The sequence below is a fragment of the Marmota flaviventris genome, chromosome X, assembly GCF_047511675.1.
Source record: "Marmota flaviventris isolate mMarFla1 chromosome X, mMarFla1.hap1, whole genome shotgun sequence".
NCBI classification, from domain to species: Eukaryota; Metazoa; Chordata; class Mammalia; order Rodentia; family Sciuridae; genus Marmota; species Marmota flaviventris.
The window spans coordinates 72,725,516-72,797,604 of NC_092518.1; the positions used below are offsets into that span (position 1 = coordinate 72,725,516).

At 36.8% G+C, this 72,089-nt stretch overlaps 1 protein-coding gene across 1 annotated transcript; it reads right to left on the reverse strand.

Annotated features, from left to right (window-relative positions):
- Positions 1-23,949: 23,949 nt before the first annotated feature.
- LOC114090800 (T-complex protein 11-like X-linked protein 2) lies at positions 23,950-39,135 on the reverse strand. Its single transcript, XM_071606211.1, is given in 11 exon segments — positions 23,950-24,149; positions 24,152-24,181; positions 25,074-25,237; positions 25,735-25,916; positions 26,004-26,221; positions 26,475-26,611; positions 29,166-29,386; positions 30,330-30,450; positions 33,497-33,586; positions 35,545-35,557; positions 39,009-39,135. Coding segments are annotated over 11 exon segments (1,503 nt in total).
- Positions 39,136-72,089: the final 32,954 nt, after the last annotated feature.

A 72,089-nucleotide genomic window follows, 5' to 3' on the forward strand; every position in this document is an offset into this window, starting at 1 on the left:
CAATTGAGAGTATCACTAACAGAGTGGAGCAAGTAGAAGCCAGAACATCAGATAATGAAGACAAAATATATCATCTTGAAAAGAGCCTAGCCAACTCAGAAAGGCTGGTTAAAAACCACGAGAAAAACATCCAAGAGATATGGGATAACATAAAGAAACCAAACCTACGAGTCATCGGGATAGAAGAAGGTACAGAGATTCAAACCAAGGGAATGAGTAACCTGCTGAAAGAAATAATTACAGAAAACTTTCCAGAAATAAAAAAGGAAACGGATATACAAATTGTAGATGCATACAGGACACCGAGCACACAAAATCACAGTAGACCAACGCCAAGACACATTGTTATGAAGATATCCAATATACAGAACAAAGAGAAAATACTAAAAGCTACAAGAGAAAGGAGGCAGATTACATTCAGGGGTAAACCAATAAGGTTAACAACGGATTTTTCATCACAGACGCTGAAAGCGAGAAGATCCTGGAACAACGTATTTCAAACACTGAAAGACAATGGATGCCAACCAAGAATTCTGTATCCAGCAAAATTAAGCTTCAGGTACGATAACGAAATAAAAATCTTTCATGATAAACAAAAGCTAAAAGAATTTGCAGCCAGAAAACCAGCATTGCAAAGCATCTTGAGCAAAACACTACACGAGGAAGAAATGAAAAACAATAACCAAAACCATCAGTGGGAAGTGCCTCTATAAAGACAGAGGGTGGGGGGAAAGCTAACCATGGAGAAACAAACTAAATTAAAAAAAAAAAAAAGAAGAAGATAAATAATCAAACATGGCTGGAAGTACAAACCATATATCAATAGTAACTCTAAACATTAATGGCTTAAACTCTCCAATAAAGCGACATAGGCTGGTAACATGGATTAAAAAAACAAATCCAACAATATGCTGCCTCCAGGAGACACATCTGATTGGAAAAGACATACACAGGCTGAAGGTGAAAGGTTGGGAAAAAATATACCACGCACACGGTCCTCGTAAGCAAGCAGGGGTGGCCATCCTCATATCGAATAAAATTGACTTCAAGACTAAATTAATCAAAAGGGATAAGGAAGGACATTATATACTGTTAAAAGGAACCATTCACCAACAAGACATAACAATTATCAATATTTATGCACCAAATAATGGTGCTGCGACGTTCATAAAACAAATTCTCCTCAAGTTCAAGAATCAAATAGACCACAACACAATAATTATGGGTGACTTCAACACACCTCTCTCACAATTGGACAGATCCTCCAAACAAAAGCTGAATAAAGAAACTATAGAACTCAATATCACAATCAACAACCTAGACTTAACTGACATATATAGAATATATCAACCATCATCAAGTGGATATACTTTTTACTCAGCAGCACATGGATCCTCCTCAAAAATAGACCATATATTATGCCATAGGGCAACCCTCAGTAAATATACAGGGGTGGAGATAATACCATGCATTTTATCTGATCATAATGGAATGAAACTGGAAATCAATGATAAAAGAAGGAAGGAAAAATCCTACATCACATGGAAAATGAACAATATGTTACTGAATGATCAATGGGTTACAGAAGACATAAAGGAAGAAATCAGAAAATTCTTAGAGATAAATGAAAATACAGACACAACATATCGGAATCTATGGGACACAATGAAAGCAGTTTTAAGAGGGAAATTCATCGCTTGGAGGTCATTCCTCAAAAAAAGGAAAAACCAACAAATAAATGAGCTCACACTTCACCTCAAAGCCCTAGAAAAGGAAGAGCAAAACAACAGCAAATGTAGCAGAAGGCAAGAAATAATCAAAATCAGAGCGGACATCAACGAAATTGAAACAAAAGAAACTATTGAAAAAATTAACAAAACTAAAAGTTGGTTCTTTGAAAAAATAAATAAGATCGACAGACCTTTAGCCATGCTAACGAAGAGAAGAAGAGAGAGAACTCAAATCACTAACATATGGGATGGAAAAGGCAATATCACAACAGACACTACAGAAATACAGAAGACAATTAGAAATTATTTTGAAAACCTATATTCCAATAAAATAGAAGATAGTGAAGACATCGATAAATTCCTTAAGTCATACGATTTACCCAGACTGAGTCAGGAGGATACTCACAACTTAAACAGACCAATAACAATAGATGAAATAGAAGAAGCAATCAACAGACTTCCAACCAAGAAAAGCCCGGGACCGGATGGGTATACAGCGGAGTTTTACAAAACCTTTAAGGAAGAATTAATGCCAATACTTTTCAAGTTATTTCAGGAAATAGAAAAAGAAGGAGCTCTGCCAAATTCATTCTATGAGGCCAACATCACCCTGATTCCGAAACCAGACAAAGACACCTCAAAGAAAGAAAACTACAGACCAATATCTCTGATGAACCTAGATGCAAAAATTCTCAATAAAATTCTGGCGAATCGGATACAAAGGCACATCAAAAAAATTGTGCACCATGATCAAGTAGGATTCATCCCTGGGATGCAAGGATGGTTCAATATACGGAAATCAATAAATGTTATTCACCACATCAATAGACTTAAAAATAAGAACCATATGATCATCTCAATAGACGCAGAAAAAGCATTCGACAAAGTACAGCATCCCTTTATGTTCAAAACATTAGAAAAAATAGGGATAACAGGAACTTACCTCGACATTGTAAAAGCTATCTATGCTAAGCCTCAGGCTAGCATCATTCTCAATGGAGAAAAATTGAAGGCATTCCCCCTAAAATCTGGAACAAGACAGGGATGCCCTCTATCACCACTTCTATTCAATATTGTTCTCGAAACACTGGCCAGAGCAATTAGACAGATGAAAGAAATTAAAGGCATAAAAATAGGAAAGGAAGAACTTAAATTATCACTATTTGCAGATGACATGATTCTATACCTAGAAGACCCAAAAGGGTCTACAAAAAAACTACTAGAACTAATAAATGAATTCAGCAAAGTGGCAGGATATAAAATCAACACGCATAAATCAAAGGCATTTCTGTATATCAGCGACAAAACTTCTGAAACGGAAATGAGGAAAAACACTCCATTCACAATATCCTCAAAAAAAATAAAATACTTGGGAATCAACCTAACAAAAGAGGTGAAAGATTTATATAATGAAAACTACAAAACCCTAAAAAGAGAAGTAGAAGAAGATCTTAGAAGATGGAAAAATATACCCTGTTCATGGATAGGCAGAACTAACATCATCAAAATGGCGATATTACCAAAAGTTCTCTATAGGTTTAATGCAATGCCAATCAAAATCCCAACGGCATTTCTTGTAGAAATGGATAAAGCAATCATGAAATTCATATGGAAGAATAAAAGACCCAGAATAGCAAAAGCAATTCTAAGTAGGAAGTGCGAATCAGGCGGTATAGCGATACCAGACTTAAAACTATATTACAGAGCAATAGTAACAAAAACAGCATGGTACTGGTACCAAAACAGGAGGGTGGACCAATGGTACAGAATAGAGGACACAGAGACTAATCCACAAAGCTACAACTATCTTATATTTGATAAAGGAGCTAAAAGCATGCAATGGAGGGAGGATAGCATCTTCAACAAATGGTGCTGGGAAAACTGGAAATCCATATGCAACAAAATGAAACTGAATCCCCTCCTCTCGCAATGCACAAAAGTTAACTCAAAGTGGATCAAGGAGCTAGATATCAAATCAGAGACTCTGCGTCTGATAGAAGAAAAAGTTGGCTACGATCTACATATTGTAGGGTCGGGCTCCAAATTCCTTAATAGGACACCCATAGCACAAAAGTTGATAACAAAAATCAACAAATGGGACTTACTTAAACTGAAAAGTTTTCTCTCAGCAAGAGAAACAATAAAAGAGGTAAATAGGGAGCCTACATCATGGGAACAAATTTTTACTCCTCACACTTCAGATAGAGCCCTAATATCCAGAGTATACAAAGAACTCAAAAAATTAAACAATAAGAAAACAAATAACCCAATCAACAAATGGGCCAAAGACCTGAACAGACACTTCTCAGAGGAGGACATACAATCAATCAACAAGTACATGAAAAACTGCTCACCATCTCTAGCAGTCAGAGAAATGCAAATCAAAACCACCCTAAGATACCATCTCACTCCAGTAAGATTGGCAGCCACTATGAAGTCAAACAACAACAAGTGCTGGAGAGGATGTGGGGAAAAGGGTACTCTTGTACATTGCTGGTGGGACTGCAAACTGGTGCGGCCAATCTGGAAATCAGTATGGAGATTCCTGGGAAAGCTGGGAATGGAACCACCATTTGACCCAGCTATTGCCCTTCTTGGACTTTTCCCCGAAGACCTTAAAAGAGCGTACTACAGGGATACTGCTACATCGATGTTCATAGCAGCACAATTCACAATTGCTAGACTGTGGAACCAACCCAGATGCCCTTCAATAGATGAATGGATAAAAAAAATGTGGCATTTATACACCATGGAGTATTACGCAGCACTAAAAAATGACAAAATCATAGAATTTGCAGGGAAATGGATGGCACTAGAGCAGATTATGCTTAGTGAAGCTAGCCAATCCCTAAAAAACAAATACCAAATGTCTTCTTTGATATAATGAGAGCAACTAAGAACAGAGCAGGGAGGAAGAGCAGGAAGAAAAGATTAACATTAAACAGATAGATGAGGTGGGATGGAAAGGGAGAGAAAAGGGAAATTGCATGGTAATGGAGGGAGACCCTCATTGTTATACAAAATTACATATAAGAGGTTGTGAGGGGAATGGGAAAATAAACAAGGAGAGATACGAATTACAGTGGATGGGGTAGAGAGAGAAGATGGGAGGGGAGGGAGGGGGGATGGTAGAGGATAGGAAAGGTAGCAGAATGCAACAGTCACTAGTATGGCAATATGTAAAAACGTGGGTGTGTAACTGATGTGATTCTGCAATCTGTATTTGGGGTAAAATTGGGAGTTCATAACCAACTTGAATCTAATGTATGAAATATGATATGTCAAGAGCTTTATAATGTTTTTAACAACCAATAAAAAAAAAATTAAAAAAAAAAAAGAAGTTTTTCTTAACTTACATTATCCCAATTAAGGTGTTCCTTATTTTAAAATATTAATGACACTCAAATAAATGTGAGCTTTGCTTACTTTTAAAATAATACATTAAAATAACTCATTAAATGTTCACTATGTGCCAAACATCATTTTCATATATTAATTTAGTTAATCTTCCCTGAAGCCCTATAATTTTAATAAATGGAGACATTTAAGCCAAGTTATTCTATCTGAGAAAATTCTAATAAGAATTAGCACAATAATCATCATTTATTTTGAGTCAACTTAATGACAAATAAATAATTCTATTCCCAAATAAAAAATAAGGTAACAGTGGATCCAGGGGTTAAATAATTTGTTTTAGATCAGGCAGGTAGGAAGCAGTCAAGCCCAGTTGTGAGTCCTGGTCAGTCTTTTTAATACACTGTGAAAGCTTTGAAAAATGGCTATTGAACTTCCACATTACAATCTGCATTAAATGATTACTATGTGTAAGTGAATGAATGAAAACAGATATAAAGGGTATTTTGTGGAGAACATTAGAGGAAGAGTCGTAACTGATGATGGGTGGGCTAAGTGAACCGTTATGATCTTTTGTGTTTGTGGAGAGAGATTCCTCCAGAGCAATAAAATGAAAAGATAGGAATGGCAGAACTATTGTTTTCTTGCCTGGTATATACTGCCTGAAGGCAAGGACTTAACAAATGTGACCTTTTGGTCAGCTTGCAACCAAGTATAAATACAATGTTAGGCCTTTGGGACATACTAGTGGTGGGCTTTCCAGGACTCAGAACAATCAATTTTTACTTAAAATTTTGTGCACACATGTATGTGTGTGGGTAATGATGCATTTTTGGAACAAATAACTCCTATCTACAGCAAGGCAATTCACATTTCTCAATGAAAACATCTCCAAACTCAGGGGCAAACAAGTGTGTTATTGGTGCAAAATCTATTTGATTTATTCAATCATATGTCTCGATGCAGCTGGAATTAATTTCTTGCTATTTGTGACAACGCGGATGAATCTGGAAGACATTGTGCTATATGGAAATGACTAGACATAAAAAGGAAAATACTACATTATCTCACTTATAGGAGGAATCTAAAACAGTCAAAGTCCCAAAAGCATAGAGGAGTGGAATGGTGTTTTCCATGGGCTGAGGGGGAGGGAGAAATGTGGAGATGTTGGTCAAAGGCTACAATTTTTTATTTATAGAAGATGAATAAATTCTGAAGACTTCATGCATGGTATGACAACTGTAGTTAAATATTGTGCATTGCACACTTGGAATGTGCTAAGAGGGCAGAAACCTTAATTGTTCTAACACACACACATACATATAAAAATATGGTAAATATGTTAGGGTGATGGCTATAATAAATAGCTTGACTGCTTATCATTCATAATATATAAATAAGTATATCAATATTCCAAGTTGTACACTTTAAATATATTTAATGTTTGTCAATTATAACTCAATAAAATAAAAATATGAAGCTAAAATAAAATGTGCATATCAGACATGCATAAGAAGAATTGTTGAATTTTTAATAAAATCTAACATACAAAACAAACAAAAATTTTTTTTTCAAACATCATATCCTATTGTATTCCTTTTTACTTTTTTCCTTTATGTGTGTACGTAGGTGGTTGTGGGGGGTGTATATGTACTCATTACATAGATTGATTTGAAAAAAATACATGTATACTCAGATAATTACTTTCTTTTTAACCTGTTTATTATTTAGCCTTGGTTTGTCTTAGTTGGAGTTTGATTAAATTTGGGTTCAAGCTGTTTTGATCTTACAGTTGCTGGTTTCTCCATACCTCTGCTCTCAGCCCTATTATCTCCCCTTTATCATTCTCTTCCCCCATAATCAACCAAATTTTCCTGTTCCCATGTCCTCTTTTTCTTTATTACCTTCTGTAAATTTTTTACTCCTTCTTTTTCACAGCTAACATCTACTAACTACCACCTGCCTTACATTTGATCACTTTTTAAAAATATTTCAAACTTTCTCTCACTTTACCACCCTACTATCTCTATGCTTAAGAAAGTGTAATCCCACTAAATAATAAAATTATATTTTTATGTAATTCATACCCCCATTCTTGTTCCTGTGATTAAGACAGTGCATGACACCTGATGTTGAATGCCTGATCTAGTCCACAGTTTTGTATTGCTAGAATAATGCTAAATGCCAACCCCACCATTTCTATATAGGTGACAATTAGTATTATAGATGTGAAAGTAGACACTGGACATTTATCTCAAAACTATACATATGCAGTTGACATTAGTACTACTCCTGGCTCTGCTACCCACCATACACCTCTACGAGGGCCTGGAAGTGACTGGAGCACTTCAAGATCACAAATTAGAGTTCCTTCTGCTGAGAAAAGTAACAGAACTTATTAGAGTGGCCAAGCAACAGTGAATCTCACCCCACACATGATCTAATGCCACCTGAGCCTAAACTTTACTTCAACTCATAGAACTGGGGAGAGAAAAACCCCAACCAAAAACCAGGCCCCAAATAGAAAACAACCAGATGGGAACTTCATGTCCTACTGCTTGAAATCTACTCATATACCAAAACCAGAAAAATCGTAAAATAAAAAAGGACTATACATGTAAGGACATGCATATAAAAGAGGAAGGTGAGTTCATTTCAATTGATGCACAAATCCAGGACTTCTGAATACATGAGGAAGCAGGCAATCAAATTTCCCCCCAAAGTTCACAATCTCCCAACAAATTACCCCACAGATATGAAAGAGGATGAAATTCCAGAGGAAGATTACAAAAAACTAATCATTAAAATGTTCAATGAACAAAAAGAATATCTAAGGAATGAAGTGAAAGAGCAAATACAGAATATGAAAGACTATTTTAATAAAGAGATAACGAAAATAAATAAATCAGAATTCCTATAAATTTTACGTTAAGTGAAAATTAAGGGTTGAATGTTTTCTCTCATATGTGGAGGCTAAAGCAAAACAAGGGAAAGAATAGAGTGGGGGAGAGGATTGTATATCACAAATATATAGAGAATATTGGTGGAATACAAGAGGTGAGAATGAGAGGGAGGGAGAAAGGAAGGAGTTGGGAAAGAAATATGTAATGAATCTAACAGAATCATGGAGATATATATATATATATATATATATATATATATATATATATATATATATATTCACACACACCAAAAGGAATACTTCTTTTATGCATATGTAGAAAGTATCAATCAAAAATAAATGAAAGTGTAGAAGGAAGATAAGTAGGAGGGTGAATAAGTGAGGGGAGGAGGGAAGGAAAGATGATGGAAAATGGGGATTAAAATCAAATTCCTTGTGTGTATAATTATGTCAAATAAAACCAAATACTACTACAATACTCTAATAAAATAAACAACATTCTTCTCCCACAAAAAATTTTTAAAGAACATACTACAAAGCTGCATTACTCAAAACATTGTGGTATTGGCATAAAGAGACACACAGACCAATGGAACACAATACAAAGTTTAGAAGTAAACCCACATATCTACAGCCAAATGATTTTTTCCTTTGGTTGGGGATTGAACTCAGGGGCACTCAACCACTGAGCCACATTCCCAGCCCTATTTCGTATTTTATTTAGAAACAGGGTCTCACTGAGTTGCTCAGCGCCTTTCTTTTGCTGACTGACTTTGAACTCGTTATCCTCCTGCCTCAGCCTCCCGAGATGCTGGGATTACAGGCATATGCCATTGCACCTGGCTCAGCCAACTGATTTTTTTACAAAGGTGCTAAGACGCTGCACTGGATAAAGAACTTTTTTTTCAATAAATGGCATTGAAAAAACTGGATATCCACATACAGAAGAATAAATCTAGACTCCCTATTCATTCCCAATCACAAAGATCAATTGAGAATGAATTAGCAACTTAAATATAAGACTTAAATCTGTGAAACTACTTGAAGAAAATAGGAAAAAATGCCTTAAAGCATTGGAATAGGCAAGTACTTTTTGGACAAGACCCAAAAAGCATAGGAAATGAAAGCAAAAATAGACAAATAGGATTACATAAATATAAAAAGCTTCTCCACAGCAAAGGAAAACACTCAAAAGAGTGCAGAGATAACCTACAGAATTGAAGAACATGTTTGCAATGATATATATCTGACAATGGGTTCACATCCAGAATATATGATGAATAAAAAAAAAAACTATCAAGAAACAAAAACAAGCCAGGCACAGTGGCATGTACTTGTAATCCCAGCATTTTGGGAGGCTGAGGCAGGAGGATCACAATTCAAGTCCAGCCTCAGCTTAGTGAGGCCCTAAGCAACTTAGGCCATTAAAAATAATCCTGTCTCTAAATAAATAAGTAAATAGGGTTGGGGATGTAGTTCAGTGGTAAATTGTCCCTGGGTTAAATCCCCAGTACCTAAATAAATAAACACACACACACACACACACACACACACACACACACACACAAACAAAAATATAACCCAATTAAAAATAGACAATAGAAATGACATCGCTCAAAATAATAATTCAAATAGCCAACAGGTACATGAAAAAATGTTCAACATCACTAATCTCAGGGAAATATTAATCAAAACCATAATGAAATATCACCTTATCCCAATAAGAATGAATTATATAAAAAAGACTAAAGATAACAATTGCTGGTGAGACTGTGGAAGGAAGGGAACCCTTTCATGCTGTTCATAGCAATGTACATTAGTGCAGCAATTATAGAAAATAGTATGAAGGTTTCTTAAAAATTAAAACTAGAACTACCATAAGATCCAGTAATCCCCCTACTGAGTATATATTCAAAGGAATTGAAATCAGTATGTCAAAGATATATTTGTGCTCCCATGTTCATTGTAATACTATTCACAATAGCAAAGAAATTGAAACAACCTAAGTGTCTATCAACTGATGAGTGATCAAAGGAAATGTGATACATGAGCACAATGGAATACTATTGGCTATTTAATATTTTTTAATAAAATATTAAATCCTGTCACTTCTGCCATCATGGATGGAACTGGAGATCATTATGTTAAATGAAATAAGTCAGACACAGAAATATAAGTATCACATGATCTCACTTAAATCTAAAAACCTGATCTTATAGAAGTTGAGAATATAATAATGATTATCAGAAGCTGGATACAGTAGGCAGAGAAGGAATGTGAAAGGTTGGTCAATGAGGACCATGATACAGTTAGATAGAAGCAAGAAGCTCTGGTTTACTTTTGCACAGTGTAGTGACTATAAATAATAATAAATACTGCATAAATACTGCATATTTCAAAAAGCTAGAAGAAAAGATTTTGAAAGTTTTCTCCACAGAGAAATGATGTTGGGGAAAATGAAAAAAATGGAAATACTGAATAAAAAAGGAACTCATGATGAAATATCCTTATTCATACATTTTCTTCTCTGTTGTATCACAGATGAATATCATATTAATGGTATGACACTCTGCTGAAGGGACCAGCGGCCATTATAGGATTGAGATCAGGGCAAAGGTAGCACATATGTGATTTCTATTAAGATAACAAAATATATTCTATAGTTTGGACATATAGAAAATACAAGTAAAAAATAGAAGTAATGACTAATTCTCTACTCAGCAATAACCACTATGTGGCTTGTTCCTAAGAAAATATAGCACACAGGGACAAGCCTAAATTTGGACTTGGGGAAGACATGAGCAGATATAAAGTCGTCCATCTGCTTCTATGTGAATGAAACTTGTCATTTGATTTCCTCCATTCCTTATCACATCTTTCATAATGGGTATTACTACTGTCCTACCTACAAGGGAGGGAAACGTTGGTTAGTGAGAGTTGGTTAGTGATTTGCTACAGAGCACAATAGTAAGAAAACTGACACTAGGAAATCAAATACTGGACTTACCTCAAAACCCAAGTTGTTTTTAAATGTCTCCTGGAGCCTCCACTATGGCTGATGTTCTCTAACACTGATAAGTCCAGAGGCTGGAGTTCTAAGACCTCCAAATATTTTTCATTAACTCTTTTTTTCTTTGGCGGGGGGGGGGGGGGCGTGGGTTACCGGGAATTGAACTCAGAGGCATTCAACCACTGAGCTACATCCCTAACCCTATTTTGTATTTTATTTAGAGACAAGGTCTCACTGAGTTGCTTAGTGCCTCACTTTTGCTGAGGCTGCCTTTGAACTCACGATCCTCCTGCATCAGCTTCCCTAGTCACTGGGATTGTAGCCATATGCCATTGCACCCGGCATCTCATTAACTTTTTAAACACTGAACCATGTGACTTCCTTAATCATAAAAATCTAATAAATTGAAAAATAGTTTGCTTGCAAAAACATGAAATGTATATAGAAAATTGACACATACATTATAGACAAAATATTAGTGTTCTTAATATACAAACAACTAAAAAGTAAGAAAATGATGTCAAACTAGAATTCTCCTTAAGAGCAACAGAAATACAAAATAAAGCCACATTATCTTTAGCAATTATAAATCAAAACTTGAGATAACATAATAAATGATAACATAGATTTTCAAAAGTGTAAAGGCAGAGACTTACTACTTTTTGGATGGAAGGAGTGTTACGATACAAGCCCTTCTCATACTGTGGGTTTTCTTTTTAAAAAAAAAAATATTTATTTTTAGGTTAGATGGACACAACACAATGCCTTTATTTTTATGTGGTGCTGAGAATCAAACCCGGGTCCCACCCAAGCTAGGTGAGCGCTCTACCACTGAGCCACAATCCCAGCCCATACTGTGGGTTTTCACATCAAATTTTTGAGTTTAAATTTTACTTGGCAGAATCCATTCAAATTTAAGATGCTCATACTGTTTGTAAAAAATTTTAAGCTTTATACCATTTTTAGGAAACGATGATAATAGAGGGAGAGCCCAGCAGAGCATGGAACCCTTTAGAAATTCCTTATGCCTGGTATTCTTGCTAACATTGACTCTGCTATCAAGGATTGGGTGATAAAATTTTCCCAGTATGCTGATAAAATATCCTATATGAAGGACCCCATACAGAGGCCAACACTCAGATTCCATATCTGTGCAATTCTTTCCCCAGAGCCTCTATACTCACAAGCCTCCTCCCCATGTCCCTTTTATGAGTTTGGCATTCACTCCATAACTAAAGTCCTAATGGACTTTGTAGTCAGCAATGACCATGGTGTGCAGGCTGACTCTGCTCTGTATTCCTTGAAACTAAAGCTTATCAAGACATTAGGATACTCAGTTTGTACCCACCCTATATATATACACACAAAGCCGGAAAGACAGAAAGGAGATCAATGGACTTTTATGCTCAGTGAAGATGGAGGTATATTAATAGTGGTCCAGATATCTGTTATAGGTCCCCAGTTGTGATACCTTGTCCTGGATCAGCCTGCATGGGGTGGCAGGGACTAACACTCACCTTGTTCTAGTTCTATGTAAAATTGGAAATAAGCATTTGGGATTGAGAAGAGGGTCCTGGGAATTAGATTAGTGCTTGGCATTTTAGATGATGCAGTTTTTTAAAGCTGTTAACATTTCCACATGCTCTACCTTGAATTCTGGAAAGAGTGAGTAATTGGCTTTTCTGCCTGAAGATTCAGAGTGCCAATTAATTGTGAAAGCTTAAGATGGTTGCTGCTAAAGGGACCTGTTTAATGGAAAGAAGTATGATTAAACCTTTCAGGCAAAGTCCTGCCTGAATATTTAGGGTACTGAAATAATATTAATTAACATAAGCACTATTCAGACTTATGGATTCTGCAATGTGTGACATCAATTCCTTGTCATGCGGGTCTCTCCAAAGGCTGCCTGAGTGTCCACACAACAGGGCAGTTAGCTGTCTCCAGAACAAGTTGGGAGGTGCAGCACCTTTTTTGACCCAGTCTTTAAAGTTGCACATTGTCATTTCTACTTATTTTTCTAGAATTATCTCCACATCCTATGACCACCTCATTCAAAGAAAATCCCCATTTCCTTAAACCCTCCACAAAATCAAAAATGTAAAGCCCAAATCCTAAAACACATCATCTCTAATACACTCTTACACCTTGAGTCTCCACCATTTATTTTCTCTTTTACTTTCTCTGTTACTGAGTAAAAATTCAACTTGGTTAGCTATAGGTATGTTCCTTATGGTTGGGTAGATAGAGAATACTGATGGCAGGTATACTCCTCATAGTTTTTGGGCTATAGAACATAGAAGAGTGTATCAAAATTGGTCAGCCACTCCAGGGTGGGAAAGCAGAGCTATCTTAACCTCATTACTCCTTGTTCTGACAGTATCTGGGCTCCATGCTGACCAGTAATCTACAAGGGACAGAGCCCATCACAGACAACTATACCAAGGTGGAGGTTGATTGTAGTATGGTAGTATATGGAGTGTGGGGTGAAAGAGCTGATTAGGACAGAAGACAAAACAATGGCAGCTATGGCCAAAAGCATCCAACTGCACCTGCTCTGTTCATTTTGGACCCTGGTACACTCTGCTTAGGGATATGGTGGGAGGAAGGCTGGAACTATGGAACTCAAATGAGCTTAGCTATAAAAAGAGGTATCATTTTCTTAGTCCATTTCCCTTTCTGACCATCATGTATAAAGACATCAAGTACATGGGCATCTACAATGAATTTCACTTCTTACAAAGGTTGTTGGTGGAGTTGAGTGGTTCACCTCCCCCAGTAGCCCATAAGATCCTTCAAGCTTCTGTTGGGAAGGAGTCCAAGAAGTTAGCAGCAGGATATCCAGGACTATATCCTTTGCCATTCTTAATCTCCTACTAGCTTAAGTGTCTTTCCTCAGAATATCTCTGGCTTCTGGTTATTACTCTCCATTCCCAACACACTGTCCTAGAACTTGTTTCCAAACTGATACCCTTACCCCGGAGAATCCTATCTATAGCACTCACCCTCAGCCTTTGTATAGCTCTGTACCTCCCTAAATATGGATTCTACTGACTTTATTTGGCTGCTCAGAAAGCTTTAAGGGCATCATTTCTTTAATGATTGCTGATTCCATTCCAGGTACTACCCCTTATGTTCCTACCCTGCTGTAACCCCTTTGTTGAAGAAAGCTGGTGGTTAGATATGAACACTTCACCCCCTCAGTGGCGATATTGAAGGGCAGAAAGTTCAAACCTAGATCATACAAATTTAGACTCTGTTCCCCACCCCCATCAGAATAAAATGAATGTGGGAAGATGTGTCTGGGTGTTCTCAGACCATAAACCACATCAAACGTAGAAGGTGATATAATAGTAGGAGGATACAATTTCTATAGATTGAGAATGGGGAGTGATAAAGGCATGACATGAGGACAACCAGTAGCCGGTGATCCTGGGGTCTGACTTGCTCCCCCTGCTCTTACCCTAGAGCAATATCATTATTAAGCATGAGATCTGCAGGAGTGACTCATCTGTCTGGCTTCTTGCTAGCAACTAGCAGTTGCTTGGTGCACAAATAAATCCTTAATTATCATCCAATCCAATTCCTCTGTACTCAGTCATATATTATTATATTATAGCTGACATAAAACACCAGAGACTGGGTGACTTAAACAACAAAAATGTATTTTCTTTCACTTCTGGAAACTGGAATCCAAGATTAAGGTGTTGGTATGTTTGTTTTTTTGAGGCCTCTGTCCTTGGCTGGCAGATGGCTACCTTCTTGCTGCCTCTTTACATGATCATGCAACTATGCATATAAATCACTTGTGTGTCCTAATCTCTTCTTACAAGGGCACGAATTACATTGGATTAGGGCATGTTCTGGGACCTCATTTTAACATAATTATGTCTTCAATAGTCCTATCTTCAAATACAGTCACATTGTGAGGCACCATGGGTTAAGGTTTGAACTTATGAATTTGAGGGAAACATACTACATAAAAGTTTGTGACAATAAAGCACAGAGGAAAGAAGTGATTTGTCCAAAGTTCTAATGACAGAAGTTTCTCCCATTTCTAGGCAATTATCTCCAAAGTCAGGCAAAGGGCTAATATTGCCCAACATTCCTCTTATCAACAGTCTTACTCTATTTATCAAACCTTATCTGATGGTTTATCTGAAGTTGCTTCCAGTTTTCTTCCTTGGAGCATGTATGATCTCACTCACAATAGATTTGCTTTCTTCAATTTTTTGTTCCAGCTTACTTATGGATGCCACCAACCTCTGAGGAGGAAGTTCATCCTTACACACACATCATCCACAGTGAGATGGAAGAGAAATGACAAGAGTCCATGAAATGAGAATGCTCTCTGATTATGGATTGGATTGTGTCACCCACTCAAAAATTTGTATGTTGAAGTTCTAACCCACAGTACTTCAGAATGCCCCTTTATTTAAAAATAGAATTGATGCAGTTGTAATTAGTTAACATAAGGTCATATTATGTAATTCCCTATCAAATATAACCAGTGTCTTTATAAAAGGAGAAAATGGGTATAGTGACACACATAAAGTGAAGATCATGTGAAGAAACATAAGAAGAAGATAGACACCATAGGGGACATATAAATGAAGAAAACTGACCTCAGATACTTCCTGTGAGGTATACTCGCCATAGTTTTCTGGCTAAAGAATATAGAAGAACAGAAGGAAATCAACCCTGCTGACAGCTTGATTTCAGATATCTAGCCTCCAGAACTGTGAGAAAATCCATTTCTATTATTTAAGCCACTCAGTTTGTGTGCTTTATTAAGGAAGCTGTCAACCTAAGCAACAGATAGATTTTTACAAAGAATAATGATATTTATTTGAGATTAGTATAACATTGCAATGGGAATACACATGCCACAGTTAAACTATGAGCACATTCAAGGAGGTTAAAGAAAGGGAAGTTTTTTAAAGACAAAAATGAAGAGTATTACATAAGATATTTTGAAACAATAATCCTTGTCTGCAAGGATTCATAACATGGACAATGCCAGTCCAAGGTTGAACAGACAGCTGTGGAGCAGATAGCCTTACAGAAATATCCCTTGTGTGATGTTGTAAAGGCCTTCGTGCAAGGTTATGATTCTAGCAGTGCTTTGTGATAATTACTATCAGGAAACTGCATACAAGCCATAACCTTCGAGCTTTATTTTGTATTACAGTTGACACAAATAACTCCATTTTGATTCAGACAACTTTCACACAGCCCTGGAAGATTATTTCTCCTTCAAATATACCTTTTCTGCAGAGCTCCACGCTGCCCTCAGAATACTGGGTGGATATTGTTCAGTGTCAAGGAAAGTAACTATTCACAAAAGATCTGTGGCTCTGGGAACCCCGACAGCCCTTGTCATACCCAACATCAATAGGAACTTATGTGTCCTAAACTTTTCCACCTGCCTTTTGTCAGCAAGATGGTTAGGCTCTGTCATTCACTAGCTGTATGAGCTTGTGTAACTTAACCTTGCCCTATTCTTCATCTGTTAAAAGGTGGATAAAATACAACCACCCTTGTGGTGGTATTTTAAAGATTAAATGGGCTGATTTTATTATAGATCACATAAACTGTAGTTCACATTGTCAGTGTAATTGCTCTTGTACAGAGTAGGACTACGTCTATTCTCTGCTTAGGAGTATGGTGCTAGGACATGCATATAAAATTGAAGAAACAGATCATAAATCCAAGATTCATTTTGTTGTGATATGTTTCCTCCCAGGATCTGACTTAAGGATAATCCTAATTTAGGGGAAAGCATTAAAGTGACCTATCAGCTACTCCTAAAGGCCAAAAAGTCCATGCCAAAGGTGAACTCTGCAGCTGGGAAACTGGAACAAAATTTTCCAAATTAGTATTTAAGCTTCAAGTTTACCTGAAGAAATGGATAACACATAGACTTCAGTTACCAATGCTCTCTATCCCCTCTCCAAAGCTAGGATGTGAGGTCTTGAGGTATGGCTGAATGTTTAAGAGTGTCTTCTAACACTTTCAGAAACGTTCCCCTCAAAACACTTCCTTCATAATTACTTAACCTGCTGCTAAGGCCCTTGCCTTGAGAAGACAGCTGCAACTCCAGTACAAAATAGACAATGGTCAGCCACAGTGCTTTGTTCTATCCCTGTCTCTGGCTGAATTCTTCATAGGACCAAGGCACTGTGAGGCTATGAGAAACATGCCTTACAGAGGAGCCATTAATACTGTAGATTAGTGAATATCAGGGCTGGGAACGTGAGGGAAATGGAACTGACTGCTGAGAGATATAGGATTTCCTTTTAGGATGATAGAAATATTATTGAATTCAATTGTGGTGATGAATGCAAAACATAGTGAATATACTAAAAAACATTTGAGTTGTGCATTTTAGAACAGGGAATTTTGTCATGTGAATTATATCTCAATAAAAATACAACAGACAATCTTAAAGAATATGTCTAAATTGTCACAGACTGTTGGTAGAAATATGGATATTATAGGCACTACTGGTAAAGGCTCAAAAGTAAATAAGAAACATGTTTTTGGAACTTGGAAGAAAGGGTATTCTTGTTTTATAGTGACACAAAGCTCAACTAATTATGTCCTACCTTTGTATAGGAAGCAGAATTTTTTTATAACTTTATTTATTTTTATATGGTGTTAAGGATCGAACCTAGGGCCTTGCACCTGTGAGGTGAGCACTCTACCACTGAGCCACAACCCTAGTGCCAGGAAGCAGAACTTTAAAGAAAAAAATTGAATATTCATTTGAGATTTCCAAATAAAATGTTGAAAATGTGACTTGGTTTCATCTTCTTGTTTAAGAGGTAATAGTAATAAATTGAGGAAATAAATTGAAATAAATAAATTGAGGAAATAAACAGTAATAAATTGAGGAAAGAGCTATTAAGCATGAAAGAACCAAGACATCATGATTTGGGAAATTCTTAGTCTGTTCAAATTACACAATATGCTGAAATTAGATTTATTATCAGAAAATTGTGTCCTAAATGTAAAGTCAATGATATGGCTGGAAAATATTGCTGGAGCTTTGAACAGATAAAAATGTCAGAATATTAATTAATGCAGAGAGCTCTTTAAAATTAGGCATATGATTCATGAATCCATTCTCAGCAGAGTCCAGGAATAGAGAGAGGAATTATTCAGGAAAGATCTGTGAAGGATCCTGTTGTCAAATGGAATGAACATACACAGTAGAAACAAGATATATTGAAATAATGGTACAATAGTAAAAACAGTGCCAACTTGAACTGAAAGGGACACAGAGAAAAATGAAATAAAGGAAGGCTATTGGACTCCCAAAATTCTATAGGTAGGAATTGAGCTGATAGACATACTCTGCTGTAAACATATACTATCCTTCAAGAAAAAATGAAGAATGGCCCTGAGAAAAAAATCTTGGACCAAAATGGCAAACCCCCAAGTACAGAGAGGTCAAGCCTCTAACCACACAGGAATATTCCCAAGTCTTGAAATTAAAGAAGTTTTGTTGGATTTCATTTTCCTTTCAATTTCTCCCATTTGGAGTAGGAAAGTTTATAACTATTATCCTATATTTCTGCCACCACTATAAGCAGGTAAGAATATTTTTTTTAATTCACCAGTCTACTGTTGAAGAGAAATTTTGCTTCAAGAAAGATCACATCCAAGGGCTGGGGTTGTGGCTCAGTGGTAGAGCACTAGCCCTAGCATGTGTGAGGCACTGGGTTCGATTCTCAGCACTACATATAAATAAATAAAATAAAGGTCCATTGATAACTAAAAAAATAAAAATAAAAAAAGAAACATCATACCCAGAGACTCTCTTAAACCTAATTCAGATGATTTACAGATGAGATTTTAAGTATGATACATAATGTGTTGATATTTGGGGGAATACTGGGATGAGGTAAATGTATTTTGCACATAAGATGGCAACACATCAAGAATCAGAGGAGAAACTGTGGTAAGATGAATACTGGCCCCCAAAGATATCCATTCCTATTCACTGGAACCTCTGAATGTTAGCTTACATTGCAAAAGGGACACTATGGATGTGATTAAGAATCTTGAGATGTAGATTATCCTAAAGGGCCCTAAGTGTAACAATATGTATCCTTAGCAAGAGAAAGAGGAGAAAAGCTGACACAGAATAAGGTGGTAATGTGATTAAAGCAAGATACTATGCTGCTGGTTTGCACGATGGAGCAATAGTAACTCTGGAAGCACTAATGGAAAATCCATTGCCTTACTAAGGAATAAAGAATACAGCTTGGGCTGGGGATGTGGCTCAAGCGGTAGCATGCTCGCCTGGCATGCATGCGGCCCGGGTTCGATCCTCAGCACCACATACAAACAAAGATGTTGTGTCCACCGAAAAAAAAACAAAAAATAAATATTAAAAATTCTCTCTCTCTCCTCTCTCTCTCTCTCTCTCTCTCTCTCTCTCTCTCTCTCTCTAAAAAAAAAAAAAAGAATACAGCTAAAGAAGCTAGAAAAAGCAAGACAATGGATTCTCCCCCCCCTAGAACATCCAGAAGGATTGTGGCTTTGCTGACACCTTGATTTTTGACCCAATAAAACTGATTTTGAACTTTTGACCTCCAGGATTTATAGGAGAATAACTGCAAGTTATTTTAAGCTGCAATGGTTTTGGAAAATTTTACAGTAGCCATAAGAAAACAATATAGGAAACTTCAGAGATAATCTCCTCTACTTGTTTTCAGTTCTCAAAACTTCTTCCATCTCTGCTTCAACTCAAGCTACCTAGCTTTGTTCTTTCATATTTACAGCCTTCTGGAGATATTTCATTTTTTGAAACATGGCTATATGGGATTAAACAATAAAATTACTGATTTAGTCTAGTACACAATTTTATACATAAGGAAAAATCTCAGAAAAGTAAAATGATTTTCCCTTAACTCAATCAGAAAATACAAATGAAAAAGTAAAACACAGGTTCTTTAGTCTCAATTAAATCTTCTAATGTCATGCTACTCTAGAATCAAGAAAGTAGACTGAAGATAAATTGTAGAAGAATAAATAAAATAATATATGTAAGAAGCTTTAAAAAGTCTCTGGCACATAAACATGCATAAATATTAATTATTATTAATATATGCATGCTATAAAATCTATTTTATAATGTATTAGTATATATCATATTTATATTATATGAAGACTGATAAATGTTAATTATTATTATAATGTATACCCAAATACACACATAATGTTTCGGGAAGTAAACAGAAAAAAATCTGATAATAGTTTCCTCTGGGTATGGAAAATCAGACACAGGGTGAGAGAGAAACCAACTTCACTATATGTCATTTCTAATCATGCACATTTATGTATCTATCTATCCTTCCATCCTTCCATCCATTCATCCATCCCTCCCTATCAAAAGGATGAACAGGACTAAATAGAGTTAGCTTTCCTTGTTTAGTATCAAATTCCCATCTCCTCCATATGGAAGCTCAAAAGAACCAGTTCAAATCCCTACAAAATCAAACAGATTTAATTTATAAAGTATAAAGAAAAGTTTCACTTTAGAACATCCATCAACTCCTTTGTGGTCACCGCAGAGATCCCTTTAAGCACATTTGCCTCTTAAGATACTGTGATTTCCAATATTAAGATTTTTAAATTATATTCATATTGGAAAATCAAATTAGAAAATCTAATTAGGCAAGGCCCTTTGCCTATTTATTTGATATACAACTTTTACCTTTCCATAATCTATTCTTGACACTGTCTGTTCACATGATTAGAATACTTGATGAATTCCCCAGATTTTCTGTGGTGACCCACTTCTAGCCAAAGTGAAAGTATCACTCTGTTTTCATTTCTTCAAGCACCCTTGGTAAATTGGAAGTAGGTATTTGTGTACTTTTATTCCTCTTGTTACTTTCTAGTTTTATTCCATTGGGGTCTGAGAAGACAATTATATTATTTCAATTTTTTAATATTTATCCAAAATGATTTGTGGCCTAATATATGATCTATCCTGGAGAATGTTCCATGTGCTATTGAGAAGAGTGCACATTCTGATGCTATTAGATGAAAAGTCCTATAAATATCCCTTAGGTCCATTTGCTCTATAGTACAGTCCACTTAAAGTGTTTCTTTGTTGATTTTCTGTCTGGTTTATCTGTTCATTGAGGAAAGTGGGTATTAGAGTTTCTCTCTCCCTTTAGACTTGATATTTACTTTATATATTTGGATGGTCCCATGTTGGGTATGCACATATTTACAATTGGTATAGCTTCTTGATGAATTGATCCTTTTAGTGATGCATAATGACCTCATTTGTCTCTGTTTACTGTTTTTTTTTTTAAATTTAAAGTCTGTTTAATCTGATATAAATCCTGTCATTTTCAGCAATATGGATGGAACTGGAGGTCATTATGCTAAGTTACATAAGCCAGACGCCAAATGTTCTCACTTATTTGTGATAAACAATAAGCCAATCTCATAGAAGAATGGAATGGAAGAGTGGTCACTAGAGACTGGAAAGGGCAGGGGCAGTGGGGATGGAAAAAAGTTCAAAAAGGGCACAAAACATAGTGAAGGAATTACTCCTGGTTCTTTTTCAGCACTTTTGGGTAATTATTGGGTAAAACAATCTATATTTCAAAATGACTAGAAGACTACGAAATCCCCAATACATAAAAATGATTAATGTTTCAAAAGATGGAAATGCTTATTATCCTGATATTATGTGTCCTATAAAGATGTACTTATATCTCAATTTAAAAACACCCTGTTCAACTAGCTGTATTGCCTATCTGAATCTACTGTCCAGAGAAATCAATTAGAAATTTACCATGGGACTAATAGAATTCAAGTCTCATCTCTTGGGCAAAGTAAATTGTATACAGCTCCCCACAATCTCCTGAAATGGTAAGGACTTTTTTTTCACCCACTTAGGTATCTGATAAGTTAAATCCTATTTTCCTCTGTTCATTCTAAACAAGCCCAAATTCAAATCCAATTTTTCCCTAGTTTCCTATACTGCTTTTGGTATGTTTCACTTTGCCTGGGAATGTGAGGAATATCTAAAATTTCAGAAAATAAGCTCATATCCTTGTGAACCTAGAACACTTGTCATTTGTGATGCTTAACTGAGTTGATAATAATAATCTAGCAGTTATGAGTCCCAGACTAGAAGTAGGGAAAAAGTATGGTGGCTGCCCCAGCTTTGAATACTCACATTATCTGTTAAAAATGGGGTGTTCTGAGCCTAGAAATGTGGAAACAGAAGATTCATTTCAGTATAAAATAGGACAAGGCATAATACAAGTCAGTTACTGACCTAAGTGTTCGAGTTTGATATCACTATCAGAGACACCAAGCCTGGAAAGTTGGATCACTTGAGCAAGAGAAATTCTATGGAGGCTGAGGCCTATCCTTAGCTGAATGCATACTAGCAGATAACAGCAACTCTCATCTAATCTCCATTTTTTAATACTGCTTCAAACCAAATGCCAGAACAGTTAAGACCATTACTATTGCTATATCTTTTTTTTTTTTAATTATAAGTAAGTTTAGGGGCCAGGGTTGTAGCTCAGTGGTGGAGCGCTTGCCTAGCATACTTGAGGCACTGGGTTCAATTCTAGGCACCACATACAAATAAATTAAACAAATAATAAAGGCCCATCAACAACTAAAAAAATATTTTAAAAATAATAAAAATAAATAAGTTTAGGCCAGGCTCAGTGGCCCATACCGGTAATCCAAGCAGCTTGGGATGCTGAAGCAGGAGGACTGCAAGTTCAAAGCCAGCCTCGGAAACTCAGCGAGGCCCTAAGAAATTTAGCAAGACCCTGTCTCAAAATTTAAAAAAAATAAAATAAATAAAAAAGGGCAAGGGCTGGGGATGTGGCTTAGTGGTTAAGTGTCCCTGGTTTCATCCTTGGTACCAAAATAATTAATTATTTAATTAAAATATGGAAAATTTATATCAGAAATGTGGTTCTACATTCTCTTTTTATCTTTATTTTTTAAATTTAATTTTATGTGGTGCTGAGGATCGAACCCAGGTCCTCACACATGTTAGGTGAGTGCTCTACCACTGAGCCACAACCCCAGCCCTCTACATTCTATCTTAACCTGTAATTCAGTAAAATTTCTGACTTCCAGGAGACCTTATATCACACTCTGGTTAATCCCACAGTTTGCACAGCCCTCAGGGAAATGATTTTCCACTAAAAAAAAAAAAAATGCTAGCATCTGACATTACGATGCCTGCTCAAACCAGAATATTAGGAGTGATTAGCCAGTGAAGGAGAATTTGGGGCCCACCATTTCTTAGCTAGTAAGGAAATGAGAACATAACACCTGACTTCAGATGTTTCACAGAAGGAATTGAGGTTTCTTGTGCCGCGTCTGGCTAACGGAGCCGAGTCTGGCGAGGGACGGCGGGGTTAAAAAATACACAGGACACCAAGGTTCTTCATCCAGGAGGGAGCGTGTGTGCGCTTTATTGCCAAATTTGTTCCCCTTATATATCTTTTTAACAGCTGCGGGAAATCACTCAAAAGTGAGGAGGGAAGAGAAGTAACTGCGTCCTTGGGTTACCGTCACGTCACCGTCCCCTGTCAGGAGGCTCAAACAGGTCAAGATGTTCCCGAGAGACACATATGCGTGAGGCAGATAAACAGGGAAACCGCAAGCCCGGGTCTCGGCCTTGTGAGCTGGCCACATTGACATGCATAACAAAGAACTGGGGGTTGAGTCCCCAGGGGCCAGGGCGGGCCTGCTACCAGCATCTTGCATCTCATAAATTTATTAAGGGAAGGTGGTATTTAAGGGCCAATTGGTGTTTATATACTTGACCCTTGCAGCTGTAATAAGGGAGAGAGCTGCCTGCTTTGTTGGCCATAGGTGATGTTATTCCAGGAACATGCTGAACCCTCTCTTCTGGGTCCCTGTTGCCATGGCTGGGTCCAGCACAATTAGATAGGCTCTACTTCTGTTTCTTGTGCCTGAGCAGGAAGGATGACATTATTTAGGATCTCAGTATAGTATGGGCTAAATACCTGCTGATTGTGATGCATCAGAGTGATAAACTTCCAACCCAGTTCTGCCAACTCCCCCTCAATGAAAATAAGGCCTCCAGGAAAGTCTAGCAAAGACTCCTGCATGCCACGAACCAACAGCATTTCAGAAACAAATGGATCCTCTCTTCTGTGAGCAGGGGAAAAAAAACAATAAAAAGGGGAATGAAAATTTATAATGCACTCTCTGATCACCAGAGTTTTAAATTAACTGAGTTATTAACCAACTTATCTGCTCATTTGCATGAACCATATAATGAGATTTCTGTAAGCTATGATTTGAAGAGGGAATGCCATCAAGCTTTCAAAGATAAAGCATGATCAAAACACAGTGAGGGCCTTTCTCAGTGGTAGAGTGTTTGCCTAGCATGTGCAGGAACTTGGGTTTGATCCCCAGTACCATAAAAAAAGTGAACTAATAAATTTCTGTCTGTTCATAAGATTACTTTAGATATCTATATGTGAGATCATAGTGCACATTTGACCTAACAAAAAGATTCTAGACATCATACCTGAAACTCCAAAGTTAAAGTCCATGTTAAAGTCAGTGCAGGAAGTTCAGACCATAATACAGAAACCAAACTATGATAAGATATTGCAGTTCAAAGCAAACTGGCCAAGTTAATTGTTTCCATTCCACAGTTGCACATTGTCTACAGCCTCACTATCAATCTCATGGAAGACAGTAGGGTCCCACATGGTAGCTTAAAGCATGGGATAGAGACAGGGTTTTTCAACATAGATCTTGGGCTATAGTTAGAGAATTATCAGGATGACTTAATAGGGTTGGTGGGATAATAGATCACCCCTTTGAGTTAAATTGGGTGTAGATCCAACCTAAAACCATATATTCACTTTTCATAGTGAAAGAAGTCCATTTCAACCCTGCACATTATAGATGAGGAAAGCTAAAGCTAAAATACTTCCTAAATTATCATTTTGTTCCATTCCCCAGTCAAATTTACCTATCCACCCCACATATTATCACCACTCTTCCCCACAATTATCACAGGAACTCTTACCAATGATGCAACGAATGCAATTCCCTTTCTTGGCAATGTTCTGGAGTTGGCCTATAAGAGATGCTGTATTTTCACTACTCAGAGCAGTGAGGCCCATGTTCTTAAGACCTTTATGAATTTCCTCAGATACCTGTTCACTCACATTCTGCATAGTCTCTTCAGGCCTAGATAATGAAGGATAGAAAACAGAGCAGCCCTAGCATAAGAGCAAAGCCCAGAAAGCCCCATAGCAGCGGCTAAGCCACTCAAGGAAGAATTCTGTTTCTCTACCTCCAGCAGATGAAATACTTTTGTTGTTACCTTCAAGATATCAGCTAATTCATACATACAATACCATACTCCATCTTCAAAGGAAACAAGGGTTGTTTCCATTCTTGGATCCACTCAATATTCTTAGTCTTGTAAACTTTAAATCTGTATTAAGATTTTCTTGGATATTTTCCATGGCTGTTTTCCAACTTACCCAATTAAATAGCAAATACAATAAGAAGTGTTTTCTATCCCAAGTTTCAATATGGCTTATCAAAAACTCCGACTATCTTTGGAGATGGTCCCCAAAAGCCTCTGCTCTGTGTGGTTTGCAATGAATAATATTATATTGTCTACCTGTGTCCCAAATGCCCCCATTATTTTCTACTTAAGAAAGATCTATGTAACATACCTGGAGTTAAATTCTTCAGTTAAGGCCTTAGTTATATATTTTATTTTATCTACAAATTCAGGTGAGCTGAATAAAACACTGCCAGAGAAACTTCTTGCCACCAACAAGACTGAGGCCAGGATAGTTAAGCGGTGCAATTTGGACTCCATCTCCCGGAGCCCGATCCTGTCCACCAGCAGAGTCTGGTGAGGTAGAATAAAAACAAGCTGTCAGTAAACGGAGGCACAGACTACAAAATAACAAGACAACGACCCAACACAGAATCCTACCTCAGGGAATTCTTCATTTCCATGACCCCAGAGAAGGAGGTTCAAGTACCCCTGGTATAGCACCATTGTGAGACTGGGAAGCTCTGGGTTGTTAGGTTCCTGATCTGGAGATGAATATTCTATGCTGGAGGAGAAGCTGGGAGAGTCAGAACTTGGAAATGGTGTAGTGAGGTCTATGGCTGCTTTGGTTAGTCATTTTGTGGTATAATTGAGAAGATCTATGAAAGAGAAGGGAATATATAATTTCAAACTCCAAGGCTTGAAGATTTAGATTTTGAAATATAGTCTTGGTAAATAAAGAAGTGATTTTGTAGGTCTTTCTGATTTAGAGAAATGATCTTTATCCCTACGTCTTCCCTAAGGAAGAAATTTTCTATTTAAAAAAACAAAGCAAAAGAACAGAAAATCACTGTAAGAAAGCAAGCCCAGTGTCAAATTTTCCCCACTCCTGCTCTTGAATTTTTAACATACTGGGCTGTTTATCAAGGAGTTCCTGAAATTTAGCTCGTTCATACTGGACCGAATGTTCCTGGATATAGGGTTGAAGGCTCTGTATAGTGTAGTTTATCATGTCCATCTTCATCAGGCCCAGAACATGGAAGATGCCCCTGTCATAGAGAGAAAAAGAATATTTACACCATGAAAAGAAATTCTAGTATGGAGAGGTGGGACTCAAACAAAGAATCATATAGTCATAGTACTTAGAGTTAGGTGAAGCCTTTAAGACAATGGTCCTATTACAGTTTATAATTTGGTATGGTTTGAGTGTGTCCCCAAAAAAGCCTGTGTTGAAAACTTAATACCCAATGCAACAGTGTTGGAAATGGAGCCTACTGGAAGGTTATTTGCTTATGAGGGCTTCACCCTCATGAAAGGATTAATACTGATTATACAAAGGGTTGAGGCTCTGAGTTTGATCTCCAGTTCTCTCTGGCCATTTGATGTCTTCTACCATCAACTGATGCAGTCCCTCACTTGTAGACTTTCTAGCCTCAAGTACTGTAAGAAATAAATCTCTTTTATTTATAAATTACCCATCCTCAGATATTCTATTACAGCAACATACAACAGACTAAGACACAAAGGCACTGGCCAGGGACCTAAGGCCACAAACTGAATTGGTGGCAGAGATAAGAACAGATATATTTGACCTCTTAGCTACCAGCCTGAATTCATTGCACTGTAGCTACACCATCACTTTAGAAAAAGGGAGGAAGAATATCACCAAAATGCTAACAACTATATGTGGATATTTGGAATGTAGGTTGTTAAATTTCTAACCCAGTGGGCAAATCATTTTGCTTTTCTAGGTTTGGGTTCTTCTATCTAAGAAACAAGAATAACCTTCATTCCTGTTCCCTCATAGAATTTTGGTTAGACAAACAGGAGAACATCTGGGAAAGAGTGGTTTGAAATCTATAGATATAATAATTACTGTACTTTAATGTTTTAACAGTATCACATTAAGTTGTCATGCCATAAATGGGGCCTTAAATGTTGTAAAGATTATGAAAGGAATCATGAGAGATTATCATTGTAAAATAAATTTCAACAGTCCAGGAAGAAAAGAGATGTTAGTCAGGTCTTCAGAACAGAAGAGCTAAACAAGACAGGAGTTATATCATAGTATCTGGCTCGTAGTTTTCTGGCATGGTATCTAGACTAGACTTCAGGAACAGTACATGCTATGATTTGAATATGGTTCGCCTCCTCTAAAACTCATGTGAAATTTTAATACCATTTTGAGGTATTAAGAGGGTGGAAACAATCCAACTATGGTGTTTATAGGTGAGGCCTTTGATAGGTGATTAGGATTATATAAGGTTATCAGAGTGAAAACCCCATAAATGAATATTAGTGGTTTCATAAGAAAAAAGAACCAGGCGTAATGGCACACACCTGTAATCTCAGCAGCTTGTAAGGCTGAGGCAGGTGGATTGTGAAAATAAAACAGCCTTACACTAAGCAACTCAGTAAGACCTTGCTTCTAAAAAAAATACAAAATAGGGCTGGGAATATGCTCCAGAGTTCAATCCCAGTACCCGGCTCCCCCCTCCAAAAAAAAGGAAAAAGAGAGGCAGGACACATAATCTCTCACTCACAATGTGATACCTATGCCACCTTTGGTCTGTGCCGGCAACAAGGCTATCAACATATGGGGCTTATTAGCATTGGGCCTCCAAGCATGAGGCAAAATAAAATTATTTTCTTTGTAAATTATCCAGTCTGTGGTATTACACATAATAGTTATAGAAAACTGCTGCGCCCTTCCCCTGACTCAGGCAATGGCAAGGCCCTACTGAGGTGGATGGCGCAAGGCGTCCATCCTCTGGAGGAGCGCAGTATGTTTCTGGGAATGGGCTGGTTTGTTTTTGTATTCCTTTAATAAGTATAGTTGCGACTTCTCATATGACCATTAAGTATGGAGGAAAAAACATGACTTTCCCAATTAATGCAACTACTTCTAAAGAATAGATCTGTTTTCTCTAAATGCAATGATTCAGCTGTGGAGCGTAAATTGTTAATGTCTAATGAAAAACTCCCTGTATTCCTGTCAAGGAAGTTTTTGAGAAATTAAATTAAAATCTAGAGAAGAAAAATTAATGTTAAGAAGACAGATTAGTGCTTAGTACTGGGAAACTTGTTCTTGTTCCTGTGCACAATGGTTTGTGCTCTTACTCTTGTTTGATTAAAATTAATAAAAGTCAACCACTTGCCGTAACCATGGCACCGGTTCCAGTCAGTAAGTCAAAAAAGAATAGTCAAGGTATAGGCCAATAGTTTGGGATATTTCTAACTATTATTAAAAGTTAACTAAGCAGAAACAGCTCAAAGCAAAACGCGAACTGAAAGTACAAATGCTTGCTTATGCATAAGCCAAGATACATTCTTCTATTCTAATTGTAGCTACGTAATATTTTGTTTCTTTGAATAATGATTCCTGTTTTGTAACCACAAAGTACTGTGAGCCTGCCAAAATGAAAAGTATATATGATCAACTTCACAAGTAAAGATTGGGATTCAGCACCTTTACGTTGGTGTCTGTGTTGTTTCTCCACCCCGCTTTCGCCGACTCCTCACCATCCATTCATCTCCTGAGACCCCCTGTTGGAGCTGGACTCCGACAGAAAACAGACTGAGACAGCATGTCTAGATTCTCACCTAAGCAATTGTACTGGATCTGTTATGCTCTTTAGATTCTGCACTGCTTCATCTCAAACTGGTGCACATAGCAGGCTCATCAAATCGAGAATAAATTTGGAGAGATGATAAACATTCAGGGCTCCACGCTCTGTTTGCTGTTTGAGGAGATCCATGTCCAGAGCTTTTTCAATCTCATTTCTTAAACGATTCTGGCGTGGTAATAGCAGTGATAGCAAGATCTGCCCAGAAAAGGAAATCAAAGAAACAAATTCTCTTTAAAATCATGAACTTTCTTTAGTGAACAAAGCTTTTAGGCCAAATGTCTGACCATATTTTTAGGGGGTCAGGAATGTGGATCTCTAAATTTCTTAGTATTGTTTCACTCTGTTTAGGGTGCAATTACAGTGCAAGGCTTCATTGGGTTATTTATAGTAGCAGTTATTATTTTCAAGGCAGAATGAGATAAAGATAGGAACAAAAGTAAGGGTATGATAAAAAGAAAGTGAAGGATATGAGAAATACAAAATTCACACCACAACAAAGTGATAAAGTATTCTTAATAAAGGATAATGATATTTTAGGTTGTTTTACTCCAAAACACAAGGATGGAATAACCAAAGGATCCTTTAAGGTTCACTTCAAATAGCCTTTTGACTCAAAAGTACAAGTCCCCTGTGAATAAAGGTATTCTTACTCATCTCTGTGTTTCTGAAGCACATAAAACATAGTAAGAGTTCAGTAAAAATTTATTTAATTGAAAATATATGATGTTTTTATAGTAATATCCTAACTATTCATAATCATCTCATACAAATAAAATAGAAACCACTCTATACTGCCCATGTTCAGAAAGTATGCTGCTTAGGATTATTAATAGCCATTAACAATCTAAAGGTCTAGGATACTCAGGAACTTCAAGTCATCTAAAGGAAGGAACCACACACAGTGGTGCACACCTATAATCCCAGATACTGGGAAGGCTGAGACAGGAGGATTGTAAAGCCAGCCTGAGAAATTTAGCAAAACACTATCTCAGAATGAAAAATAAAATGGACTGAGGATATAGTGCAGTGGTAAAGCTACTCCTGGGTTCAAACTCCAGTACAAATAAACAAGCAAATAAACAAAAAATAAAAATAACAACAAAAAAAAAAACCTGATGGATGGAAGTTGATTACTCACCTCCTTAACTTTTTTCAGAAGTTCAAGGGCACAAGAGAAGTCAGGAGGAGTACTTGATAACTGCTCATGTAGATGTTCCCAAAAAGCATTGTACATTGTCTCCACAAACCTGCTTTCCAGACTGTTAAGAAGGTTAAATGTGCAAATTCCACTTTACTTAGAAAAATAAAATAGGATAATAATTTCCCAAACAACATTTAAAATCATAAAAAATCATTAAATCAACAGGCAAGGAGGAACTATGTTTAGATTTGAGAAGGGTTGAATAAACTTAAGTTAGTCTCAAATGCAAATGCATGGGCCAAATCCTCTCACAAGGGCACCTCGTGGTTCCAGAGACACTCTCTTCCTGCAGTAGAAAGAACTATGAACTAGAGGCTTAGACCCTGAGTTCTGACCCTAGTCCTGCATCTAACTAGATGTGAGCTGTTTCTATTTCCATATACTTATACGTTTGAACTAGATGATCTTTTTCCTTTAGGCCTGAAATATGGGGAAAGGTTTTCCTTCTTTATGACACTGAAAGCTCTTTCAAGCACTTCATCAAGTCCAAAAAGGAGCTCATTATTTTCGTGCTTCAAAACTATTCTTTATTTATATTTGGTCCTGCAAACCAGAAAGCTAAGCCTTTTTTCCCTAAAAACATTACTGTTTAAGTAAAAAGTAATGGGTTTTTATTTTAAAAATACAAACAATACAAAAATAAATGGAAAAAATGTCAGAGTTCATCCTTTAAAACACCAATATAATTTGTGAGAAGTCATCAACTATTATCTGTCTGGTATATACCAGAGTCCTTCTTAATTCCTTTCTCCTCATCCCTTTTACCCACTTAGTCACCAAATTCCATAGATGCTGCTCTTTACCTATCTCTGGAATCCATCCCCACCTACTACAATCTCCTACCTGGACTACTGCAAGAGTCTCCTATATGGCTACCCTGCCCCACATGGTCTTACCCCTACCATAATGCCACATATACTTGCCAAACTCATTAATTTTCTTCAGATACAAATCTGACCATGATGTCATGGTCCTTTAAAGTCTTTCAGGAGCTCCCTACCACCAGCTGGACACATGGTCTCTAAGATCCTTCATAATCCTATTCTGCCACCTCTTCTAATTTTGTGCCTCCAACAGTAACATTCTACTACAATGAATGCATAATTGTTTTCTACCATTCTATGCCTCTGAAGAGCCTCTTTCTCTTTTAAGAGTCCTTCTCCCTAGACCATCTAAAAAGTGTCTATTCATACTCCAAAATTAAACTCAAATGTTACTTTTTCAGGAAAGTGTTCTTTGACATTCTCCAGGCAGCTAAGCACTAACATAAAACTCCATACACTAGATATGAGAGAATTTATCACTCTACACAATAACTAATTGACTGCCTCTCCTAGAGAAGCTTCTTGATGGCAAAGACACCATTTAACCCATCAAAAACTGCCTTCCACCTAATAAGTATTTAATGTTTGTTGAATGAATGTATGACAATGCAGGCCCTTAAGAGCATATTATTGTACAAATGTATCAAAATAGATTCTACTGTCCTGTATAGCTGTAAAGAACACATATTATTTTTAAAAAAAACAACAACAAAAAAGAATATGAAGAGTCTATCATTGTAATTAGTATTCTTTTATAAGCCCAAAGTGAAACCAGTTGTCAATATCTATAGATAATAGATGACCCCAAACTCTATTTCAGCCTTTTTTCTAGTATACTTTGTGCATTACTACACTTGAAGAAGGCTGTTAGTAACAAAGTAATGAAATTCAAGCTATGGATAATATTATTCCACCTGCTTAATTTATTGACACCTCATTACCACCACAGTCCCTGACTACTTTAACAAATCTTCACTCTCCTAGTTTTGCTTTTTGTACTAGTCTAAATCAAGCTCCAAATGAATTCAATGAAGATGATGCTAGGAGACCCGTGTTTTGGCGAAAACTTATTTTAGGGAAATGGCTTGGCCTGGGTCACTGCTGGCGACAGGCAAGACAAATCTAAGATGTGTGAAGATGAAAAGAACCACTGTCAGACCAAGGTGCTTCATTAACAGACTCACTAAAGTAGCAACATAACAGAAGCATTTAAAGTGGTAAATTATAAGTGTTATAGAATACAGATTCTTATGAAAAATCTACCCATTTAACTATTAATAATCCATTAGAGGCATTCAATTCATACTTGCTGAATGACTCTTAATCATGCACTGAAATATCAACATACTTAAAAGAAACAAAAAAAGCCTAAGTTTATTTTATTTTATTATTTTAACTTTATTTTATTTTTTGGTGCTGAGAATTGAACCAAGGGCTTCACTATGACAGGCAAGCAATCTACCACCGTGAGCCACATCCCCAGCCCCAAAGCCTAATTTTAGAAGGGTATTATTTATCAATTGGGTTCTGAATCTGATTCACTAATATCTTTAGTAAGTCAATTATGAAGGAGAAATGATCTGTAAAATCTCTTATCACATGAAGAGTACCGAATACCACTATTAGAAAAATGATTATTCAGGGCTGGGGTTGTGGCTCAGTGATAGAGCACTTGCCTAGCACATATGAGGTCCTGGGTTCAATCCTCAGCACCACATAAAAATAAATAAATAAAACAAAAGTGTTGTGTCCAACTACAACTAAAAAAATAAATTAAAAAAGAAAAATGATTATTCATCTGTACCTGTTTAATCTACAGACAAACTAAACCTTCCCATTCTGTCTAAAAAGATCTGAAATTCATTCTATATTTCATTATTAACTGAGAGCCTGGAATGAACATTTTGATAGTAATCAGCACTAATTTATTCTTATTCAAATATAATATGCTGGGCTGGGGCTTTGGCCCAGTGGTAGAGTGTTCACCTGGCATGCATGAGGCACTGGGTTCAATCCTTAGCAACACATAAAAATAAAATAAAGGTATTTATATATATATATATATATATATATATATATATATATATATATATATTGCTACTTTGACCCTTTTTAACTAATAATAATACTGATTGATCTGCTGTTTCATTTGTTGATACAACTCAAGACATAATCAAACATTAAAGTTATTCATAAAATGCTTCAAAAATGTTCAAAAAGCCACTATGGTATGAACCTGTACCAGGAAATATGAAACAGAAAAATTAGAATAGTCTGTACCTGTTTGGAGGTAAATCTTTCTCTTCCACATATAAATCTTTGTTCACCATGATTTCATGAGCAATGCTCAGGTTGGAAACTACATTAACTCTCCCCATAAGAGGAGTGATAGAAAGTGCTTCTGGTTGACTCTCTAGAAAAAAGCACAGCAATCATCAAAAGGGAACCCATACAAAAAAGAATTTCTATTTTATTCAGAGATCCATTAAGACAAGTAAGAAAAGCCTTCAAATTTAGATTCATCAACTAAATCTTACACAGATTCACTCAATCATTTCAGTATTGGGGGCTTTCTGAATTCTGCCTTTCAACAGCACTGAAAACTCAGAGAAATCAGGAATGAGAAGATGTTAGTTTATTATGAAAAACAGAAAGTGAAACTGCTTTCAAAACCTTCTACTTGAAACATCAAAATAAGCAAAATATAGCAAAGGAATAATGAATACATTGTTGCTTGTAAAATAAACATTTCTATAAAATGTATTGTGTTCCCACTATCCATTTCATACCTCTGAAACTACCTACAAGATGACAGTTAAAATCTCCCTATAAAAAAATACCATAGGTCTTATTTGATGGTTCTAAAGCTGAAACAGGCTTTTAAAATAGTAATTTCAAATCTGAGGATTCAGCAGACCAATAAAATTTCTAAAATAAATAAATAAGACTTGTTCATTTTATTTTCCCACGTATAGACATTCAGACAAAAGAAAAACTCATCCTTCCCCATCTCCCACCCTGTACAAAATTCAATTCAAAATGGATGAAAAAACCTAAAGTATAAGATCAGAAACTCTGCAATTTCTATAAGGAAACACTTCAACATAAAAGCACAGGCAACAATTTCCTGAACAGGACTCCTTTAGTTCAGGTAGTAGTAGCAAGGAATAAAGATCTTCTGCAGGGCAAAGGAAACAATTAACAGAATGAAATTCTGACAGAGCCTACAGCTACTATTCTGACAGGTGACTAATAACCAGAATAGACAAAGAACTTTAAAAACTCAACACATTCAATAAATGGTCAAATGATCCAGACATACTTCTCAAAAGAAGAAGTAAAAATGTCCAAAAATTATATGAAAAAAAGTGTTCTTCCTTAGCCATTGAGGAAATTTAAATCCAAACTTTACTGAGATTTCATCTTGTTTCTGTCAGACAGCAATCATCAAAAATACAAATAACAGGGCTGGGGATGTGGCTCAAGCGGTAATGCGCTCACCTGGCATGCGTGGGGCGCTGGGTTCAATCCTCAGCACCACATAACAATAAAATAAAGATGTTGTGTCCACCAAAAAATAAATATTTAAAAAATTCTCTCTCTCTCTCTCAAAAAAAAAATACAAATAACAATAAATGTGGGAAGGATGTGAAAGGGAAAAGAACTCTAGATACTGCTTGTGAAAATGTAAATCAGTACAGCCAATATGAAAATCATTATTGAAGCCTCTCAAAATCTAAAAATAGGGCTGGGACTGTAGCTTAGTGATATGATTTAGCTACCACTTCTCAGTGTTTATCTGAAAGTCAGCATACTTTCAGATGCATGTATACCCATGTTTATTTCAGCATGAGTCACAATAGCCTAGGTGTATATGCCAATAGATGATGAAGAAAATATGCTATATATACAAAATGGAATATTATATACCCATAAAGAACAAAATTGTGTCATTTATAGGAAAATGGATGTAACTGGAGATCATCATGTTAAGCCAAATAGTCCATACAGATGCAGAACAATCCATTATTCCAACACTGTCTTTTTCTCAAAAGATACTTCCAGATAGTCTGTTTACCATAGAATCAATATATAGGTATAACTGACCATTACAGTCAGGAAAATTAATCTAGTTTCATGGGTGGACTTTCCAGTCCATACTGCAAGACACATTAAAGATGGACCTGGGAAATGGGTCCATACAAGTCTTTTTATAATTTTTACTTACGTGACAAGCTTGTGAAGCTGCATGGCTATAAACTCTGTAGCTGAAAGTTTACCTTCCTGAGCCAGGTTTCTCAGTCATGATCAGGATGACTGGTTTAAACTTTTCTTTGATATCTGATTTAATTTACTGAATCGTGTTCAGTAACATTAAGACTCTCAATATTATAATTTTAAGAAAAAAAATTAAAATATTAAAAATATTTTATAAAATCTAGTATGTCTCCCTGGGGTCCTGTATTCCCCCCTTTTTTAATTTAATAAAATTGAGTAAAGGCTTGGCATAAGTCATAGTATCGTCAGTTTGAGTTATATATTATAGTACAAATATTTAAATAAGAATAGATTAACCTTTTATTGATTATTATAATTTCAATATAGATAAGTGGATTTATCCTAACAATTTAGAAAGAACTCTCAATCTCTTTGAGAGAAGGTCTCAAAATATTTTTATATTTTAGAATATTATTTCTTTAAATAGGTATCTCTCAATTGTCTTTAAAAAGTATGATTAAGGTTATTTCCCAGTGTAGGGAGCAGTATATAAATCTTACTGTATTTTTTATAGACAATAGGTCCAGCTAGAGAACTTATTTACTATCAATGAATTTTTTAAAGTTTGTAACCTTTATTGCACAAAAGTAATATACAACTTTAATTTGGAGAAACTCAGTCCTAATAAAATGTTTTTCCAAATTCATATAATTATCTAAAAAACAAAATATAAGAATTAACAGTGTCTTTGAATCAATCAAATTTAGTCTCCAAGGATAATTGTCAGAATTGGGATCTAAGTTAGCAGTTTAATATACTTAGTGTTTAATCAACGATGTAAATTTATTTACCAAAATTAATCTTTGTCTTAAATAGCAAGAATCATTAGGCAATAAAGACCTTTTTTAAAAGAAATAAACTTTACATTTTAAAAGGTTTTTGTCATGCAAAATATGGAAAAAATCTTAGCTCACATCATATAATCAAATTAGGAAAATAGTCTGAAATATCCTTGAATTAATCATTTAAAATTTTTATAGTTAGTCTGATACATATAAATCTCTTTTTTAATTGTTCTAATTTTTATATCATCTGGTTAGATAATGATATAAATATTTTTCTATTTAAAAATATGTTTATCATTAAAATTTAGAATATAAAGACCTTATTTTACTCAAAGATGATTTATTTTTTCTTTTTTAGGATCTCCAATGTGTGCTTTCTCTCTGTTGAAGCATCTTTATTTTCTAGAATTTTTCCTAGTTATACTTTGGAACAATTTCTGAAAACCTTAGAATTTATAAACAAATTATTGTACTTTGATAAGAAATATCAATGAAAATAGTTAAAATATTTGGATATTTCTGTAGACAGAATTATATTTGTTTATCATCTTATAAGTTTGTACAATAACTTGAGAATTAGAAACTACTTGAAGATTGTATTTTTACTTAAAAGCAAATTTATAGTAAAATACATTTATCTCAAATATCTAACTAAAAGGCAGAGTATCAGATAAATGTACACATAAAATGTATAAATTATGGGTTTTCTGTTGAAGAAAAACCATTAGACAAATATATATTAACTAAACAATCAGACATGTGCTAATTATTTTATAGATTATCAACTATAGTTTATCTAAATATCTAGAAAAATATATATTAAGAATAAGGACAGGGCTGGGGTTGTGGCTTAGTGGTAGAGTGCTTGCCTGGTGCATGGGAGGCACTGGGTTCAATCCGTAGCACCACATAAAAATAAAATAAAGGTATTGTGTCTGCCTATAATGAAAAAAAAATACCACACCCTACCATCAACAAAACAAATCATTTCATATAATGTATCTTCGGTACCCCCAAAAGCACAAATAAAATCAGTCTTAAAATAGACTTAAATCAACTTTATTTTTAAAATTCATTACATCATCTTTATTGTCTTATTTCATCAGTAATGGTAGCAATCATGCCACAGATCAGTTTGAAATTAGGGAGGCCAAGGTTCTAAGTTTATTATACAAACTGCTTACAGCAATAATATACAGCAAGCACATTCAGTAGTTAAAATTATTGCTTGGTATAAAAAATAAACATGCAATAAAACTATTTTCTCGTTCACTTTCAATGTAGATTCATAATTTGTTCAGAGAGAACTGTTTGTCTCCAAGATATAATAAAACTCACATATAAGAATCCTAAAATGCCTCCAATATGGTCTGCTTATGTACATTATTTTTCATTCAAAAATAGTCTTTAGCCAGGCTTGGTAGCACATGCCTGTAATCCCACAAACGTGGGAGGCTGAGGCAGGAGGATTAAAAGTTCAAGGCCAGCCTCAGCAACATGGTGAGGTCCTGAGCAACTTAGCAAGATAAAAAAATAAAAATAAATAAAAAAGACTGTGGATGTGGCTCAAGTTTTTAAACACCCCTGGGTTCAATCCCTGGTACAAGGAAAAACAAAAATTTTTCAACACAAGTCTCATCCACTCACATTTCCTTTTTACCCTAACAATTAAAAAGCTACATGTGTTAAAATATACCATCAAATCAATACATTTAGATATTTAAGAGGCACTATGAAATAAGAATTATGCTATTCCATTATTCTGTTTAAAAGCAGAAACCTTAAGTGCCCACCAAAGAAACATATATTTCAATACAATAGCATCATGGCCTCCAACTCTTATTTTTCTTCATTTCAATCTTCAAGAGTTTAGATCAAGTTGTCACCTTTGGACAGGTCTGCTGATTAATGTTCAGTGAGATTCACAGAGGTTATTAAAGGATTACAATTTGAGTTCTTGTGAGGGTGGACTATCAAACCAAAACCTCAAATGCCTAACATAAGGTATAAAAGACCTCATATCCAAATATTTACATGAAAATACTGTTATTACATACCTAAAAAATTTTTACCCAGAGTAGTGATAATTTATATGTCAACAAAGCACTTCCAGAAAAGGATACAACACAATTCCAGCACCAGATACTTTCTTTTGAGAGAGAGAGAGAGAGAGAGAGAATTTTTTAAATATTTATTTTTCAGTTTTTGGTGGACACAACATCTTTATTTTATTTTTATGTGGTGCTGAGGATCGAACCCAGCACCCTATGCATGCCAGGCAAGCGTGTTACCGCTTGAGCCACATCCCCAGCCCCAGCACCACATACTTTTGATTATTGCAATTCGGTTCCAGATCAACCATTTACCCTCTTCAAAAAAAAAAAAAAAATACTAATGCTATCTACCATGTTTTGAACTGACGACATCACTCTCAAGTCTTATCAAACACAAATAATTATGCTTTGTTGGCCTCTTTCTCTGGAACCAAAACCTTTTAATTTTACTTGCCAACCATAGGCCTAAATCCTATCCATAAAGATAGAAGGAACGAAAAGATAAGGGAAAGAATAATTTAAAAAAGGACTATCAGGAAAATGAGGCAGAAAAATATAAGGTTGCAGAAGCCCTCTATATCCTTTAAAGGCACATAAGCAGTGGGTTGCCTATACCTTAAACCTAACTGCTATGAAGAAGCACCTAAAGAAGTGATAACATTATTCTAGACCCACCTAGAGAGTGGTCACCTAAATGTAAGGTATTGTCTTCTTGGCTCTGCTCTGGTGTTTTAGGCTTATGAGCCCCACTCTCTGTTTCACTAGGGTCATTCTGGAGCACAGCTTTTTCAATTTTTGGCATCTTGATGTTATCTAGAATCAGGAAGAAAAGAGGCAAGTTATATAACATCTGGCTCTGACCCAGGGACAAGGAGCTAAAGGGCTCTTCAAATGCTACTGTGTGCCCTGGTGCTCCCAGTTGAGGGGAAAAGTGCTTCAAGGCCCTCTAAAAGGAACATTTAGGTTCTTCAAACATGCCTTGAGGAGAGGAATTTGGGATTAATGTGACTGTCTTTACTGAAAACCTAGCATTTCACAAGCAGAAGGTAAGCCAAGGCCCAGAAACAGACAATGCCTCCCCAGAAAGAGGGCACACCACAAGCTACAGTCCAAGCTAGGAAAGAGACCTTCCTCAAATCTGGCTACTTTTAATTAATCCCATAACACCCCCTTCCTTGTGAAATTCCACATCAGATCTGTCTGAAGAGGGATAGTGATCTGAACTCAGGCAGCAGGATACCTCTCCCCAGAACCCATATTCCCCAGGAACCTGGTCCCTCACCTTTTCACAGTCCTGGCCCATGGGTGCATCTGATAGTGAGACCTCTCAATCTTCCCTGTCTGGTCTTGGGATATACCATGGTGTCCTGACAGAGGGGGAGATAATCAGGGAGGGTGGGACAGAACCATGGAGATGATGAGGTCTACAGGGAGCACACCCCTACCTATGATGCTAGATAAGAGTCCAAAACATGAAACAAAGGGTGGTGGGTTGCCTGGGGAGCAGGGCCAGGATGCTTGGGAGCCCAGAGAGCCAAAAAGGCAAGCAGGCTAACACCCCTAGGTGATAAGGGGAGACAAGCAGAGGTTACAGAGACAGATATTTCAGACTCATACCCTCCCTTGCAGGCTAGAATCCCTACAGGAGCTTGGAATTAATCTTCCCAAACCCTTTTCTTCCCCCACAGGAGAGGAAATGTTCAAAGCGTTTATCCCCTCCCCCACACCCCCCAAAATACCATTTACATACCTAAAAAGGAAAAGGAACATTACATTTTTCTTTGTTCCACTTTAAGCTGTTCATGAAGTCCCTCTCTCTTAGGTCACCATTAGTCATTTAAAGTGAAGGGCCAGCACAATTACAAAATTCTAGAATTGTTTCATTTCTTTTTTTTCATTTAGGTAAGCAAATCCACCCAAGATCAGAGAGGTGAAGTGATGTAACTCTCCTTTTACAAATATAAAAACCAAGAATAATTTTAAAGGGCTGGTTATAGAATTTATGTAGTGAAAGATCAAGATTCTAAGCCAGATTGAGAACTTAAATTTTGGTTTGGGTTCTTCCAGCTGAATTCCTGGCATGTTCTCCATTACAATCTAATTATTCACATAGGAAGTGATGTATAATCAGAGGATGCTGGAATAGACAAGCCTAGGGTCTTGTGTTTCTTACGTTTTAGTCTTTGTCTTTATTGTCATTCCACTGGCTGGTTACCATACTGATATGAAAACACTTAATTGGTCTGTTTACAGTTTTGGGGTTTTAAAAAATATGTTACCACACTACACTATTCCATCTCTCTCTTTTACCCTAACTTGATTTCTGAGCACATTATTTACCTAATCTCCCTTATCACCAGTTTGTTTCCTTATTAAATGAGTACAAAATATCATCTGTCTCTACACAGAATACTGCCTGCATAGTAGGTAAGAGAGATGATATTTTGTACTCATTTAATAAGCAAGCAAACTGGTGATACGAGAGATTAGGTAAATTGCTAAATATCACACAGCAAGCAAGGGAAAAAATTCTTGAATATATTGAAGTCATATATATATATATATATATATATATATATATACATATACATATATATATATACACACACACACACATATACACATATAATATATACACATATGAATATATATTCTCAGCCATAAATGCAACATATAGTCATATATATATATACACACATATATTCTCAGCCATAGATATAGTATATTACCTCTTTCTACATATATATGTACATATATTTATAATATTTATTACCTCTATGGTTGAAAAGCTATACACCATAATTTTAAAGAACATAATTTGCTTTGTTGCAGTAAATATCAGAAGTGGGGTATATAACAGAAGAGTGGTAGGTCATCAGGAATTGTGATATATCATCCAAGTGTTTGAAATCAAGTATTAATCCAGACTAAACTCTAAAGCCTAAGCTCTAAACAAGATCATGCAAGATAACCTGGACTTTCAAGATGGAGTATCTGTCTCAGACAAGTGTTTCACTATAAGACTCTCTAAACCTTCATAATGAATGATATGTTATTTATCCAACATACTTCATCATTTAGCAGGACTTCCCCTTCTTGATAAAATAATACTCTATTAGAGTGCTTATTATGCAAAAGGCAAATATTTTCTTTCTTTCTTTCTTTCTCTTTCTTTCTTTCTTTCTTTATTTCTTTCTGTATCAGGTATTGAACTCAGGGGCACTCAATCACTGAGCCACATTATCAGCCTTATTTTGTATTTATTTAGAGACAGGGTCTCACTGAGTTGGTTAGCACCTGACTGTTGCTAAGGCTGGCTTTGAACTCATGATTCTGTCTTAGCCTCCCGAGCCACTGGGATTACAGGCATGGGCCACTGGGCCCGGCTTCAAAAAGCAAATATTTTCAATTTGTCTCAAAAGCATATGAAAAATCCCTAATCTTTACAGTTGAGTCCAAAACTTTCCTTTATAGATAATATTTTGTAATGTATCATATGACTTTTGTAAATTAGTAATAATATACTTGTGGGTTTTTTTTAGTTATAGATGGACACAATAAATTTATTTTCTTTATTTTTTAATGTGGTGCTAAGGATTGAACCCAGTGCCTCACATGTGCTAGTCAAGTGCTCTACTACTGAGCTACAATCCCAGACCTACTTGTGTTTTTTTCTAAAAAAAATATAAAGCCAATTCCAAATCCTTGAGTAAAAGTTTTGCTTCAGGAAAGAGAAGCATATATATTCATTGGTTTTCTTTACTCCTTGGCACACTTCTGGTTCCCCACTGTGGGTACACATACAGCAGTTTCTAAGCCCATTTTAGAGAATTCCAGATCTATAGCAGGAAATTTTTACCTATCAGATGTGTTTTGATCCAGGCTTAATACTATAATATATTATCATTTCTTAAATGCTGTCTTATGTATACCACTCCAAAAAAGAAAATTATCTAGAGAGAGTTGATCCTATCCACAAGGACATTAAGGAGGCCTAATTAAAAGAGAAATAGTCACAAATAGCTCTAAGGAACACAAAATTTAGGAGGAATACTGGATAAGGATAACCTAGTTGAGCGGCCACGCCCTCAACACTAGTTAACATATACAAATTAAGTATTTCATTTTACAAAGAAGCATTTGAGGCTCAGAGATTTTAGATGACTTGTCTAAGGCCACAAACAGTTTAAAGAAAAGTTAGGGCTAGAATTAATGTCTCAGAGTGTTTATTCCAAAATAGATAGAGTCATGCAAGGGCAAAAACTAATAATTTAACTAAGCATTTACATTTTCTAAAAAAGAAAGCAAATGATAAGGGCTGGGGTTGTGGCTCAGTGGTAGAGTGCTTGCTTAGCACGAGTGAGGCCCTGGGTTTGATCCTCAGCACCATATAAAAAATAATTAATTAATTAAAGATATTGTATCCAACTACAAGTACAAGATAAATTAAAAAAAAAAAAAGAAAGCGAATGATAGGTATGGTAAGAAAGCCTATAATAGGTGAAGTTACATAAGGGCCAAGATCACACCAGAGTACTGTGTAGCGGAAGATAAACAGCTAACTAAAGTGGTGGGGATGTGTAAGTACAGGGTGATACCTTCAAATAACCCCAAGATTTAAGATAAAATAGATTTTATTTCATTATGATCTCGATTATAGTACAGAACTACTAGAAATGAATGTAGAAATGAAACTACACATGTTGCATTTATGGCTGAGAATATATATTCATATGTGTATATATTATATGTGTATATATGTGTGTGTGTATATATATATATATATATATATATATATATATATATATATATGACTTCAATATATTCAAGAATTTTTTCCCTTGCTTGCTGTAGTGCATTAGCCAATGCACTTTCTTTGCAGAATCCAAGAGAATTATCAAAAGGTTCTAGATACTCTGGAGCAGCTCAGAAGCGAACTTTTCAAGCTAAAAGTGAGGCATGATGGGTAGAGAAACCATCAGAGACCTCTATGGAAAGGAATTTCAAAGCAATGAAAGATAAACCTTCAGCACATAGTATTTACCTCTCCATTAATATCTCTCTGCATTCTTTCCCAGAAATACTGGACTTACTTTGTTATTGTTTCTTAACAGGTCACATATCTTCCTACCACAGGTTTTTAAACATGCTGTTTGTCCTCCCCGTGATGTCTTCTAGCTTTTTTAGCCCCCTTCCTATGGACTGACTTTCCATGGTTCAAGTGGAAGCTTCTAAATACTCAGAGAACCTCCTATTGTCCTCCATAATAGTCAATTTTTCTTCTATTAGCCTCTCTCTTAACATTTTGTACTTTTTAAAAAAAGGAATTATCAGAGTTGGTAGTAATATATTTGCATAAATAATATTTATTGAATATTGAATTCTGCTATGAGATTTAGCTTTCTGAAGACAAGGGTTATATGCATTTTTTCTTCATTGTGCCTAGAATATGCTTGATAACTCAATATATTACTTGTGCATGAATGAATATGCATAAATGCCATAATCCCACAGGGAAACAGCAGTGCTACAAGAATGACACAAAATGGAAGCCCCTCCATTGCCAATCCTGTTGAACTGTTGAACACTTTATGTACCAGAGTCAGTGACTTTTCTATCTCAGAAACATTCCCTCTGTCTTTCAGTTCTTGACTTTCAGTGAGATACCAAACATACAAATCACATACAGATGAGTCCCTGAATTATGATGGTTTGACCTACAAAGTGTTTCAATTTTACAATGGTGCAAAAGTGTACTCACACTGTGCATGGTCCCACACGCCTGTAATCCCAGTGACTGGGAGGCTGAGACAGGAAGATCGTGAGTTTAAACCAGCCTCAGCAACTTAGCGAGGCCCTAAGCAACTCAGTGAGACCCTGTCTCTAATAAAACATGAAAAAGGACTGGGGATGTGGCTCAGTGGTTAAGTGCCCCTAGGTTCAATCCCTAGTACGGAAAAAAAAAAAATGTACTTGTATCACTATCCTGAATTTTTTTCACTTTTTTTTTTTACAGTATTTGTCACGATGGGCAAAAGATACAACGTATGCAGTTGAGGGGGAGAAATAAAGAATGTCCACACGCTTCTGCCTTTGTCAATGCTTTACTCACTCAAATCACTCAATACAACTTTATCCTATAGGTTCTTAATCAAGAAAATGATAATCCTTAATGCTAGGCATTGCAATAGACATAATCAATTCACAGCAAACAATTCTAGATTAATTCTAAGCACTGCAAACACACTTAACCATGACAGGCTCATGACAGACATTCCCTCTGCATGCTAATTCAAGTGTCAGATCAAAAGTCTCAAGCCTTAGGCTTTAAGTCCAGCAGATGCACACTCACTCAGACTGTGGTGATAAGATCAGGAACCAAGGCAGGCTTTTCCTGGGGTGAAGCTGACAGCTAGTTGAGGAGAGGATCATAGGGAGAATTTGTGGCTCTCACCAGGGTCAAGATGTGGCTGTAGAGTTTGAGAGTGGTGAGAAAGATGCAAAGGATCAGGCAGATGAGAAGAGTTGGGATGTCAGTCTAGGTCCTCATCAGGCTCTCAAGCTTGTTTGCATCAGAGTCAGCTGGCTGAATATCTGTTTATTTGCTACTTCATTTATACTAAATTTGGGGACTTTTGATCACCCTTTCAAACCCTATCAGCTGCCACTGGATTTCTTACTGACATCATTTGCCCTGGGGTTAAAGTATCTGGTCTGGTGGTCCCACCCTGATTTTCTTGCCTTTCCCCCTTATCGGGGTGAGGACAACATGCCAGAGTCTTCACTCTGAGTTTGTCAGGGTGGGGAGAAGTGACTTGTTTGTGCCTGAAGGCCATATTGGAGGGCTCCCTTAGGTGTGCCTGGTGAGACTGCATGGTTTAAACTGGAGTTTTAAAATGCAGTTGCTTAGGCTCAGGCCTAAGGCCATCCTTACAGTATTCAATAAATTATATGAGATATTCAATATTCTATTATAAAATAGACTTTGTGTTAAATGATTTTGCTCAGCCCTGGTCCAGTGCAGGTATTCTGAACAAATTTAAAGTAGGCTAGACCAAGCAATAATGTTCAATAGTTTAGGCAGATAAAATGCTTTTTTTTTACTTATTAGATTTTCAACTCATGATGTGTTTATTGGATGTAATACCATTATAAGTTGAGAAACACCCTTATAAAAGTAGAACTCTGATGGGAGGCTGAGGCAGGATAATGGCAAGTTCAAAGCCAGCCTCAGCAAAAGTAAGGCACTAAGCAATTCAGTGAGACCCTGACTCTAAATAAAATACAAAAATGGGCTGGGGATGTGGTTTGGTGGTTAAGTGCCCCTGAGTTTAATCCCTGGTACAAAAAAAATAAAAAAGTAAAACTCTAATCCAAAACCATCCCAGGAAACCAATCCCCTTATTTACAAATAACAACCTAGAAAACTAGCCTGCTACAAATCAGACTTGCAGAAAACCATATTGCTATTTCTAGTTACAATCCAAGAAGCTAAATTTAATTTATTTAACAGTTGGCCCCCAACAGTCAGGACTTGGTTAAATACTGTTATGATTTAGATGTGAGGTGTGCCTCCAAAAGCTCATGTGAGAGACAAAGCAAGAAAGTTTAAAGATGAAATGACTGGGTTATGAGAGCCTTAAGCTAATCAGTGCATTAGTCCACTTAAATAGATCCAGTTATAACTGTAGGTAGGTAGGGTGTGGCTGGGTCACTGAGCATGTGCTTTTGAGGTATATATTTTGTCATCGTTTCCGGCCTGCATGCCATGTGGACAGTGGAAATGGGGTTCCCCTCAGTGGAATGGGCTGGCCGAGAAATAAAAGCTAAGAAAAATAGGATGAAAAAAACCACAGGACACAGAAAATAATTTCAAAAAATGGAGGCATGGCAGGCAGGCCAATCATATGGATCAAGCTTCTATACTATGGCAAAATGGAGCCCACGCCTACTTTATTTATATTGGGGGGACATCAAAGGCCTTCCAGAGAATGTTCTCTGAAAAGGGTTAAAGATGGGCTGTCCAGTTCCCAACAGGTTATGCCCATCTTCCCAGTGACCACGAGAGCTCTTCCTAGAAGAGGGAAGACAAAGTGCATGTGCCTTGGGCAATCTGTTTTGTTGGAGGGCCACGGATAATTCTCAAGGTTAAACCTAAAATTTCCCTGGCTTCATGTTAAGAGAAGATCCTCATGTGTTTTTCATGGATGGCTCCCCACAATTACTGAGCAGAGTTTAGTCTCTCTCTGCTTCCTTTGTACCATATCCTGAGCTGGAATAATCCTCTGCACCTTTCTGCCATGATGTTCTGCCTCACCCTGAGCCATAGCAATGGAATCAACTGTCTATAGACTGAGAGCTCTGAAACCAGGAGTGTCAAATAAACTTTTCCTCCTCTAATTTTTTTCTTATTGGGTTGCTGTGACCCATGCTAATGAGATATCCTGAACATTAGTGACTCCATTTTGGTTCTGGAACTATAGGTTCTGGGCCTATAAGCTGACAAGAAATAGAAACCTAAGATACCCTGTTCCTATAACCCCCCACTCCAAGCTCTCTAAATACAAAATTCCGTTATTAACCAGCCACCTGCACTCAAGGTCAATTTAGCTTGATGCACTCAAGGCCATTTCCAGTTTGCTCTTGTTCCTTGTTTAAAAAACATATAAAAACCCTATTCAAGGGCTGGGATTGTGGCTCAGTGGTAGAATGCTCACCTGGCACATGCGAGGCCCTGGGTTCAATCCTCAGCACCATGTAAAAATAAATAAAATAAAGGTATTATGCCCAAATACAACTAAAAATATAATTTAAAAAAAAACTATTCAAGTAACTCTGGCTGCTGTGCCACTCTACTAGGCAGCCTGGCAGACTTTATGTGTCAATAAATTTTCCTTTCTGAGCATGAGACTCTGTCTCCAGAGATTTCTTTGAGCATTCTGCCCTAGCATTTGATGTATTGGCCAGGAATCGGGGATATCTCACCATTAACCCTGCTGTCCCTCTGGGGATCTGAGCTGCTTTGGTGAATCCCCAATTCAAATAGGGCACTCAAATCTCTCAGGAAGTCTCCTCCTTCTTTCCTTGGAGCACTTCAGCCACTCATCCAACATTGGTTAATTGATCCCCAGATGGACTATCCCCTGATGAGTCTTCCCTTGTGCCTGGAGTCTAGTTCTCCCCCGTCTCTCACACAGTGGGAAACCCTGGTGCTGGGTCTAGACTTCCATAGGACTACCCCTGGAAGAGTTTCCACTGGGGTAAGTCCAAGTGCGGGAACTCTCAAAGACAGTTGATGACCCTTGCTGGGCTGCTTCCATTAACTCTACTAGGACTCAGAGACACAAGGACGCTTAGCTTTCCTCCTCCTAGTGTTTAGACTCACCATGGGAACAAGTCCATCCAAATTTCCCCTGACTCCCCTTTGGGATGTCTGCTAACTCAACTTAAGCCTCTCCATTTCCTTCAGCCCTCTGCCATAATAAAACAAAAGGGGGGGGGCGTATAATGGGATATCCTGAACATCAGTGACTCCATTTTGGTTCTGGAACTACATCTTAGCCCAGGGCCAGGGCTTATAAGCTGCAAGAAAAAGAAACTTAAGATGCCCTACTCCCATAACACTCTACTCCAAGGTCCCTAAATACAAAATTCTGTTATTAACCAGCCACCTGCCCTCAAGATCAATTCTAGCTTGCTGCACTTAAGGCCATTTCCAGCTTGCTCTTGTTCCTTGTTAAAAAAGATATAAAAACACTATTCAAGTAACTCTGACTGCTGTGCCACTCTACTGGGAAGCCTGATAGGCTTTATATGTTAATAAACTTTCCTTTCTGAGCATGAGACTCTGTCTCCAGAGATTTCTTTCAGAATTTTGTCCTAACACACACAGCATCAACAAAAGATCTCTAGTAGGGGTGATGGGAGATGGAAAAAACAAAGAGAGAAAATACAGACATTTGTAAGCAAAGCTGGGGTCAGGTGGGACATTGCCCTCTGATGGAGAAACAGTGACCCAGAACTATCTTGGCAAGTTTATTATTATATACGGTCTCATAATCAGTAAATTAAACTATAGGGGCATTGTAAATTGTTCAAAGCTTGAGAGTTTTCAAGAGACTTCTTTGTGCACTAAAATGTTACAGAGCTAGAAACATTTTTGCAGCTATCTTACTCTTACAGAGCTAGGAACATCCTGCTATTATCCTGCTGCACCCAGGAAGCCCATTGTATTGGAATATCTGTTAACTGTTAACATCAGAGCTGAGTGTCAAGGCTGTTAAAACCCTTGCCTTTTGGCAAGAAATCTTTCCCAGGCTTGGCTTTTGCTGACAATGCAGGATCAGCCAATGACCAGGGGTTCATCCATTCTCCATATTGTGTCTTTTTGTCACAATAGCAAAAAATATAACAAAACCAATCACTGACAGATGCCCTAATTTGGGGACCAACCAAAGAAAACCAATTATCTCCCTAAACAATCATGTAGAATTATCCCATGCTTCCCCATACCAACAGCTTCCAGTTGTGCACACCTGCTGCCTTCCCTTTTCCCCACTATAAAACATTCCCACTCCTCTACCTGCATTTTAGTCCCTGCAAGAACACAAGTAATGGTGGCTGACTCCTTGCTATAGCAAGCTCTGAATAAATACTCATTGTTTATTGTCCTTGATTAGTTTTCATTTATCTCCACACCAGCAAGACTCTTTTAAGTTGACAAAGAATAAAGTATGGGCTGCAAAGGACAGAGGGCATTTTAGGTTCTTGACATAGGATTTTTCCTGAAACCTGGGAAAGTGGCATCAAAGGGCAGCAGTGCCCTAGAAGCACTTCAAAGGATTTCCTGGTCTTGAGTAAGGGATCTCTCACTATCACTCTTGTTCTTCCTCTTTCTCACTCTCTAGCTTGACTTCTTGCAAAGTGGTGCTATGAGAAAACTCAGCCCAAAGGCAATAAGACTGATTTTAAAGGTTGTACCAAGAGCTACATCACAAATAGTGTCTTCAATGCCAACAGGTTCATGTTCTGGAAAAGGCCCTCTTATAGGTTGCAAACTGCCAACTTATTGTAACCTCACACAGTAGAGAACAGAGAGTAAGCTCCTCATGTGTCTCTTCCTACTGGAACATTAATCTCATTCATGAGGGTTCCACCCTCATGATCCAATGACTTCCTAAATTCTCTCTTCCAAGTGTATACTGGTAAGTCAGGATTTCAAAATATGAATTTGAGAGGACACAAAAATTCATTCCATAACAGATATAACATCAAAATGCAAGAAACCAAAGAAAATATATTGTATTTCATCAAAATTTAAAACTTTTATACATCAAAGAACACCGGAAAGACAATGAAAGCACAACCTACAGAATGGGAGAAAATATAAATATTTTTGTTAGAGTCTGTAAACAAGTCAAGATGGCGCCTGGCATTTTGCCAGAGGGAGTGGTTTGTGAAGTAACGCCAGCGAGCCATTAAGTGTAGAGATTCCTTATTGGTTGACTGCTGTATCTAGTTTATGTTAATTAAGATAAGCTGTGTGGAATGTATATATACCCCTCCAGTCCTACAATAAACGGCTCCCACTCCTGCTGTATCAATCTACACAAGTTGCTCGTCACCCCCCGGTTATTTTGCTGCAGCCGCACTGCGGCATATTTTATGTGATAAAAGTCTAATACCTAGAATATCTAAATAATTCTTATAATACATTATAAAAATGATTAAAATTGAACAATCATTTTGAGTAGCTATTCCTATAAAGAAAAATACAAATACCCAACAAGCACATAAAAATATGTTAAACCTCATTAGTCATTAAGAAAATGTAAATCAAAACCACAGCTAGAGACTGTGCATGATGGTGCATTCCTATAATCCTAGAAACTTGGCAGGCTGAAGCAGCAAGATTAAAAATTTTAGGCCATTCTGGGCAATTTAGTGAGACCCAGACTCAAAATAAAAAGGGCTAAAATGTATCTCAGTGGCAGAAGGTACCTGAGCTCAATCCTCATTACTATGAAAGAAACATGACAAATATTGTCTCTCATATTAAAATGATGAAATTGGAGTCCTCATAAACTGCTAATGGTAATGTAATATAGTGTGGATACATCAGAAAATGTCTGGCAATTTTTCAAATGACTAAATGTATAGTTACTATATGATCTAGCAATTTCACTCTTCAACATGGATCCCAGAGAATTGAAAACATAATATCCACACTTAAACATGTACACAAATGTTGATAGTAACATTATTCAAAACTGAACATTCTTAAATAGTGAATTTAATCATACATGAATAATTTCTCAATTTAGAAAATTAATCCCAATTACCATCAATATTCTTTAAGGCTCACTTGGGCATTAGTGACCTAGATATAATTCTATATCTTTCACTGCTGATATATCTATAGGCATGTAATTATAGAAATAAAGATTAAATACATAGGATGTGATTCCATCCTATGACCATGTGTAGATACATACTAAATTCAAACTAAAGTTTCATAATAGGTTATAATGTAAATGTGTGACTACATTTTTGTAACTTGTATTTTACGTGAATTTCATAAATAATGTCCCCAAATTATCAGAAACCCACAGATTTTAAACTAATGTCTTATCTTCCAAGTTTCATTTCAACAATATTTGAGACTTTTTCTTCAGTAGACTTGAAACAGTAAACATAGTCTGTTGTCCCTAGTAGTATACTGATATTGGTCTATGGTTACAACTGTTTTTTTTTTAAGTTTTCTGCAGCTATTTTTGCATCTGACACATTTTAGTAATCAATAATCCCATCACTTGTACAGAATTCTAATGAAACAAATTAGAAAGATCACAACAAGTTTACTTTGAATTTACAAAGCTGCAGATTCCTCACCAAATCAGAAAAAGAGGCATTGCTAAAATTTCAGCTTTAAAAAAATCTGCAGTGAATATTCATTCTCCTCCTTTTTCTGTTCTTTCTGGAGTGGCATAAATAGAACATAAATGCAGTAAAATCTAATTAATATAGATTCTATTCCTTATAATTTTGCAATCGTGATAACCAGGTATTCCTTTTAAACTTTGTAATATTTCTGGTATTAGTGTTTATATTTTTAAAAAAGAATTGTTTTAACTAAATGTCAAGCATTTTATATCCCTTTTATATACAAATATTTCATATTGTGATGATAAATTTATATCTGTACATTAATACAAATTTTCTGTGATTCTTAGATTCAACTTTGATTAAATTACTGTTATTGAAGTTATTTAAATGGCATTTCAAAGAGATATTTTATGATTTCTAATTTTTAGAAACTGGGGCTGACTTTCCCATTAGTTTAAATTAGTAAGTATAAATTTATATAAATTCAATTCTGGGTACTTATTGGATAATTAAGACAGAGAGTGTGGAGTCAGGCCAACTGGAGACAAATCTATTTCATTTCACATATTCTTGGTAACCTCTTAGCTAAGTGATGTAACATTTCTGTGATTCAACTTTCTCATCTGTAAAATTGAAATAGTATATTCTAAAATTAACACAATTAAATTAGTTAATATTTAAGTACCTGGGCTGGGGATGTGGATCAAGCGGTGGCACGCTCACCTGGCATGCGTGCGGCCTGGGTTCGATCCTCAGTACCACATACAAACAAAGATGTTGTGTCCACCAAAAACTAAAAAATAAATATTAAAAAAATTCTCTCTCTCCTCTCTCTCTCTTTAAAAAAAATATTTAAGTACCTATAGTAATCATCATATACTTTTTTCAAAATAATAATTTAAAATGACTTATTAGGTTTGCTTTAATTTCCTATAAGCCTACATAAAATTAAATTGAAAATACATTTGTGTACCAATGTCTTTGATTCTTGCAATACTTCCTATTTTGTGATTGTAGTTTTAAAAAGAAACTGTTTACTATTAAATCTTAACTTTCTATACATTAAGTTTAATGTTCTTAGGAAAAACACAAAATTTTCACATTAAAAATGGTTGGGGGGGCTGGGGATATAGCTCAATTGGTAGAGCACTTGCCTTGGGTTCAATCTCCAGCACCACAAAAAATAATGGAGGGGAAGCAGCCACCTCCATAACCACCCCCCACACACACACACATGTTAGCCTCCACCTTGGGACAATGGACAGGGACTGAAGGCAGTAGTCCACCACAGCATTGCATGCCACAGTGCTACATCAGCAAACAGGCTGCCCAAAACCATCACACAATCTACCCTCTCAGCCCCATCTCTGAAAGAAGTCACCTCCATCTTGGGACACTTCCACTGCCATCTTGGATTACCTCCACTGCCACCACTACCAGTTGGGGAAGCATCCATCTCAGAACATTGGCTAGGGCCTGGAAGCCTAACATCAAGGTACCTACAGGACTGACACCACCAAGTAGGAACATGCCCACTTCCATTTAGACACAATAGCCAGGACCTAGAAGACAATCATCAAGGTCCCTGCAGGCTTGGTGACACCAGAGGCATCCCTGCTAGCCTACTTCTCTTGATTCCTCTTTCACTCTTTGTATGATCTAATACATCTACATTCTCACCTCCTACCTCATAAACCCCACATCCTACACCCCACCTTCCCCCCGGCTCTCTCTTTGTCCTCAATTAGAAACTGTAGGCCCTTATACAAACCTACTATTTATATTGTAGATATTAATTAAACACATAATTTCTGTCCATTGCAACAAAACTGTAATTGTCTAAATAGGAGCTTTTTGGTTGAAGGCTGCATACTGTTGTATTGGGTGCTGCAAATATTGATCTCCGCTTTAAAGGTGAGGTAATGGTAACCTGTAGGGATACTACAAGATTATAGGGTAGAAACTCTAATACCTTGGATCCACAATGTCATAGAGGAAGACATATGGACAACATGAAAAAAAAAAAACAAGGGAAAAAAGTACCCCAAACAAACCAACATGCTGCAATAATAGAATCCATCAACATTACAGAAGATGAAATGTCAGAGAAGGAGTTCAGAATGCACATACTTAAAATGATCTGCAAAGCAGAGAATGATATAAGAGAACAAATACAGGCAACAATTGATCAATCCAACAAAGAGATAAGAGAGCAAATACAGCTAGCAAAAGATTACTTCAAGAAAGAGATAGAGATTCTAAAAAAAATCAAAGAGAATCCTTGAAATGACAATAAACCAAATAAAAATTTAATAGAAAGCATCACCAACAGACTAGATCACTTGGAAGACAGAACCTCAGACAATGAAGACAAATATATAATCTTGAAATAAAGTTGATCACATGGTGAAAATGGTAAGAAACTATGAACAGAAGCTCCAAGAATTATGGGATAACATGAAAAGACAAAATCTAAGAATTATTGGGATAGAGGAAGACATAGAGATACAAACTAAAGGAATGAACAATCTCGTCAATGAAATAATATCAGAAAATTTCCCACACATGAAGAATGAATCAGAAAATCAAATACAAGAGGCTTACAGGACACAAAATGCACAAAATTACAACAGATACATACCAAGGCACATTATAATGAAAATGTTTAGCATACAGAATAAGAATAGAATCTTAAAAGTCCCAAGAGAAAAGTTTCTGATTACATATAGGGGGAAACCAATTTGGATCTCAGCAGATTTTTCAACCCAGACTCTCAAAACTAGGAGGTCCTAGAAAAACATATACCAAGCTCTGAGAGAAAATGGATGCCAAAACCAAAAATCTTATATCCAGCAAAATTAAGCTTCATATTTGATGAAAAATAAAAACCTCCCATGATAAACAAAAGTTAAAAGAATTTACAAATGAGAAAGCCTGCACTACAGAATATTCTCAGCAAAATATTCCAGGAGGAGAAAATGAAAAACAACAATGAAAATTAGCAAAGGGAACTACACTAAAGGAAAAGCCAATCAAAGGAGAAACCAGGTCAAGTTAAAAACCAACAATAAACCAAAATGACCAGGAATAAAAACCATATTTCAAGAATAACCCTGAATATGAATGACCTAAACTCATCAATTAAAAGACACAAACTGTCAGATTGGATTTTTTAAAAAATACCCAAAATATGCTGCCTTAAGAGACTCATTCCATAGGAAAATATATCCATAGAGTGAAGGTGAAAGAATGGAAAAAAACATATCACTCACATTGACTACATAAACAAGTGAGAGATTCCATCTTCATATCAGATAAAGAGGACTTCAAACCAAAGTTAGTCAGAATGGATAAAGAAGGTCATTTCATACAGCTTAAGGGAATCACACATCAACAAGACATAACATAAATATCTATGCCCCAAACAATGGAGCATCTATGCATATTAAAAAAATTATTCTCAATATTAAGAATCAAATAGACCACAATACAATAACACTGGGTGACTTTAGCACATCTCTTTTACCACTGGATAGACCTTCCAAACAAAAACAAAGAAATTGTAGAAATAAATAATACAATCAATAATTTAGACTTAACAGACATATATAGGATTTTTCATCCATCAACAAGTGAATACACTTTTTTCTCAGCAGCACATAAATAAACTCTAAAATACTCTAAATAGAACTATACAGAATTCTAAATAGAACTCTAAAATAGATCATATGCTATGCTACAAAGCAAGTCTTAACAAATACAAAAAAAATAGAGATATACCCTGCATTGCCGCAGTCTGGCTGGGCACAATCAGGAGCCACTTGTCAAAAGAAACTAACTTTATTTTTAGAACCACACACGCCAAACAAAACATCCTCTCAGGAAAAACCCTCAGAGCCCCAACTGCCACCACCGGCTTCCCACAAGCCTCTCTCTCCCACACAAGCCTCTCTCCACCTCCCACAATCCTCCTGCTCTTGAGGCCGATTGGCTGGGTCATGTGGGCGGAGCCAAAAAAGTCCCCCAATGAGCAGCTCCGTGGTCTGAAAGGGCAGGGAAACAGCCAGCTGGCAGCTGGATGTTTGCTGGCAGCTGGAAGTTTGCTGGGGCCCCTTCAGCTGTGGCTCTCAACACTGCATTCCATTAGACCGTAATGGAACGAAATTAGAAGTCAATGATAAAATAAAAAATAAAAGCTACTCCAACACCTGGAGACAAAACAATATGCTATTGAATTATGCATGGATAACAGAAGACATCAGGGAGGAGATTAAAAAAAATCTTAGATACCATCTCACTCCAATAAGAATAGCAGCCATTATGAAGTCAAACAACAATAAGTGCTGGCGAGGATGCGGGGGAAAAGGTACATTCATACATTGCTGGAGAGACTGCAAATTGGTGCAGCCAATTTGGAAAGCAGTATGGAGATTCCTTGGAAAGCTGGGAATGGAACCACCATTTGACCCAGCTATTCCCCTTCTCGGACTATACCCAAAAGACCTAAGAAGAGCATACTACAGGAACACAGCCACATCAATGTTTATAGCAGCACAATTCACAATAGCTAGAATGTGGAACCAACCTAGATGCCCTTCAATAGATGAATGGATTTTAAAAATGTAGCATTTATACCCAATGGAATATTACTCAGCACTAAAAAATAATAAAATCAGGCAAATGGATGACATTAGAGCAGATTATGCTAAGTGAAGTTAGCCAATCCCTAAAAAACAAATGCCGAATGTCTTCTCTGATATAAGGGGGGTGACTCAAAATGGGATAGGGAGGAAGAGCATGAGAAAAAGACTACCACTAAATAGGGAAGAGAGGGGGGAGGGGAAAAGAGGGAGAAGGGGAATTGCACGGAAGATGGAAGGAGAACCTCATTGTTATACAGAATACATATATGATGTTGTAATGAGAAAAAGAAAAAAAAAGTGTGTCACATTAGATTGGATAGAGAGAAAGGATGGGAGAGGAGGGGGGAGTAGGGGGGATAGGAAGGGCAGCAGAATAGAATAGACAATATGATTGATGTATGTACATTCCATGTATGTATTATATGTCAAAATACATTCTACTGTCATGTATGACTAAAAAAATAAAAAATTAAAAAAAAATTCTTAGAGGTAAATGAGAACTCTGATACAACATATCAAAATCTCTGGGACACTATGAAGGCAGTACTAAGAGGGAAGTTTGTGGCATTGAGCTCATTCATTGAAAGAATAAAAAGTCAGCCTGGTGTGGTGGCACCCACCTGTAATCTCAGCAGTTCAGGAGGCAGAGGCAGGAGGATCGCAAGTTCAAAGCCAGCCTCAACAATGGCAAGGCACTAAGCAACTCAGCAAGACCCTGTCTATAAATAAAATACAAAATAGGGCTGGGGATGTGGTTCAGTGGTCAAGTGCCCCTGAGTTCAGTCCTCAGTACTAAAAAAAAAATAAAAATAAAAAAAAAGAATAATGGGGCTTGGGTTGTGGCTCAGTGGTAGAGCACTTGCCTAGCATGTGTGAGGCACTGGGTTTTATTATTAGCACCACATATAAATAAATGAATAAAATAAAGGTCCATCAACATCTAAGAAAATATTTTTTAGAAAGAATAAAAAGATAACAAATAAATTATCTGACATTACCTCTCAAAGCCTTAGAAAAAGACGAGCTAATCAACACTGAAAGCAGTAGAAGACAGGAAATAATTAAAATCAGGGCTGAAAACAATAAAATTGAAATGAAAGAAACAATTGAAAAAATTTAAAAAACAAAAAGTTGGTTCTTTGAAAAACCAAATAAAGTTGATAAACCCTGGGGCTGGGGATGTGGCACAAGCAGTAGCACACTTGCCTGGCATGTGTGGGGTGCTGGGTTCAATCCTCAGCACCACATAAAAATAAAATAAAGATGTTGTGTCCACAGAAAACTAAAAAAATAAATAAATATTTTTTTAAAAGTTGATAAACCCTTAGCCACCCTAACAAAAAGGATAGAGAAAACTCAAAATACTAAAATTCATGATGAAAAAGAAAATATCATGATGGACACTATTGAAATACAGAAGATAATTAGAAACTATTTTGAAAATTTATACTCCAGTAAAACAGAAAATCTCGAAGACACCAACAAATTTATAGGGAAATCTGATCTGCCCAAACAGAACCAGGAGAACATACACAATTTAAACACATCAATTTCAATCAAGGAAATAGAAAATGCCATCAAAAGCCTACCAACCAAGGAAAGCACAGGACAAGATGCATTCTCAGCTAAGTTCTACAAGACCTTCAAAGAAGAATTAACACCAATATTCCTTAAAGTATTCCATGAAATAGAAAAGGAGAGAACCCTTCTAAACTCATTCTATGAGGCTAGTATCACCCAGTAACCAAAACTAGACAAAGACATGTCAAGGAAAGAAATTTTCAGACCAAAATCCCTGATGAAACATAGATGTGAAAATTCTCAATAAAATTCTGGCAAATTGCATACAAAAACATTAAAAGATAGTGCACCACGATCAAATGGGGTTCATCCCAGGGATGCAAGGTTGGTTCAACATACAGAAATCAATAAACATAATGCATCACATCAATAGACTTAAAGACAAAAAACATGATTATCTCAATAGAGGAAGAGAAAGCATTTCACAACATACAGCACCTTTTCATGTTCAAAATACTAGAAAAAGTAGGGATAATAGGAATACACCAAAACATTATAAAAGGTATCTATGCTAAGCCCAAGGCCAACATCATTCTAAATTGAGAAAAATTGAAAACATTCCCTCTAAAAACTGGAACAAGACAGGGATTCCCTCTTTCACTACTTGTATTCAACTTAGACCTAAAAATTCTAGCTAAAGTAATCGGACAGATGAAAGAAATTAAAGGGATACAAATAGGAAAAGAAGAATTCAAACTATCAATATTTGCCAAGGACATGATTCTATATTTATAAAATCCAAAAAATTCCACCAGAAAACTTCTAGAACTGAAATAAATAAATAAATAAATAAATAAAATGCATTTCTATACATCAGTGATTAATCCACTGCAAGAGAAATTAGGAAAACCACTCCATTCACAATAGCTTCAAAAAAATAAAATACTTGGGAATCAATCTAACAAAAAAGGTGAAAGACCTCTACAATGAAAACTACAGAACACTAAAGAAAGAAATTGAAGAAACCTTAGAAAACAGAAAGATCTCCCATGCTCTTGGATAGGCAGAATTAATATAGTCAAAATGGCCATACTACCATATACAGATTCAATTCAATTCCTATTAAAATCCCAATGACATTCTTCACAGAACTAGAAAAGGCAATCATGAAATTCATTTGGAAATAATAAGTAACCCAGAATAGCCAAAGCAATTCTCAGCAAGAGTAAAGCAGGAAGCCTCACAATACCAGACCTTAAACTTACTACAGAGCAATAGTAACAAAAGTGGCATGGTATTGGCACCAAAATAGACATGTATACCAATGGTACAAAATAGAATACACAGAGACAAATCCACATAAATACATTTATCTCATACCAGACAAAGGTGATAAAAACACTCTGGAGAAAAGATAGCCTATTCAACAAATGGTGCTGGGAAAACTGAAAATCCGTATGTAGCAAAATGAAATTAAACATCTATTTCTCAGCATACACAAAAATCAATTCAAAGTGGATCAAAGACTTAGGCCCTAAAACAGAGACCCTGTGCCTAATAGAAAAAAAAAGTAGGTCCAAATCTTCATCATGTTGGCTCAGGACCTGAATTCCTTAACAATATTCCTAAAATGCAAGAAGTAAAATCAAGAATCAATAAATGGAATGGATTCAAACTGAAAAACTTCTTTTCAGCAAAGGAAACAATAACATGATGAGAGAGTCTACAGAATGGGAAAAAAATCATTAACACATGCACTTCAGAGAGCACTAATCTCCAGGATATATAAAGAACTTAAAAAACTTACCACCAGAAAAACAAATAACCCAATCAATAATGGGCTAAGGAACTGAACAGATGCTTCACAGAAGAAATATAATTAATCAAAAATACATGAAAAAATGTTCAATATCTCTAGGAATTAAAGACATGAAATCAAAACTACACTGAGATTCCATCTACTCCAATCAGAACGGCAATCATCAACAATACAAGCAACAAAAAGTTTTGGCAAGAATGTGGAGAAAAATGTTCACTCATACATTGCTAGTGGGACTGCAAATTGGTGCAACCACTTTGAAAATCAGTATGAAGATTCCTCAGAAAACTTGGAATAGAACCACCAATTGACCCATCTGTTCCACTTCTTGGTTTATACCCAAAGGACTCAAAATCAGCATACTACAGTGACATAGCCACTTCAATGTTTATAGCAGCTCTATTGTTGGTTCACAATATCTAAGCTATGGGACTAACCTAGCTGTCCTTCAACAGATGAATGGATAAAGAAAATGTGGTAGTTATACACAGTGGAATATTACTCAGCCTTAAAGAAGAATGAAATGATAGCATTTGCAGGTAAATGGATGGAACTAAAGAATACCATGCTAAGTAAAATAATCCAATCCCCAAAAAACCAAAAGCTGAATGTTTTCTCTGATTAGTGGATGCTGATCCATGGTGGGGTTGGGGGGCAGGGTAGGGAAGAATGAAGAAAAACTGTATTGTGCAGAGGAGAGTGAGGGGAGATGTGGGGCTGTAGGGATAGAAGGACAGCAGAATGAGACAGACATTATTACCCTATATACATGTACAATTACACTACTGAAGTGACTCTGCACCATGCACAGCCAGAGGAATGAGAAGTTGTGCTCCATTTGTGTACAATATGTCAAAATGCATTCTACTGTCATGGATAACTAATTAGAACAAATAAAAATTTTATAAAACACATGGGAGAGCTGGAGTGTAGCTTAGTGGTAGAGCCCTTGCACAGCTTGTACAAGGTCCTGTATTTGATCCTCAACACTACAAAAAGGGAATGAGGTGATGGGGGGCTAAAATCTAAGCTTAAGTGTTGTCAAATGTCACCTGGAGGCACCACCAACACTGGGAAGTGCAGTAATGTGAACTGTGAGTAATCTAAGATCTCCAGGTCTTATGAAAAGAATGGACTCCTATACCATGCAGATCATTAGGACTCTATTGTCACTGAACACTATTGTCATAAGGCAGCAACAACCTTTCCAGGCAAATGAATATTACAGGTTCCTAATGCTGTGCATCATGTGGATACTGCAGCCATCATCATGTAACAAGTAAAGCACTCACAGTCCTTTCAGCACTATAGGTACACTACTGCCATTGATAATGTGGATTCTATATGTCTTTAGATTGTTTGAACTGCTAAAAGATATCATAAATCAGTGGCTTATAAAAAAACAGAAATTTACTTCTTACTGTTCTGGAGGCTGGGAAGTCCAAGATCAAGGCAACAGCAGATTCAATGTCTAATGAGGATCCTGGCCATATTACTGTAACCTTATATGGAAGAATGAGCAAGGGACTTCTATTGGCTCTCTTTTATAAAGGAACTAATTGCATTCATGAGGTTATGCCATTGATACCTAATAGCCATCTTAAGGTTCCACTTGCCGTAGTCTGGCTGGGCTAAATAACCGAAAGGTGACGAGCAACTTGAAGGCTGAAACGGGAACTACTTTATTGCAAGTGAACTCAGCAGGAACTGAGCGAGAACTCAAAGTAGTGGGCACCCGAGGTAGCAGGAGCCGCTTCTCTGCTGGACAGCAGAAGTATATATACTTAACTAATTACACACAGCTTAACTTAATTAAAATCATCTAGATACAGCAGTCAGCCAATAAGGAGTCCTCATCATCTTAATGGCTCGCTGGCGTTGCTTCACAAACCACTCCTCCTGGCAAAGTGCCAGGTGCCATCTTGATTTGATTTTGCATCCCCAACACCCGCTTCCTGATACCATCACCTTGGAGGTTAAGACTTCAGCATATGAATTTTTCGAGGACACTAATATTCAGATATTAGCACTATGATCATGTGTTCCCCTGTATTCATTAGAGGGGTTGAGCACTATCAGGTGAAAAATGTAGGCTCTGAACCACAATGTGTTATGAGGATACTGTCCCCTTATGGCCATCACAGTCCTCTAAGGCTCAGCATTCTCAGTGAATGTCACATGGATACTGTGGGCATGTAACACCCTATGATCATTTACCAGGCTCAGCCCATTACTAGAAATTCTCCTAAACTGTGTCTGGTCTTGGCCTTCTATGAATTTGATTGATAGGTATAGAAAACTTTCAGAATTGTGGTCCCTGCCATGTCTCAGGTCAAATTTAATCATATATTCACATTCCAACAATTTTTACATTCTGCTTCAGTGGACAGTACTCAGGCAGTGGAGGTGATAACAAATATTAGAAAATTCTCAGCAAATTGGTCAGTGAAGAGAAGCAACCAAGTGTTATGATTTAGATCTGGAACTTTCCTCAAAGGCTCATGTACTTAAACCCTTGGTCCCCAGTGCAACAAGATGAAGGAAAGGCTTTTAGTAAATGATTAAATCATGAATTCTGTAACCTCATCAGTGGATAACCCATTTGATGGATTAATAATTTGAATGTGTTATTGGAAGGGAGGACCTGTATGAAGGAAATAGGTTGCTGGGGGTGTGGCCTGTAAGGATCTTGTTTCACAACCCTTACTTCTGGCCCTCTTGTCTGTCCTGGCTATCATGAAATGAGCAGCTGTCCTCTGCCCTGCTCTTCTGCCTTGATATTCTGCCTCATCTCAAGTCCAAAGCAATGGAGTCAGTCAGCCATGTACTGAAACCTAAGAAACTGTGAGCCAAACAAAATCTTACCTCCTCTAAGTTGCTCTTCTCATGTATTTGGGTCATGGCAATGAAAAGTTGACTAACACACTGTAATATCTTAGAACAAGGTGGAGGACTGAAAGATTGAGTGGAAGAAGGAAGACTTCCTCAAAGATCATAGTGGCAGAGAAATGCTGCAGGTATGTATAATGTACTCCTTGACAGACAGAAGTTGCTATTGGTAGAGGGATATATTGGAAAAGAATTCACTGTGGGAGATATAGGTCATGGACTTGAAACAGAAACCTAAAATCCTAGAATTTTATTTGGCTCATAGTTCTGGAGGCTGGAATGTTCAATACCAAAGAGTTGCATCTGTTTAAGGTTTTCTTGCTTTGTCACACCATGGCTGGAGAACTAGCAAGCTTGAGCAAGACAGAGAGAGAAAAGATGGGCTGAACTCATCCTTTTTATCAGAATTCCTCTCCAAAGATAAGTGATAACAACATTAATCCATTCATGAGGAGAGAGCCCTAGTAACCTAAAAACCTCTTAAATATATTACCTATTAAAACAGTTACACTGGCAATTAAATTTCAACTTGAGTTTTAGAAGGGGCATTTCAACAATAGCAACTGCTATTGCTGAATCCCATAAGTTTTGGTGTGTTGTATTTGTTTTATTTATCACAAATTATTTTCCAATATTCTTTGTAATTGTCTTTGACCCATTTATTTCTTTTTTTAAATTTATTTTAGTTGTAGTTGGACACAATATCTTTATTTTACTTATTTAGTTTTATGTGGTGCTGAGGATCAAACCCAGGGCCTCATTCACCCATGCTAGGGGAGTGCTGTACCTCTGAGCCACAACCCCCAACCCCTGACCCATTTATTTCTAAATGTGTGTTATTTCATTTTCAATTGTTTACATTTTTCCAGTTTTCCTTTCCTAATTTCTAATTTCATTCCTTTGTGTCTAGAGAAGTTACTTTGTATACTTTCGATCTTTTACAATTTATTTAGTTTATTTTATTGTGTAACATATGGTCTGACCTAAAACATTTGTCATGTATACTTAAGAATATGTATTCTGGACATTGTTGGGTAAAGTGTATGTCTATTAGGTTTAGTTGGTTCATACTTTTGTTCATGCCTTCTATTTGATGAATCTAGCTCTTAGCTTAAAACCTCTGTGATTTTTCAGGCAACTGTAAAAGTTTTGCCTCTCAGGCCTCATGGGAGAAAGCTGCCCCTCTGATAGCAGCCTTGGTTCACTCCAGTAAATTACAGTTTCTGAAGGTAGTTGCAGTCAAGGACTCAGACTCACCTATCAGGCCATACTCTTATGCATATCCACATTCCTAGGCCAGATGCTTTTATTCAGATGCTACTTTATTTGAGCTTCTGACATAGGCCTTCATCAGGCACCTCTGCCATGACCTCTTTATGGAGAAGGAAAGGATATTCTTAGACATCTTTCCCCACTCTGATTCAGTACTCAGTACTTTTCCACTTCTAGCCTTTCCACCTGTATTACTACTCCATAAAATTGCAAAAACCTTTTGTTCCAGGTTCCATTGGCTATAAGATGATCTTCATGTCTGTACTGACCCACAACTGATGGGTTTTTTTCCCTTCTTTTTTGAACCAGGGATTGAAGCGAGGGGTGCTGAGCCATATCCCCAACTCTTTTTATGTTTTATTTAGAGACAGATTCTTACTAAGTTGTTTAAGCCCTCACTAAATTGCTGAGGATGGCTTTAAACTTGCAATCCTCCTGCCTCAGCCTTCAGAGCTACTGGGATTACAGGAGTATGCCACTCCACCTGGCACAGATAGTGTTTTGTGGGGAAAAATGTAACAGATGAAGCTTCTTGCTTAAATTATCACAATAAGTGATTAAAGGATTGATTGTTACTTTCGTTTGGACTTGTCAAAATCAGCTACTCTGATGGCTGGTAGCTTAGTTCTTTTGAGCTAGCTGAGCTCCTGAAAACTTAATGCAGCAAGCATAGTAGGTTGAAAACCCTATGGGTCACTTTGCCAATGAGGGGCTAGTGAAGTCCATGGAGCATTCCCAAAGAGTGCTAGCAGATCCTTTATAAGAGTTTCAAGGTCCCATGGAACAATTTGTTAATGGGTCTTGGTAAATGCTAGAAGATCCCACAGAACACTTTGCCAGCCACATTAGTATGTCTTGGAAAGTGCTAGCAGAAGCCACGAGACATTCTTTGGAGGTTGATGGCTGTTATGGTTTAGATATGAGGTCCCCCAAAAGCTCATGTGTGAGACAATGTAAGAAAGTTTGGAAGTAAAATAATTGAGTTATGAAAACTGTAACCTAATCAGTGCTTTAATCCCTATCAGATTAATGGTACCTGAAGGCAGGCAGGGTGTGCCTGAAGGAAATGGGTCATTGGGAGTGTGCCTTCAGGGTATATATTTTGTCTCTGGTGAGTGAAGTCTTTCTCTGCTTTCTGGTATCCTATCCTGAACTGCTTTTCTCCACCACACCTTTCTGCCGTGATGTTCTACCTCATATCAGGCAGAGAGCTATGGAGTAAACAGCCATCTGTGGACTGAGACCTCTGAAACCATGAGCCAAAAAAACGTTTCCCCCTCTAAATTGTTCTTGTCGGTCTTTGATTACAGTGATGAATAAAACATTGGTGGATTGTTTATACAAGATTTTGGCTTTGCAGAGAGGGGCCATTGCTTTCACTTCCAACTCCTTTGCTGAATTCATTCAGTGGATCAAATTTGACATCCAACAGAGGGATTTTAAGAAAGGTCCTTGGCTACTGTTTACTCTGCCCCTTCATTGGGCTCATAAAATCATCGGAAACGCTCTTAGCTGTGTTGCACCCATTGACTAATATTAGCTCTTAGCAGGTCTTTGGCATCAGTGGAAAGCTCACAAAGTATTAAGTTATTGAGAGTTGTGTTTTTAATGAAAAACAAGGTAGAGTCCCTTGGGATCACTTTGCCTAGTTGTCTAAAGAGACTTAGAAACTTGTTTAATTTGCCTTTGTGATAAAGGAGGTAATCTTGTTAAATTTAGTAAGGGCAATTGATACCTTGTATGGTGGGTGCATTACCTCAGAACCTCTGTTCCAGAGTGCCTTAACAGTAGCTACTTTGCCTAAGGGAGAGAAAAAGGGGGTGGAGATTAAAAATTACAAACACCCAATAGCCTTCCTTCCTCAGCTGGGTGCTCCAACAGATTTGACTTGCCTATGTTGGGTACCCTGTCACAGAATAACATATCTGAACATAATCAAAGGGGCCTGAGTGGCCCCAAGAAGAACCATGGTCAACCCTTGGGTCGGTCTACAATGAAGGAGTATGAACAGTACATGATAGAATTTTTATCCACACTCAGATTTCCAGGTTCACTCGTGCCACTATTACTGGTTATCAAGCTCAATTAAAACTTTTGATAAGGTCAGATCAATCAGTTTGTGACACAACCCAAAACTTAATTGACAAATTCCTAAGTACAGAAAAAGCCAGTACTGTCCAAGACATAAAAATAAATAAATAAATAAACAGGTGCCCTCTCCTGGACAGTTTGTGCAAGTGCCTTTCTAAATATTTTTCTGTGTCTGGTTAAAAGGTCTTAAAAGAGATTGAGGGGACATTCACCAAGAAATTATTGGCAAGGGTTAGAAAACATGGGGCTCAATAGTTGGCCATAAAATTATTTAGACAGTGGTGGCTCTTATAACTATTATATATGTTATTCCCTCAACCTTTGTCAATGGCCTCCAAATCCACACATACCCTGGGATTCTAGCCAATGGGTAACTACAAGAACTTTAGCAAATCAATCTTGTTTCTATACCCTTATCTATAAAATGAAGATTAACTTAGAAATTCATTAAAGTCTGTTAATTTTTCCAGTTCTATATCTATTTATATGTATAATTATCAGGATTAAATTTACAAGAATACAAGAAAATAATCTAGGCACAAGAGCACATGCACACACAAATGTTTATTACATAAGTTCCCTATGTTTACATTAATATAAAAAAGGAAACTGATCTCTAATTGCATTTTCTGATATTTAAAATAATTACATAGCTTCAGTTAATTTCATGTTGTATGTCTTAAATCCCAACGGATCACTTTAAGCTAAGTGTTTTTCTTTAAAGATGCATATATTATATCTTGATTTATCTGCTCTTAGGAAAAAATGCTAATCTAATAAACAACATCCATTATTTTTTAAAATCTAAATTGGGTATCTACACAATGTTTTTTTTTACAAAGATATAATATCACCTTTTACTCCCTGAATTAGTAATTCTTATTCTTTAATTCCCTGATTATGAAATTTGTTTGTTTTGCAATTCAATAATACAGTCAAGCTCAACACTTGTTGATAACTGGAAGTTTCATTTTCTTTGATCCTTTTTTAAAAATTTTTTATTTGGCAATACTGAGCATTAAACCCAGGGCCTACACATACTAGGCAAGCACTCTACCACTGAATCCCCAGCCCTTTTTCATTTTAAACACAGGAACTCACTGAGTTGCCAGGCTGATCTCAAACTTGTTATCATCCCACCTCAGTCTCCTACCACTATGCCTGGCTTTCTTCAATGATGCTACATGAAAATATAACATCACTAACAGCTCATGGTCACTCTACCCTTTATCAAAACCAAGGATTTACTGCCCAATAAGTTTCAGGATCAAAGAGCAAAAGATTAAATGGCCAATTAAGTGCTCGATTAGTAAGACTAGTAATTCCTGAGTCCTGGAAGGAGAGCAGGATTTTCCGGGGATACCTGCTTTGTTTGCATTACAGCATGTTAATAGTGTTAAGAAGGCACAGAGTTTTGCTAAGAAAAGTGTCACATCTGTGCTGCCAATGGTTCTTGACTATTAAACCTAGGATAATGATAAGCCATTTCTATAGGGTATTTTGCCAACTAGGATTGATGGAAAAAACATCACTAAACATCAGGGTGTAATCTCCCTTGGAATAATATTCAACTTTGTATCTTGCTTACTTCTTAAGGTTTTGATTTAAAACTGATGAAAACTTCTAATTTTATATATGGTTTTGTTATTATAGACCAAAACAACCATCTTGAGATTCTGACACTTACTCCTGTGGTAGCTTACCACCTGCTGTTTTGAATGTAAGGCATGAGGTTTGAGATTTCCAGTGTCTGGACATCAGGCTCATTTTCTTCCTTCATAGAAACTAATCCTCCTCATCACCAATTACTCCAACCTGTGGAAAAAGAAACATTGAGGTCAACTGGAAGAGCTGCAAGGACCAAGGCTGTCATATACAATATGTGCACTCCCTTGTATGTGGTGGACTGGAAAGACCCACATTACATCCCCAGAACTTGAAGATGAATTGAATCTTGTACACAAACACACACTGCTCTTAGAGGTAGTCTCTTTCTATTCCCATTCATTAGGTCTGAGTGAAATTTAGTCAAAAGCTCATATTCAAGAACTGTGCACCAAAATGCTGAACCTGGAGGGTAAATAAACCTAAGGGTTCAGGTGCTATGGGTTACAAAGAGGACCTTCATGTTAGTGTAGTCCATTTTATAACAGAACACCTGAGACTGGGAACTTGATAAAGAAAAAAGTTTTATTTTTGGTTCAAACTTCTGGAGGCTGGGAAGTCCAAAATTGGGTAGTCACATCTAATGAGGGTCTCATGCTACTTCAACTCATGGCAGAAAGCATAAGAGAAGTGGAAGTATGCAGAAAAGAGCAAATATGAGGGATAATTTTTGTTTGTAACAGATAGCTCTCCCAATAACTAAACCAGTCCTGAGAGAGTGAGAAATCACTCAAATGAAAGGCATTAATCCAATTAATGAGGGCTGTGCCCACATTACCCAAACATCTCTCACTGAGTCCACCTCCCAACATTGCTGCATTGAGGAATTAAGTATATTGTGCATGAAACTTTGGGGACGACATTGAAACCATAGCAAATATCACCTCATTCTTCCTCTCCTCTTATCTTGACAGGTGAAGACGAAAGGGAGGCAGAGAAAAGACTGACGTAGGATTCCACAATGAAAAATAAAGGAGCTCCTGGGAAGGCTTGGTGTCCTCACTTGGGGTTCAAAGCTATCTCCACCACATACTGATCAGGGTGGCTTAGTCTCTCCCCACTTCTAACCTGACCCTTTATTCCCCAATATACAGAAACAACACTGTTGATCCATGAAATAATGAAGGTCCATATACAGGGAAGGATAAGCTTCTGCCTTAGAAGCTAGACCTGGCAGGCCTAGTCCCTTTATGATTTAAATGAACCACCTTAGTTCAAAGGTGATTAGGGAAGAACTATTCCCTTCAGATAGGGACTTGCCTTTTCCAGTTACACCAAGACGCTCTTGGGCTGCTCCCCAGCTCTCACCCCACCCCACCACACCCCGCTTCCACCTTCCCCAAGCCTTTGCTCCTGCCCAATGATCTGTCACATGCTTCTTTTATTTCCAGCCTTGGACCAGCATATAAAGCCAATTCCCCATAAAACAAAAACATTTTTTTTCATTTTTATAACTACTTATGTATGTGCTTGAGAATGTTTCTGTGCTTTATGTGTCCATCATTAGCTACCATGATATTCAAAATTAACTACTCAAGCACTTGAAAATAAATAATTTACAGGTCAGGCACAGTAGCACACACCTGTAATCCCAGCAACTCAGGAGGCTAAGGCAGCCTCAGTAACTTAGTGAGGCCTTAAGCAACTCAGCAAGAACCTGTCTTTAAATATAAAAAAGGGCTGGGGATGTGGCTCATTGATTAAGTGCCCCTGGATTCAATCCCCAGTACCAAAAGAAAGAAAGTATGGTCTCTCCAGCTGCCTGCGCTGATGAGATGAACTGGGTACAAAAGAGCTGGCTGCAACATTAAACTAAGAAAACAAGGAATAAATCACGCATCACATGGACATGAGTTTCTCAGGTCAAGGGTGGAACTGCTTTGTGAACTTAAGGGTCATCTGGGAAAGAGTGTGCACACAGCATTTCTTCATTTTATAGGGAGACACACAAAGGAGCTTCGATGGAATGTTCTTCACCAAATAAGGTAGGGGATAGTATTTCAAAAGGGGGGTTGTCCAATCCCATTGGGTAATACCCAAGTCTGGGGCTAAAGCAAACTTCTTTGTCGAGTGAAGGTGGAGGCCACTTGATTTGCACAGCATGTGGTGTGCAATGCCAGACTAAATACCTCCCTTACTCAAAGCTGAGAAAGGATGCTCAGCCCATGATCAAGACAGCCTCCCACAGTATGGAACTTACATTTTTTCTACTGAATGGCATCTAGCAATATTTTAGAATATTTTATGATTGAAAAAAGTAAGTTAAAAGTGCTGGAGTTGTAGATAAGTGGTAGAGTGCTTGCCTAGCACTTGAGAGGCACTGGGTTCAATCCTCAGCATCACATAAAAATAAATTTTAAAGAAAGGTATTATGTCCATCTATAACCTAAAAAAAATTAAGTAAATTAAATAAATTTTAAGGGGTTTTCTGTTTGTTTGCTTTGCATTGTTGGGAATCCGGGGGCCTTGTGCAAACTAAGCAAGTGCTCTGCCACTACACTACATCACCAACCTAGCTTGGAGAGAGAGAGAAGATAATGCTTGTGAACTCTGGCATCCCCTGAAATGTTCCTCCACACAAGGTGGAGGCAGAGTTGTAAGAAATGCTCACTAATTCAGATTTTCACTTTAAGATGGTCCTAAGTTCACTTGAAAAGAAGAAAAAGAAAACCTTTATGAAGTAGTTGGGTGTTCAGAATGTGAATATATTTTTTCTGAGAGACATCTAAACTTAATTTTCATGTCATTTATTCAGACAACAGTGAAATTTTAAAGTTTCTGACACAAAATAAAAATAATCATACCTTAAAATACTAATGCCCCTGTGGAGATGACATTGGGGTAAAAATCAATTCTCCTCCTAGTAAGTTATATGTTACTCACATGGATGCTCACTAGAAAAGCCACTATGATGAAGAAGGCAATTATTAGCAAGGAAGAGACAATGTTTATTACCTAAACGAAGACTCAAATGTCTGTTCCAGAGGAAGCAGATGTGCAACCAATTGCCTCCTGAACATGAGACTTCAGACAACATACTAGATGTGGCCTATATGCATGGACTATCACTATTACCATGTGTCAAAACAGCATGATAAAGCTGTCCTGCCTACCAGATCCTGCCAAGGCTAAAACCACTATTCAAAACTACTTTCAGATTCCATGAACCAATGGGCCAAGATGTTCCCAGCAGGTAAATACCAATATATCTCTTACCCTATCTAGAAGTTTTCACTAGATCCTGACTGCAATTTACATTTTTCTCCAAGTTTAGCTTAGTCATTCCTGACAGTGTTTTACTGATTCACTTCCTACAAGATCACATTTGGTTTATGCTCAGTTTTCCTGAGCATATCACATCTGATAACAATCCCAAATTTGTAGCCCAGGCCACACATCAGTGTGCTCAAATCATGGGGCACACAATGGACTCTCTCTGCAATGTATTATTTTAAATCCACAGAGATGAGAATTTTGATGGACAATTAAGGACAGGTTTAAGTAGCTGATATGAGGAAACAATATAACCCCAGACAGGACTGCATATATTTGACAAGCATCCTAGTGTCTAAGCGCAGCAATTCTCCAAAATGGAACTCATTTGTGTTATCATATGTTTGATCATGGTGTCTGTTCCTTTCCTTTTATTATACACCCTTCTTTTACAGTTATTGACATTGTCTGTGGGAAACCCTTAAAGTCCTTCTACCTCTATCACCCCTCTCCTAAAGACTCAAAAAGATGAAAGATTAAAATAGCTATTAAATAGTAAGAGATGGAAAGTTATGTGAACCCATTTAAAATTTTTTAAAAGTTTAAGATGTATGAACATTTCTTAAACATGGTATGGTTTTCAGGTTACATTATATGAATACATTTTTTTTTATAAAAGTGTTTTGTCCTTGTATGTACAACTTTCCAGAGAAAATATGTGGATGAAAATAGGATATTGAAAAACAATGCCTGAGGGTCTTAGTTTTAGGCTTATTTTGTAAACCTATGTGTTTTCAAAGATTTGAGGCACCTTACTTTTTTAAATATTTTATTAGTTAGACACAATACCTTCATTTTATTCCTTTATTTTTATGTGGTGCTGAGGATCAAACACAGGGCCCCGCATGTGCAAGGCGAGTGCTCCACCATTGAGCCACAACCCCAGCTCCTTGAGACACCTTCTAATGGCTTCTCATCTATGCTCTTAGTCTCAGAAGTTAGTGGTAGCTGATATTCCCTTAAGCTTGTTTTTAAACTTCCCATTGGTGTGCAAAGTCCAGATGGAAGATAATGTCAATAATCTCAATGTAAAGGTTTATTTTTATTTTTTTTTTATTTTGATTTGTTATATATGGCAACAGAATGCATTACAATTCATTGTACACATATAAAGCACAATTTTTCATATCTTTGGTTGTACACAAAGTAGAGTCACATCCTTCGTGTCTTCATACATGTACTTTCAATGCAAAGTTTTGATTACTAAATGAGAGTCAATCCACAGCAGCAGAAAAATAATAGCATCTAGAGAGGCATGGGAGAAGGAGAAAGTTAATGATCCCTTTTGATTTTGTTTTTTCAGCACTGCTTTTTTTTTTTTAAAGAATTGTGTTCCCCTCCTCCTGGAAAATAAAACTAAAACCTCTCAGTGCTGTCTTTCTGTGATTCTATGATCAGACTGTTAAGCCTAAGACATGCTATGAAAGACAGATGTCCTCTATGCTCAAAAAGATGATCAACTGATGTTGTGGACAAACTTAACTTTTTAAAATATGATTGCCTCAGATGCTCCCCATAAAACCAAGGACTAAACTGAACTATTTGGACTGGATTGGGAACCCTAGAGCATCTGGAGCCTCACTGTGTACTAACTACATTGTGGGCCCTGTTAACCTGACCAACTGATTAATCTACATCCTGCTTGAGATGTCCTACCATTGTAAACTCTTTGGCTCCAAGAGGACTATGTATACCCCA